This window comes from Scyliorhinus torazame, chromosome 5, assembly GCF_047496885.1.
Source record: "Scyliorhinus torazame isolate Kashiwa2021f chromosome 5, sScyTor2.1, whole genome shotgun sequence".
In the NCBI taxonomy this organism is placed as follows: Eukaryota; Metazoa; Chordata; class Chondrichthyes; order Carcharhiniformes; family Scyliorhinidae; genus Scyliorhinus; species Scyliorhinus torazame.
The window spans coordinates 205,441,359-205,513,447 of record NC_092711.1 but is presented as its reverse complement, the minus strand read 5'-3'; the positions used below and the strand labels follow the sequence as shown (position 1 = coordinate 205,513,447).

Genomic DNA, 72,089 nt, shown 5'->3' with positions numbered 1-72,089 from the left:
CCAGAAACACACACTGGGGGGGGCCAGGAAATCAAGCCCCCTTTCTTCAGGCCCCTTGTCAGAGTTATGAGTTGAGTCAACTTTCTCCGCACTGCTTATGATGCCGTTATATATATATATTTTCAAATAAGGAGATCAAAACTGCACACAACATTCCTGTCATGATATCCACATTAACATATCATGTTGCAATCACACACACACACTGATGGATAGGTAGATGGACCAACCAACACACACACAACATCGCAGCCAATCACCAGTGAGAGCACACGCACTATAAAACAGGGAACACCACAGTTCCCGCTCATTCTACCAGGAGATAGCTCAGAGCACAGAGCTCACAGCGTGACACTCAGACAGACACCATGTGCTGAGTGCCTTTTGGCCAAACTGAGCTAAAGTTTCTGGGGGACCACAGATCCCAGTCAGGGGTGAGTCCGGATGCCGACAAAGTGGCAGCCATCGCAGCCATGCCGCAGCCGGCAGACAAGAAGGCAGTGCTACGCTTTCTCGGGATGGTCAACTTCCTGGGGAAGATTATTCCCAACCTGGCCTCGCACACAACGGCTCTTCGCCATCTGGTCAAGAAGACAACGGAATTCCAGTGGCTGCCCGCACACCAGAAGGAATGGGAGGAGCTCAAGGTCAAGCTCACCACCGCCCCGGTGCTGGCGTTCTTCGACACTACTCGGGACACAAAGATCTCGACTGATGCCAGCCAGTCCGGCATTGGGGCGGTACTCCTGAAACGGGATGACACTGCATCATGGGCCCCGGTCGCCTATGCCTCACGGGCCATGACCCCCACAGAACAGCGCTATGTGCAGATCGAAAAGGAGTGCCTGGGTTTGTTGACTGGCATCGACAAATTCCACGATTATGTGTATGGTCTTCCGCAGTTTACTGTGGAGACCGACCATCGCATCATCCAGAAGGACCTCAACGAGATGACCCCTTGCCTCCAGCGCATTCTGCTCAAGCTCCGGAGGTACGACTTCCAACTTGTCTACACCCCGGGAAAGGACCTCATCATCGCGGATGCCCTGTCCAGAGCAGTGAGCACACCGCCCGAATCTGAGCGGTTCGTTTGTCAGATCGACGCACAAGTAGCCTTCACATCGGCCAATCTGCCGGCTACTGACGCATGTCTGGCCCACATTCGCCGTGAGACAGCGGCTGACCCCCTTCTACAACATGTGATGTGCCACATGACGGAAGGGTGGCTCAAGGGGCAGTGCCCACAATTCTACAATGTCCGGGACGACTTGGCCGTCATTGATGGTGTCCTCCTAAAGTTAGACCGGATTGTGATCCCACACAGCATGCACCGGCTTGTCCTCGAACAATTGCACGAAGGCCATCTCGTGGTTGAGAAGTGCAGGCGGAGGGCCCGAGAAGCTGTGTACTGGCCGGGCATCAGCGATGACATCGCCAACATGGTGCTCAACTGCCCCACCTGCCAAAGGTTTCAGCCGGCACAATCCCCTGAGACACTTCAGCCCCATGAGTTGGTAACGTCCCCCTGGGCGAAGGTGGGTGTGGACCTCTTTCATGCGCTCGGCAGGGACTACGTCATAATAATTGACTATCCGGAGGTCATACGCCTGCACGACTTGACATCATCAGCTGTCATTAGAGCATGAAAAGAAACCTTCGCTCACCATGGAACTCCGCTCACTGTCATGTCCGACAACGGGCCCTGTTTCGCGAGCCAAGAATGGTCTTCTTTTGCCACTTCATACGGCTTCACACACGTGACGTCCAGTCCCTTGCATCCTCAGTCGAATGGCAAGGTGGAAAATGGCATCCATATCGTGAAGTGGCTCCTCTGCAAGGCTGCTGATGCCGGATCTAACTTCTGTTTAGCCCTGCTGGCCTATCGCTCGGCCCCACTGTCCACAGGCCTCACACCAGCCCAGCTGTTGATGGGTCGCACCCTCAGGACCACTGTGCCGTCCATTCATGTTCCAAAACCCGACCATGCTCCAATACTGCAAAGGATGCGACAGCAGCGTGCTCAGCAGAAGGTGGCACATGACGCTCGGGCAACTGATCTTCCTGCCCCGGCGCCTGGAGACAATGTCCGCATCCACCTACCGGAGGGAGGCTGGTCGGCAATCGCCGAGGTACTCCGCCGCGTGGCTCCCCGTTCGTTCCTGGATCCCTTGCCTGATGGCTCCATTCGCCGGCGTAATCGGCGGGCCCTTCGACTGCTTCCGCGCTCGCTACGCGATCATGCACCAGTGCCACGCTCTCCTGTTGACCCTGATGTCGCCTTTGTTGAGCTTCCTGCCACTCTGCCTATTCCTCTCTCGCCCGTGGCCAGGCCCATTCCTCAGCCGGTGGATCCTGACCCACCCTTGAGGCGGTCAACCCGAATTCTTCGCCCACCTAATAGACTGGACTTATGAGCCTGTTTGCACATTGGACTCACTGCATTGTTGTGCAATACTGTTAACGTGTTTCTTTCTTGTCGTTCCAGGAGTTCTCTTTCGATATTTGATGATTGCATTTGTTTTGTTTGTGGTACAACCTCGTTGCTCTGTTGCACCTGACACCTTCCTATGTATATAGTTTAGCCTCATGTTGTAAATATTGCACACACATACTCAGCTGCACTCAGTACACACCAATATTTATTACCATGTAGGCACATATCCTTGTGAAAAGGGGGGATGTCATGATATCCACATTAGCATATCATGGTGCAATCACACACACACACTGATGGACAGGTAGATGGACCAACCAACACACACAACATCGCAGCCAATCACCAGTGAGAGCACACGCACTATAAAACAGGGAACACCACAGTTCCCGCTCATTCTACCAGGAGATAGCTCAGAGCACAGAGCTCACAGCGTGACACTCAGACAGACACCATGTGCTGAGTGCCTCTCTACGATAGTGCTAGGGCTGGGTCCACAGGTTAACTGGTGAAGTACGAACCACAGCCAGACGTTAATAGTTATTATTGTACAGAATAATAAAACAGAGTTGTACCATCTACAACCGTGCTGATTCATTTGTGTATTGGAACACCCAACACGACAATTCCAAATGTGGTCTCATCAAGGCATGTACAGCACCGAAAAATTCCCTAATTTTTTTATTCGATTCCACTTGCAAGAAATGCCAATGTTCCATTTGTTCCATTTACTTTCCTAGTCACTTGCATACTAGCTTTTAGTGATTCATGTACCAAGGCACCAAGATGCCTCTATACCACCGGGTTTTGCACACTTTCTGCCTCTTCCTACCCTGCCAAAACGCCACCGAATGGCCACCAATGGTGACTGTTTACTACTCTCTTGCAACCTTTGTGGCTGTGGGCGTAACAATGTCCTGAAAGAGAAAGTTTTCTCAGAATTTCACACAAGGTGAATGCAATGGATACCCTGAGCTCATGGTTGAGCAGCTAGAGACGCTTCCCATACATGTGATTACCTGGGATACATCCTATAGTTCCTGCACGCCATGGACTTGTCGGCAATGGGTCTCAGCCATCCCATTGTTGTGTTTTTAAAAATCCTTTTGATCTGATTAATTACTCCGTTTATTTCAGAGGTGTGGCGGTATTATGATTCGATTACTGTACTAATGATCTGGAGATATAGGTTCAAATCTCGCCTCGGCAGCTAGGGAATTTAAATCCAGTTAAATTTTTTTTTTAATTGTAATTAAAAATTAGTATTCATAGCGGTGACGATAAAACTACTGTATCCAGAATCAAACAGGGCCTCAGTGAAAAATAATGGGACGGGAGAAGGAATGTTAAAATGACAAGCCTTAAGGCTCTGTGCCTTGGAGGCTTCCGGTGACGGCGGGCGGGAGGCAGCCGCACAATGGAGGGCTCCTGTTCGGGAACGGCATTTTCGGGGCTTTAAGCCCGGTCCCAGGGTCCACGGAGGCGGCAAAAGCCGGGAGAAGGCACAGAGGAGGCACAGTGAAGGCACAGTGAAGAAAAATGTTGAGGGTGAGCAAAAGAACGGCCGTAAAAAAAACAGCTGAAGGTCCGTCGGGGAGTGGAAAGGTCACCATGGGGTCACCAAGGAAAATGGAGACTGGAGCACCAGGGGAGGCCGCATTGCTTACGGCTGAAGAAATAACTAAGGTGATGGCTGTGGAATTCGAAAGGCAGTTTACAAAATACATGGAGACAATGAGGAAGGAGATGAGGGAGGTTTTGAGTGCGCTGGTGGAGGAGGTGATTTCCCCGGTGACGACAGCGGCGGCGAGCGCAGTAGCGGAGGTGCGGGAGCAAGGAGAGGCGCTGAAGGAAGTGGAGGAGACATTATTGCAGCACGGTGATCAACTTACCTCGATGGGGAAGGAGATGCGGAAGGTGATGGAGATTAACAAGGATCTGCGAGGAAAAATGGAAGACCTGGAAATCAGATCCAGGCGACAGAATTTGAGGATTGTGGGGCTGCCCGAAGGAATTGAAGGATCGAGGCCGACGCCGCGATGCTGGCGAAACTATTGGTGGAGGGGGAGGATCCCTCCCGATATGAGCTGGATCGGGCTCATCGGTCATGGAGGCCTGTACCAAAGGCGAGTGAGCCGCCAAGAGTAGTAACTCTGTGTTTCCTTGGTACAGTGTGAAGGAGAAGGTCCTGAGCTGGGCCAAGCAGAAGCGGGTGGTGCAGTGGGCTGGAGCTGGTATCTGTGTATACCAGGACTTTACGGTGGAGCTGGCGAGGAGGCGGGCTGCCTTCAACCGGGTGAAGAGGGCACTGTACATTAGCAAGGTGCAGTGCGGCATTGTATATCCAGCGAAGCTGAGGGTGACTTACAAGCTCAGGGACTTTTATTTTGGAACGGCGGAAGCAGCGGAGGAGTTTGTGAAGGCAGAAGGACTGTGGCAGAACTGACAAATTGAGGAATGGCCATGTGCCGATGTAACCTCAGGACTGTATTTTCTTCTTTTTTGTATCACTGTGCGCGGGTGTATGGGCTAAAGGAGCCAATGTTGTATATATTTGGACAAGGGAAGGACAATATTTGGACAATCGCCAGGCAGGAATGTTCCCTTCCAGTCGGGGAACACTTCAGCCGTCAAGGCCATTCAGCCTCTGACCTCCAGGTAAGCGTTCTCCAAGGCGGCCTTCAGGACGCGCACCAACGCAGAATCGCCGAGCAGAAACTTATAGCCAAGTTCCGCACACATGAGTGCGGCCTCAACCGGGACCTGGGATTCATGTCGCATTACATTCATCCCCCACCATCTGGCCTGCAAAATCCTACCAACTGTCCTGGCTTGACACAATTCACACCTCTTTAACCTGGGGTTACCCCATCTCTGGATCTGTAAAGATTTAATCACCTGCTAATGGTCGCATTCCAAGCATTGTTTGGCATCTTTGAATTTGTCTATATATGTGTTTCTGGAACATACCTCTTCATTCACCTGAGGAAGGAGCAGTGCTCCGAAAGCTAGTGATATCGAAACAAACCTGTTGGACTTTAACCTGGTGTTGTAAGACTTCTTACTGTGCTCACCCCAGTCCAACACCGGCATCTCCACATCATGGACAAGGGAAGTGATGGGACTTTCACTCGAAATGAGGGCTCTTTGGGGTGTAGTTGGATATACGGGGTTTGTGTGCTAAAAGGGGATTTCTGGGCTTTCCTAGGGCCGATAAGGGGGAAAGGGACCCGGGCGGGGGCCTCCACGCTGGCCGGTTTAAGCCGGCCAGTGAACGGGAGTGAGGTGGGGGGAGGGGCTGCGGCCATCGGAGCCTGGCAGAACAGGGTACGAGTGGTCTAGCCGGGGTGGAAAGTTGGGGGTAAGGAACCGAGGTTGGGGGGAGGAGTTTTACAGGAGGCAGTGGACGGGAGGAGTTGGAGAGGGGGGGGGGGTTGTTTACAATTCTTGGGTATCATGTACAGTACTCTTTCAGAGGTTGGATGGCGTTGAGTGTAGGGGGGGTGGGAATGGACTCTATAGGTTAATGGTGACCATGGGCGGTCCCGGACTCCTTTTTCTTTTTCTCCTTTGTTTTTTGTTTCCACCATGGGAGGATTTGTTTTATTGGATGCATATATTGGCAGGTGGGCCATTGTTTGGGGTGGTGGGAGGATGGGATCGTTGTTATTGTTGAGGGGATTGATTTTGTATTTGTTACCATTTACTGTCTGTGGGTGGGGTGTAAATTTTGAAGGAAAATGTGAAAATGGAGAATAAAAACATTTGAAAAAAAAAAGGCTCTGTGCCTTAATGTGCGGAGCATTCGCAATAAAGTGGATGAATTAATCACGCAAATAGATCTAAATGGATATAATCGGGATTATGGAGACATGGCTGCACGCAATCAGTGATTGGAATTGAACATCATCCAGGATTATTCAGTATTTAGGAAGGAGAGACAAAAAGGAAAAGGCAATGAAGTTGCATTGCTGGTTAAATAGGAAATTAACGCAAAAGTGAGGAAGGATATTAGCTCTGACAATGTGGAATTTGTATGGGTTGAGCTGAGAAACACCAAGGGGCGAAAAATGTTAGTGCGGGATCTATATAGATCCCGAAACTGCAGTGATGATGTTGGGAATGGCATCAAACAAGAAATTAGAGGCACATGCAATAAAGGAACAGCTGTAATTATGGGTGACTTTAATCTGCATATAGATTTGACAAATCAAATTAATAACAATACATAGAGGAGAATTCCTGAAGTGTGTACGGGATGGTTTTCTGGACCAATAGATTGAGGAATCAACTAGAGAAGAGGTCATCCTAGACTGGCTATTTTGTAATGAGAAAGGAATAATTGGCAATCTAACTGTGCACGACCCCTTGGGGATGAGCGATCATTATATGATGTAATTATTTATCAAGGTGGAGAGTGACGTAGTTGATTCTGAGACCAGGGGCGAAATTCTCCCCAAACGGCGCGATGTCCGCCGACTGGCGCCCAAAACGGCACCAATCAGACGGGCATCGCGCCGCCCCAAAGGTGCGGAATGCTCCGCATCTTTGGGGGCCGAGCCCCAACATTGAAGGGCTAGGCCGGCACCGGAGGGATTTCCGCCCCGCCAGCTGGCGGAAACGGCCTTTGTTGCCCCGCCAGCTGGCGCGGAAATGACATGTCGGGGCGGCGCATGCGCGGGAGCGTCAGCGGCCGCTGAAAGTTTCCCGCGCATGCGCAGTGGGGAGAGTCTCTTCCGCCTCCGCCATGGTGGAGACCGTTGCGGAGGCGGAAGGGAAAGAGTGCCCCCATGGCACAGGCCCACCCGCGGATCGGTGGGCCCCGATCGCGGGCCAGGCCACCGTGGGGGACCCCCCGGGGTCAGATCGCCCCGCGCCCCCCCCCCCCCCCCCAGGACCCCAGAGCCCGACCACGCCGCCTTGTCCCACCGGTAAATAGGTACTCTAATTTACGCCGGCGGGACAGGCAATTTATTGGCGGGACTTCGGCCCATCCGGGCCGGAGAATCCAGCGGGGGGGCCCGCCAACCGGCGCGGCCCGATTCCCACCCCCGCCGAATATCCGGTACCGGAGACTTCGGCAAACGGCGGGGGCGGGATTCACGGGGGGGTCGGAGAATGACGCCCCAGGATCCTGAACCTAAATAAAGGAAACTATGATGGTGTGAGGTGTGGGCTGGCTATGATGGATTGGAGAACGTTACTTCACGGGAAGCCTCATCTCACTCACCCAGCACGGACCTGCTCGCGTGTGATGGCCATCTTTCAAGCTGTCTTGTGGTTCACCTTTGCGCTCTGCTGGCTTGACAGCTGTGGTCTGGAGCGTTTTTTCACTATTTCTGAACAATGCAGGAGAGTGTCCATGCCCTCACATTCTGCTATCTGCCTCAGAAGTGCCTATCTCAGTTGGAGCTGCCAGTCAGACAACACCCACTGTCCTTAATTGGGTGGGGTGCACGCAGGCAGCATATTTTTTGGCCACCTCCAGAGAGCGCAACTGATGTCTGACCATGGCCACTCCCAGGTTCCCAACCCGGATCTGAAGCTGGGGTTGGAATTGTGAACTATTAGGGTGGCATGGTGATGCAGTGGTTAGCACTGCTGCCTCACGGCACCGAGGACCCGGGTTTGATCCCAGCCCCGGGTCACTGTCCAAGTGGAGTTTGCACATTCTACCCGTGTCTGCATGGGTCTCACCCCCACAGCCCAAAGATGTGCAGGGTCAGTGGATTGGACATGCTAAATTGCCCCTTAATTGGAAAAAAAAATCATAGGGTACTCGAAATTTTTTAAAAAGTAATTGTGAACCATCCGGGAAAATTCACTGATCCTCACTGATGTTGAGTTAGGAGAATTGCTCTCTCGAGAAACCAGAGTAAACATGGCCTCCTGCAGACAGATCTGCTCCCACTGCCGTTTAATTGATGTTCTGCTGTGTAAGGTTAAGAAAGGACGTGAGCCAGAGTATTGAGCTCTAAAACGGCAGCAGTGGCATCAGATCGGCCTTGGCATTCGTCCAGCCTCACCATCCGGTTTGGCTGGCTCCCATAGAGTGTCTGTGTACCCAGATTCAAAATGGAGGCGGTTTAGCTCAGTTGGCTAGACAGCTGGTTTGGGATGCAGAGCAAGGGCAGCAGAGTAGGTTCAATTCCCATGCCAGTTGAGGTTATTCATGAAGGCCTGCCTTCTCAAACTTGCCCCACGCCTGTGGTGATCCTCAGGTTAAATCGCCAACAGTCAACTCGCCCCCTCAAAGGGGAAAGCAGCCTATGGTCATAGATAGATAGAATTTACAGTGCAGAAGGAGGCCATTCGGCCCATCGAGTCTGCACCGGCTCTTGGAAAGAGCGCCCTACCCAAGGTCAACACCTCCATCCTATCCCCATAACCCAGTAAACCCCACCCAACACTAAGGGCAATTTTGGACACTAAGGGCAATTTACCATGGCCAATCCACCTAACCTGCACATCTTTGGACTGTGGGAGGAAACCGGAGCACCCGGAGGAAACCCACGCACACACGGGGAGGATGTGCAGACTCCGCACAGACAGAGACCCAAGCCGGAATCGAACCTGGGACCCTGGCGCTGTGAAGCAATTGTGCTATCCACAATGCTGCCGTGCTGCCCAGGTGGTCATCTGGGACTATTGGGACTTTACCTTTTACCTTTACAAAATGGCACCCATAGCACTAAGGAAGCCAAATTTCAGAGTGCGGGATTTTTTATTCTATGTTTTGAAAAAGCACCATGTCGAAATGTGTGCAATCATTGAGTGCCCCAAATAACCACAAGAGGGGGTATGTGACCCAAAAATGCAGGAATGGAGCCAATTTGCAACCTAAAACTACCCTGAGCATCTTATGGAATCATAGAATTCCTACACTGCAGAAGGAGGCCATTCAGTCCATCGAATCTGCACCGACTCGCTGATAGAACACCCTACCCAGGGTCACTCCCCCCTAAATCCGTAACCCCACCTAACATTTGAGCATTAAGGGACAATTTAGCAAGGCCAATCCACCTAACCTGCACATATTTGGACTGTGGGAGGAAACCTGAGCACCCGGAGGAAATCCATGCAGACATGGGGAGAACGTGCAAACTCCAAACAGACAGTTGCCCGAAGACGGAATTGAACCCGGGTCCCTGGCACTATGAGGCAGCAGTGCTAACCACCTTTCTTTCATGAATCTCTTCGAGCAGTGGTCCTCAAACTACTCAAACAGCACAAATTTGAAGCAGTAATCACGGACATCCAATCTAAATTTTAATATTATATGCTTATTATAAAAGTGGTGCCGGTAAAGAGTGAGTTTCTTAATGCTTTTAAGAAACCAGGTAATTACTCAGAGCAGGTCCAGGACAATTTCACTGATGCAGACAGTGATGTAGACAACCCAGTGATAAAGGATGTGTGGCTCCAATAAGATTTCAGTGTGTGGCTAGAGCTTTTAATGTGGTTAAAGATTGTCTCTTAATGGACAACAAACCCACTCATTTCACAGATAACATCCAATACAGCAGCTCTTGGTCCAAACAATATTAACAGTGGTTGCGTCATACTTCAATGTTTAACAGCTCAAAGCAGGTTACAAATTCAATTTGTATATTATTGTTTTTAGTGTTTATACGAATTATATTGCCGTGTAATTCCTGTTGCAGTGTTAGCCTCGTGGTCGAGACTTATTATAAATGAGAATTGGTTCTCAATTGACTTACCTGACTGCATAAAGGTTAAGCAAAATAAAATAAATACTATTTTAATTTAAAATAAACGCGCCCGTATATGGGAAGTTTCTTCCATCCAATTCTGTTCCGGGGTACTCACTTAACCGTGATATTCTTGTCAATATTTTACAGATCAGTCCAGTGTCTCGACATTATTTAACCACGCAAGGAATTGCAGAAAGTAGGAAAATTCTAATCAGACTCGCACGCTGACAGGAGTGAAACAAGAGATTTAAACTGACTGACTAGAAAGATTAGAGGGGAGATGAGGAAATATTTTTTTCTTCCAGAGAGCTGTGGGGTTCTGGAACTCACTGCCTGAAGGGGGAGTAGAGTAAGAAACCCTCAATTCAGTTGAAGGGTGCCTGGATATGCACTTCAAGTGCAGTAACCTACAGGGCAGCGGACCAAATGCTGGAAAGTGGGATCAGACTGGCTGGTTTATCTTTCAGCTGGCGCACACATGATGGACCAAATAGCCTCTCCCTATGCTGTAAGGTGAACATGATTATTTTTTTAAATTTAGTCTACCCAATTATTTTTGTTTGCCAATTAAGGGCTAATTTAGCGTGGCCAATAAACCTATCCTGCACATCTATGAGGTGGGGGGTGAGACCCACGCTGACACGGAGAGAATGTGCAAGGACAGTCTCCTGGAGCCGGGATCGGACCCTGGTCCTCGGCGCCGTGAGGCAGCAGTGCTAACCACTGCACCACCCCGGTTAATATGATTCTAAGAAGTTAATATAAACAGAAAATCCTGGAGCTATTCAGCAGGTCAGGCAGCCTTATATTTGCATTTGCTCACCTCGAATTGAATACATCGAGGTGTTACAACAGGAGTTGACCTCTCCCACCTCCCTTCCCTTCCTTCCTTCTCTAAAGTAATGGATAGACCACATCGATGTACAAAGTGAGGGAGTGACCTGTTTTCTGTTGCATCCCTTTCGCCTCGTGTGTTTTTCTCTCTCCCTAGCTGGAGAGATTAATCTGCAGACCCCGGTTTGAGAACTGCTGCTTTAGCGGGGATGTGGAAGGAAGGGTTTAATTTCATTGAAGGCAGAGGCAATGGGTGGGAAGAGACCTCTTTTCCTGAAGAAAGGAAAGTTGGAGCCATTTGAGGAGGGAAATGGGGATGTACCTTTTCACACACAGGATATTGGAAATCTGGTGTTATCTCTCCAAAGAGCTGTGAAATTTTGAAGGGTGGGATTGTTCCAACTGACTTCAGTTCCAATTCCAATTCTCTTCCCGCAAGTAGTGGCGCATTAAGGCAGACTGTCGACTATTTCCATAGATAGTTATTCCTGGAACAACTCCCTCTTGCCGTGTGCTTTGTGGATCACTTGTGAGAAAAGAACCAGCTGATGGGGAGATTGACGAATATATAAGAACATTAAATTAAAAAAAGGTTTGGGTTCTCGCAAACCTGCCAAAGGCTCAGAGGCTTCCATATCCCCATTCCCAGCTGCCAGGCTCAGGTTGAAGTCAATGGTCTCCTCTGCATGTTGGCATGTCTGCCCCAAAGAGACTGCTATTCCATGACAATGTCTATCTTTACAGGAGAAATGCATAGAGGTCACTGGTTGCAGATATTCCCAGATCCTGCTGTCACAATCAATCCAAATTCACATGATGAATCTTTCAGTTGTGAGGGAGCCTGGAGCTAAGTTGTCAGACTTTAATGTGCTAGCACGAGTGATTTAGCTTCTGGGCTATAATCACGCTGCACCCGAAAGAGCAATGCTTGACTATTGTTCTAGGTATGCTGCTCTGTATTTGATTATCTTCCCTGTTACTAACAAAAAACAAAGAACAATGCAGCACAGGAACAGGACCTTCAGCCCTCCAAGCCTGCGCCGATCATGTGTCCTATCCAGACCAACCGCCTGTGTCCTTCTACACCCCGTCTGTTCATGTGCCTATGCAGATAAGTCTTAAAAGTCGCTAACGTAAGTCAACCACCTCACTTGGCAGTGCATTCCAGGCCACCCTCTGTGTAAAAAACTTCCCCCGCACATCTCTACTGAACCTTTCCCCCCTCACCTTGAACTTGTGCCCTCTTGTAATTGTCATTTCCGCCCTGGGAAAAAGCCTCCAACTGTTCACCCTACCTGTACCCCTAATAATTTTATAAACTTCTATCAGGTCGCCCCTCAGCCTTCGTCTCTCTAGGGAGAACAATCCCAGTTTATTCAAACTCTCTTCTTATAGCTAATATCCTCCATACCAGGCAACATCCTGGTAAACCTTTTCTGTACTCTCCAAAGCCTCCACGTCCTCCTGGTAGTGCGGTGACCAGAATTGGACACAGTATTCCAAATGTGGTCAAACCAACGTTCTATATAATTGTAACATAATTCTCGAGCTTTTATACTTGATACCCTGTCCTATGAAGGCAAGCATGCCATAGACATACTCATAGAATTATAGTATCATAGAATCGCCACAGTGCAGAAGTAGGTCATTTGACCCATCGAGTTCTGGGACAGGAGTAACCTGGGCAAATTGCACCTCAGTAGGGGCTGGGACCAAATGTCCTCACAGGGTGTCTAACACGTACTGTGTAGCACCATCGATCACACACGAGGCGAGACGTAAAGAACTTCAATCGAGGCTTTATTGAGCAGACTTGTTCAGACTCGTTCCCCAGCAGCTCAGTCACAGAATGCAGCTGCGGGGATTAACCCAGGTTCTTATATCCCGCCTATCTGGGTGGAGCCCAGTAGGCGGCGGATCCAATCGGGATCCAGCATCTGTCCTCCAATGGCTCCTCGGCATTCATGGTGTACCGTATTACCCTTAATACATATCACCACATACTGAGTGGGGGAATTGGAGACTTAATCATTTGACAGGGTTTGTGCACCAAGTGGATGCATTAGCGAGGAGATATGAGGTGCACAGAAGACTTGGAGAACTCAAGAGTATTGGAATAAAAAATATTTCAGAACTAGAAGGAATCAGACAGGAGAAATCAAGATGGGTTGGTGTCTATGGGTGAATTGTTAAATAAGGGGTGACAATCATGGAGATGTAACTCAAAGGTGGATATGGATACTTAATATTGCTGGCAGCTGAGGGGCTCCTTGCCCTGTTGGCATTGCATTGGCATCACAGCTCTGATCAAGGCATCAGAAAGGCTGTAGTTAGAAATAGGCTCTGGACCCTCAGATATAAAGGCCATTGCCGAAGACGAACTGCAGCGGCACAGGAAGGGCACAGCGCTGGGTTTCAGGAGGCTAATGGAGAGGGGCAAGGGGCATGAAAAAGGATGAGACCTTACCCTAAGCCCAGGGTCTAGAGGCAGAGACAAAGATACCTTAGTCACACAGGCAGCAAATGTCCTCTTCACCAAAGCTGGCCAGCACACCAGGTTCATAACTAATGAGGCATCTCAGGCTCGCAGGGCACTGGGTCGGGCTCTTGGACTGGTCAGGCGGTACCCTGCAATGCCCTCTTCCATCATTGTAGTAGCCGGCTATGCTGTCCATACATGGTCCTCCTGACAGGCGTGGATCTTGTGGATGATGAGGCCCTTGAAGGAACAGCTCATTGGGAAGCAGCTGGAAGTACAAGATGAAGAGGATTGGAGGCAGGAGAGATGATGCTGACCTGCACTTTAGATTTTTGAAAATAATGCCTTCAGTGTTAAGAAAACATTGCTTATTATGGGCATAGTGAAATAGGTTGACAAGGAGGATACGGGAGGCAAGGGCTTTGGTAGAGGGGCATAGATTAATTTGGAGGGTATGGATATCCATGATGGATGAATACAGGGGAAGAAGTGTCAAGGGTTGGCATGATGGGGGATGGAGAGTATGTGGGTATGAGGAGTGTGAGTTGGAGGGCTGTGTTTTGTTTGATCTGTTTTTCAATTTCAGACAGTGCTGGTGTACAGAGACAGACCGTCATCACCTAACAGCTTCAATACCCAGCAGCCTCTGCACCCAGCAGCCTCCAGACCCAGCAGCCTCCACACCCAACAGCCTCCAGACCCAGCAGCCTCCACACCCAGCAGCCTCCACACCCAGCAGCCTCCGCATCCAGCAGCCTCCACACCCAGCAGTCTCCGCATCCAGCAGCCTCCACACCCAGCAGCCTCCACACCCAGGAGCCTCCGCACCCAGCAGCCTCCACACCCAGCAGCCTCCGCACCCAGCAGCCTCCGCACCCAGCAGCCTCCAGGCCCAGCAGCCTCCAGACCCAGCAGCCTCCAGACCCAGCAGCCTCCGCACCCAGCAGCCTCCGCACCCAGCAGCCTCCGCACCCAGCAGCCTCCAGACCCAGCAGCCTCCAGACCCAGCAGCCTCCAGACCCAGCAGCCTCCGCACCCAGCAGCCTCCACACCCAGCAGCCTCCAGACCCAGCAGCTTCCAGACCCAGCAGCCTCCGCATCCAGCAGCCTCCACACCCAGCAGCCTCCAGACCCAGCAGCCTCCAGACCCAGCAGCCTCCGCACCCAGCAGCCTCCACACACAGCAGCCTCCAGACCCAGCAGCCTCCAGACCCAGCAGCCTCCGCACCCAGCAGCCTCCAGACCCAGCAGCCTCCGCACCCAGCAGCCTCCAGACCCAGCAGCCTCCACACCCAGCAGCCTCCGCATCCAGCAGCCTCCACACCCAGCAGCCTCCACACCCAGCAGCCTCCACACCCAGCAGCCTCCACACCCAGCAGCCTCCACACCCAGCAGCCTCCAGACCCAGCAGCCTCCACACCCAGCAGCCTCCACACCCAGCAGCCTCCACACCCAGCAGCCTCCAGACCCAGCAGCCTCCGCACCCAGCAGCCTCTGCACCCAGCAGCCTCCAGACCCAGCAGCCTCCAGACACAGCAGCCTCCAGACCCAGCAGCCTCCAGACCCAGCAGCCTCCGCATCCAGCAGCCTCCACACCCAGCAGCCTCCGCATCCAGCAGCCTCCACACCCAGCAGCCTCCACTCCCAGCAGCCTCCACACCCAGCAGCCTCCACACCCAGCAGCCTCTGCACCCAGCAGCCTCTGCACCCAGCAGCCTCTGCACCCAGCAGCCTCTGCACCCAGCAGGCTCCACACCCAGCAGCCTCTACACCCAGCAGCCCCCACACCCAGCAGCCTCCACACCCAGCAGGCTCTGCACCCAGCAGCCTCCGCAACCAGCAGCCTCCACACCCAGCAGGCTCTGCACCCACCAGGCCCCACACCCAGCAGCCTCCACACCCAGCAGCCTCCGCACCCAGCAGCCTCCACACCCAGCAGCCTCCACACCCAGCAGCCTCCACACCCAGCAGCCTCCACACCCAGCAGCCTCCACACCCAGCAGCCTCCACACCCAGCAGCCTCCATACCCAGCAGCCTACACACCCAGCAGCCTCCGCATCCAGCAGCCTCCACACCGAGCAGCCTCAGCACCCAGCAGCCTCCACGACCAGCAGCCTCCACACCCAGCAGCCTCCACGCCCAGCAGCCTCCACACCCAGCAGCCTCCACACCCAGCAGCCTCCACACCCAGCAGCCTCCGCACCCAGCAGCCTCCACACCCAGCAGCCTCCAGACCCAGCAGCCTCCGCACCCAGCAGCCTCCACACCCAGCAGCCTCCGCACCCAGCAGCCTCCAGACCCAGCAGCCTCCAGACACAGCAGCCTCCACACCCAGCAGCCTCTAACACCCAGCAGCCTCCAGACCCAGCAGCCTCCGCACCCAGCAGCCTCGGCATCCAGCAGCCCCCTCGCCCAGCAGCCTCTGCATCCAGCAGCCTCCGCACTCAGCATCCTCCAGACCCAGCAGACTCCACACCCAGCAGCCTCCACACCCAGCAGCCTCCGCACCCAGCAGCCTCCACACCCAGCAGCCTCTGCACCCAGCAGCCTCCAGACCCAGCAGCCTCCATACCCAGCAGCCTCCGTACCCAGCAGCCTCCGCATCCAGCAGCCCCCACACCCAGCAGCCTCCGCACCCAGCAGCCTCCGCACCCAGCAGCCTCCACACCCAGCAGCCTCCACACCCAGCAGCCTCCAGACACAGCAGCCTCCACACCCAGCAGCCTCCACACCCAGCAGCCTCCACACCCAGCAGCCTCCGCACTCAGCAGCCTCCACACCCAGCAGCCTGCGCACCCAGCAGCCTCCGCACTCAGCATCCTCCGCACCCAGCAGACTCCACACTCAGCAGCCTCTGCACCCAGCAGCCTCCACACCCAGCAGCCTCCGCACCCAGAAGCCTCCACACCCAGCAGCCTCCACACCCAGCAGCCTCCGCACCCAGCAGCCTCCACACCCAGCAGCCTCCATACCCAGCAGCCTCCACACCCAGCAGCCTCCAGACCCAGCAGCCTCCACACCCAGCAGCCTCCACATCCAGCAGCCCCCGCACCCAGAAGCCTCCACACCTAGCAGGCTCTGCACCCAGCAGCCTCCGCAACCAGCAGCCTCCAGACCCAGCAGCCTCCAGACCCAGCAGCCTCCGCACCCAGCAGGCTCTGCACCCACCAGCCTCCGCAACCAGCAGCCTCCATACCCAGCAGCCTCCACACCCAGCAGCCTCCACACCCAGCAGCCTCCGCACTCAGCAGCCTCCACACCCAGCAGCCTGCGCACCCAGCAGCCTCCGCACTCAGCATCCTCCGCACCCAGCAGACTCCACACTCAGCAGCCTCTGCACCCAGCAGCCTCCACACCCAGCAGCCTCCGCACCCAGAAGCCTCCACACCCAGCAGCCTCCACACCCAGCAGCCTCCGCACCCAGCAGCCTCCACACCCAGCAGCCTCCATACCCAGCAGCCTCCACACCCAGCAGCCTCCAGACCCAGCAGCCTCCACACCCAGCAGCCTCCACATCCAGCAGCCCCCGCACCCAGAAGCCTCCACACCCAGCAGGCTCTGCACCCAGCAGCCTCCGCAACCAGCAGCCTCCAGACCCAGCAGCCTCCAGACCCAGCAGCCTCCGCACCCTGCAGGCTCTGCACCCACCAGCCTCCGCAACCAGCAGCCTCCATACCCAGCAGCCTCCACACCCAGCAGCCTCCAGACCCAGCAGCCTCCATACCCAGCAGCCTCCAGACCCAGCAGCCTCCATACCCAGCAGCCTCCACACCCAGCAGCCTCCAGACCCAGCAGCCTCCATACCCAGCAGCCTCCACACCCAGCAGCCTCCAGACCCAGCAGCCTCCGCACCCAGCAGCCTCCAGACCCAGCAGCCTCCAGACCCAGCAGCCTCCGCATCCAGCATCCTCCACACCCAGCAGCCTCCGCACCGAGCAGCCTCCACACCCAGCAGCCTCCGCACTCAGCAGCCTCCGCATCCAGCAACCTCCACACCCAGTAGCCTCCGCACCCAGCAGCCTCCAGACCCAGCAGCCTCCACACCCAGCAGCCTCCACACCCAGCAGCCTCCACACCGAGCAGCCTCCACACCCAGCAGCCTCCACACCCAGCAGCCTCCACACCGAGCAGCCTCTACACACAGCAGCCTCCACACCGAGCAGCCTCCACACCCAGCAGCCTCCAGACCCAGCAGCCTCCAGACCCAGTAGCCTCCGCACCCAGCAGTCTCCAGACCCAGCAGCCTCCGCAACCAGCAGCCTCCGCACCCAGCAGCCTCCAGACCCAGCATCCTCCAGACCCAGCAGCCTCCACACCCAGCAGCCTCCACACCCAGCAGCCTCCGCACCGAGCAGCCTCCACACCCAGCAGCCTCCAGACCCAGCAGCCTCCAGACCCAGCAGCCTCCGCACCCAGCAACCTCCGCACCCAGCAGCCTCCACACCCAGCAGACTCCACACCCAGCAGCCTCCAGACCCAGCAGCCTCCACACCCAGCAGCCTCCACACCGAGCAGCCTCCACACCGAGCAGCCTCCACACCCAGCAGCCTCCACACCCAGCAGCCTCCACACCGAGCAGCCTCCACACCCAGCAGCCTCCACACCGAGCAGCCTCCACACCCAGCAGCCTCCAGACCCAGCAGCCTCCAGACCCAGTAGCCTCCGCACCCAGCAGTCTCCAGACCCAGCAGCCTCCGCACCCAGCAGCCTCCAGACCCAGCAGCCTCCAGACCCAGCAGCCTCCGCACCCAGCAGGCTCTGCACCCAGCAGCCTCCGCAACCAGCAGCCTCCATACCCAGCAGCCTCCACACCCAGCAGCCTCCAGACCCAGCAGCCTCCACACCCAGCAGCCTCCACACCCAGCAGCCTCCACACCCAGCAGCCTCCAGACCCAGCAGCCTCCATACCCAGCAGCCTCCACACCCAGCAGCCTCCAGACCCAGCAGCCTCCATACCCAGCAGCCTCCACACCCAGCAGCCTCCAGACCCAGCAGCCTCCGCACCCAGCAGCCTCCAGACCCAGCAGCCTCCAGACCCAGCAGCCTCCGCATCCAGCATCCTCCACACCCAGCAGCCTCCGCACCGAGCAGCCTCCACACCCAGCAGCCTCCGCACTCAGCAGCCTCCGCATCCAGCAACCTCCACACCCAGTAGCCTCCGCACCCAGCAGCCTCCAGACCCAGCAGCCTCCACACCCAGCAGCCTCCACACCCAGCAGCCTCCACACCCAGCAGCCTCCACACCCAGCAGCCTTCTCACCCAGCAGCCTCCACACAGAGCAGCCTCTACACCCAGCAGCCTCCACACCGAGCAGCCTCCACACCCAGCAGCCTCCAGACCCAGCAGCCTCCAGACCCAGTAGCCTCCACACCCAGCAGTCTCCAGACCCAGCAGCCTCCGCACCCAGCAGCCTCCGCACCCAGCAGCCTCCAGACCCAGCAGCCTCCAGACCCAGCAGCCTCCACACCCAGCAGCCTCCACACCCAGCAGCCTCCAGACCCAGCAGCCTCCACACCCAGCAGCCGCCAGACCCAGCAGCCTCCGCAACCAGCAGCCTCCGCACCCAGCAGCCTCCAGACCCAGCAGCCTCCAGACCCAGCAGCCTCCACACCCAGCAGCCTCCACACCCAGCAGCCTCCGCACCGAGCAGCCTCCACACCCAGCAGCCTCCAGACCCAGCAGCCTCCAGACCCAGCAGCCTCCAGACCCAGCAGCCTCCGCACCCAGCAGCCTCCGCACCCAGCAGCCTCCACACCCAGCAGACTCCACACCCAGCAGCCTCCAGACCCAGCAGCCTCCACACCGAGCAGCCTCCACACCCAGCAGCCTCCACACCCAGCAGCCTCCACACCCAGCAGCCTCCACACCCAGCAGCCTCCACACCCAGCAGCCTCCACACCCAGCAGCCTCCACACCCAGCAGCCTCCACACCGAGCAGCCTCCAGACCCAGCAGCCTCCAGACCCAGTAGCCTCCGCACCCAGCAGTCTCCAGACCCAGCAGCCTCCGCACCCAGCAGCCTCCGCACCCAGCAGCCTCCAGACCCAGCAGCCTCCAGACCCAGCAGCCTCCAGACCCAGCAGCCTCCAGACCCAGCAGCCTCCACACCCAGCAGCCTCCAGACCCAGCAGCCTCCGTACCCAGCAGCCTCCAGACCCAGCTGCCTCCGCAACCAGCAGCCTCCGCACCCAGCAGCCTCCAGACCCAGCAGCCTCCAGACCCAGCAGCCTCCAGACCCAGCAGCCTCCGCACCGAGCAGCCTCCACACTCTGCAACCTCTGCAACCGCGGCCTCTGTACTGAACAACCTCTGCATCCAACCGGCCTCTGCACCCAGCAGCCTCCACACCCAGAAGCTTCCACATTTGTTCCAGGGACAGGATCCAACCAGCACCACCTGCCGGAAGAAATACCCCACTCCTTGGCCTCTTTTCCCTAGGCCGGGCTCACAGAACCGGAAAATGTCCTGACTTTTCTCACCCGACACAGGATCAAAAGTCCAGGCCAGAAATAGACCCCGCTCTTCTTTCCTGCCTCGGATGTGAAAATCTAGTGTTAAATATTTTAAGCTCCTTCGACAATGTTGTTTTGTCAGCGCGGGGGGAAGCTGAGCTCCAAATGGGGATAAGAACTAAACATCAGTGGGCCACAAATTGGTTGCGTCACTGCAGCCTAAACAGGGGCATGGACAGCACAGGCCTGGCTACGAATTTGTTGCCAGGTTTCAGCATTGCCTTTCCTCATGGACAAGAAGCACTAGGGTCACAAGGGCTGACACCGCAACTGTACCAAGCCTCCAAGGAAGATTCCAGAGCTTTCAGCAGAGGTGCCACCAAGGTGGGCACCCATGTTGTTTCCATGGCATAGTCCTGTCTTCAAGCCTCTTCCTTCAGGAAGTTGTGTGCTGTTCGGATCTCGAATGTGGGAAAAGGAGATGTAAGCACCCTCACTAGTTTGCTGTGCCTGAGGAGGTGATAAAACTATCAGAGTCTAACATTATTGCACGGGCTTGTTGTGAGGTGGATAGAATTTGAATCTGATTTGAATGAACATTGATTAGTCATAATCTCTCTGTAAGACAAGCAGCGGCATAGCAACGTAAGAGAAGGTTGCCTCCAGTACAGAGTATTTTTAAGGCATTTTTCCCTAGCTGGTATCAAGCAATCCCCCATTTCTAAGCATTGTCTCCTGCAACTTTGTATTATTCAGGACCGCACGTGAATATATTTCTCTCTCGATAACTGCAGCACCAGCAGAAAGTAAATCAAGGAGGTGCAGCTGCGATCCAGTGCCTTCAGCACAGTTGATTTAATGTGTACATCTTTCACGGTGAAGATGTACTTTATTGTCGCCGCGTCTCTAAATATTCTTGTTCCCTTTTTTAAAAATATATTTGTTCTTGGGATGTGCGCGTCGCTGGCTGGGCAGCATTTGTTGCCCATCCCTAATTGCCTTTGAGGGGCTTCCTTGGCCATTTCAGAGGGAGGGGGGCGTTGCTGGGGCTGAGGCGTTTGCTCGGGTTCTTCCTTCGCTCTTTGTTACTCGGAGCCGGAATAGAGGGAAAAGATCATCAGTGACTGACTAGACAGGCTCCAATATTGTAGGTCATTCACAGTTATTTTCCGTACCTGGCCAATGTATAAAGGATGGACTCTCACTGGCTTATTGTGGGGAGGCCAATCTCACCTTCTGCACAGGAACGACCTCTATCCTCTTCAGCGAGCTCTGCCACCTGCTGGTAGTGGGAGGAGAATGTCCTCAGCTCAGGGATCCTTCCTCCAGCCTTCGTTCTCTCCCTTCAGTAGTGGGAAATCTGGTCCTGCGTAAAGTGAGTGCTGTGGAGGAAAGAGCTGTTCAGAAGCTGTTGTGTGCGCTGAGCACCCCCCAGTAAAGGATTAACATGCCATTTGTACAGGATCTTATGTGAGATGGTGATCTTAAAGTGGCTGGCAGCCTTTCGCTGCTTGTGTCCCATCTGCTGCTTGTAAATGACAGGCCTTTGGGCTCTAACCCTAAGACTGCCTGCTGCTTTTATGAGATTATGAGTTTGGAGTGAGGAGAAGTTCCACTTACCCTGACTGAGTGCATCAGATCATTCATTCTTTCCCTGCACTGCAAGGAGGTCCTTCTTTGTTGCCCACGGGCGCTGACCTCTCTGGTGACCTCCGCCCAGGCTGCCGTGGTCAGTGGTTAGGGCCTTTTCTCCCATCCCGAGGAAAGAGGATCTCCCGCCTTTCTGGGACGGCCTGGAGGACAATTTCCAGAGAGGCCTCGACGAACTGTGGAGCAGAGGGTTTTGTTCCTTTTGGTCGCCATGGTGATGCAGAACTCAACCACACAGCTGCCCAGCACTGAGTCAATGTCTGCATGGGTGCCATTTAAATATGACACTAGGACCTTTGACCCCATAATGGCATGGTGGACGATTCCCTGCCCATTCCACAATGACATTCAATGAGCTCCTCGGTGGGGCTGGTTTAGCACAGTGGGCTAAACAACTGACTTGTAAAGCAAAACAAGGCCAGCAGCGCGGGTTCAATTCCTGTACCAGCCTCACCGAACAGTCGCCGGAATGTGGCGACTAGGGGCTTTTCACAGTAACTTCATTGAAGCCTACTTGTGACAATAAGTGATTTTCATTTCATGAGATGAAAAGTGGAAAATTGGGAGTGAAAACCCGTCTCACTGCCCAGTGGGGCAGCCATCACTCCTGCTCACCATGGCACATAGTTTCCAGAATAGAATATTCCGCCTAATGCAAATTCACTGAAGATTTCTACCGGGCGCTACTGGTGCTGGGCTGAAACTGTGGCTGCCCGCAAGTTTTGGGGAGCGAGCACACGGAACTTTTAATCAGGGATGCTTTCGTAGCAGGTATGAGCTCCCCAGATATCCGCTGAAGACTCCTAGAAAGGGACACTCTCGGACTTAGAGAGGCACGGGCCCTGGCAGGGTCCATGGACGTTGCCTACAGAAACGCGCAGTCCTATGTGCCCGACCGCGAGGCGGCCCCCTGGGCTGTGTGGCACCCCACAGCGGCAGCCCCACAGAGCTTCTCCCTCACCCCGCAGGCCTGCGCTTCGAGATGGCCCATTAACGCCGCCGGGCCCCGCTGTTTCTTCTGCGGGCAGGCGAATCATCCCCGCCCGCGCTGCCCGGCCCGCACTGCCACCTGCAAAGGGTGCGGCAAGAAGGGCCACTTTGTGGGGGTCTGCCAGGCCTGCGCCGTGGCCGCAGTCTCCAGCGACTATGGACCGCCGCGGCAACCCCCCCCCTTCAGGCCCCGACTGGCCAGCGCTCACCGCCACCCCCTATCCTCGAGCCACGTGCGACCCACGGGCGCGGCCATCTTTCCCCCCCGGACACCACGCTGGATGGGTGGGCGCCGCCATTTTGTCCATCGCCGCCGCCATCTTGTTCATCCCCGGACACCATGTGCGACCCATGGGTGACGCCATCTTGGATGGGGCCCCAGGCCTCCAGCATGGCCGACTACACGCTGCCCGATCAGAACTCGCAATTGCTTCATCTGGCCTCGGTGACACTGGACCAAAGTCGACCCCGGACACTCGCAACGGCTACAACAATGGTCCTCATCAACGGCCACGAGACGTCTTGCCTCATTGACTCTGGGAGCACGGTAAGCTTTGTTCACCCCGACACGGTAAGGCGCTGTTCACTTGTAACCCACCCTGTAAATCAAAGAATCTCCCTGGCCTCCAGGTCACACTCGGTGGAGATAAAGGGGTTCTGCCTAGCGAACCTCACTGTCCAAGGCAGGAAATTCGACAATTTCCGCCTGTACGTCTTGCCGCACCTCTGCGCGGCTACCGTCCTGGGGCTGGACTTCCAATGCCATTTGCAATGCCTGACCGTTAAATTTGGCGGCCCTATACCTCCCCTTACTGTCTGCGGCCTCGCGACCCTTAAGGTCGACCCGCCTTCCCTGTTTGCAAACCTCACCCCGGATTGCAAACCCGTCGCCACCAGGAGCAGACGGTACAGTGCCCAGGACCGGACCTTCATCAGGTCAGAGGTCCAATGGCTGCTGGGGGAAGGGGTCATCAAAGCAAGCAACAGTCCCTGGAGAGCTCAAGTAGTGGTGGTAAAGACCGGGGAGAAACATAGGATGGTCATTGACTACAGTCAGACCATCAACAGGTTTACCCTCTCCCCCGTATAGCCGACATGGTAAACAGGATCGCGCAATACAAGGTCTTCTCCACGGTGGATCTCAAGTCCGCCTACCACCAGCTACCCTTCCGCACTAGTGACCGCAAGTACACTGCCTTCGAAGCAGATGGGCAGCTCTATCAATTTTTAAGAGTTCCCTTTGGTGTCACTAATGGGGTCTCGGTCTTCCAGCGACAGATGGACCGAATGGTTGACCGGTACGGCTTACGCGCAACGTTCCCGTATCTGGATAACGTCACCATCTGTGGCCATGACCAGCAGGACCACGACACCAACCTCCACAAATTTCTCCAGACCGCGAAAATCCTCAATCTGACATACAATAAGGATAAATGCGTGTTTAGCACCGACCGTCTAGCCATTCTAGGCTACGTAGTGCGAAGTGGAGTTATAGGCCCCGACCCTGAGCGCATGCGCCCCCTTATGGAGTTCTCCCTCCCTCACTGCCCCAAGGCCCTGAAACGCTGCCTCGGGTTATTCAGCTATTATGCACAGTGGGTCCCCAATTACGCAGACATAGCCCGACCCCTAATCCAGTCCACAACCTTCCCCCTGTCGACGGAGGCCCACCAGGCCTTCAGCCGCATCGAAGCAGACATTGCAAAGGCCACGATGCGCGCCATCGACGAGTCCCTCCCCTTCCAGGTCGAGCGGGATGCGTCCGACATAGCTCTGGCCGCCACCCTCAACCAAGCGGGCAGGCCCGTGGCTTTCTTCTCACGTACCCTCCATGCTTCTGAAATTCGCCCTTCCTCGGTCGAAAAAGAGGCCCAGGCCATAGTAGAAGCTGTGAGACATTGGAAGCATTACCTGGCCGGCAGGAGATTCACTCTCCTCACTGACCAATGGTCGGTTGCCTTCATGTTCGATGATGCACAGCGGGGCAAGATTAAAAATGACAAGATCTTGCGGTGGAGGATAGAACTCGCCACCTACAACTACGAGATCTTGTACCGTCCGGGGAAGCTAAACTAGCCTCCTGATGCCCTGTTCCGCGGCACTTGTCCCAATGCACAAGTGGACCGCCTCCGAGCCCTCCACGAGGACCTCTGCCACCTGGGGGTCACTCGCTTTTTCCATTTTGTCAAGACCCGCAACCTGCCCTACTCCATCGAGGAGGTCAGGTCAGTCACCAGGGACTGCCAAATCTGCGCGGAGTGCAAACCGCACTTCTACCGGCCAGAGAGGGCGCACCTGATAAAGGCTTCCTGTCCCTTTGAACGCCTCAGCATGGATTTCAAAGGCCCCCTCCCCTCCACCGACCACAACATGTAATTCCTGAATGTGATTGACGAGTACTCCCGGTTCCCATTCGCCATCCCCTGCCCAGACATGACCACAACCACCGTCATCAAGGCCCTCCAGGGTATCTTTACACTGTTCGGTTTCCCCCCGTACATACACAGTGATAGGAGGTCCTCCTTTATGAGCGACGAACTGCGTCAATTCCTGCTCAGCAAGGGCGTCGCCTCGAACAAGACGACCAGTTACAACCCCCGGGGAAACGGGCATGCAGCGAGGGAGAATGGAACGGTCTGGAAGACTGTTCTACTGGCCCTACGATCCAGGGATCTCCCAGTCTCCCGCTGGCTAGAAGTCCTCCCGATGGCCCTCCACGCCATCTGGTCGCTGCTCTGTACAACCACAAATCAGACACTTCATGAACGTCTCCTTGTTTTCCCCAGGAAGTCCTCCTCCGGGACCTCGCTCCCAACCTGGCTAGCGACACCCGGACCCATCCTGCTTCGGAAGCACGTGCTGGCGCACAAGTCGGACCCGTTGGTTGAGAAGGTCCACCTGCTGCACGCTAACCCCCAGTACGCCTACGTAGCATTCCCTGACGGCCGGCAAGATTCAGTCTCCCTTCGGAACCTGGCGCCCGCCGGAGCCACACGCACACCCGAACCATTGTCCCCGCCCCCCCCCCCCCCCCCCACAGCACCTCACTGGAGGGTCAGCACTCCCGCCGCTCCTGCCTAGACCCGCCCACCCACTGACGCCCCCTGCAGGCTCCCCCCCCCCCTCGTGTCAACCTTTTGCCCCAACAGCGCTGCCTAGGGGTGACGAAGCTGCCAGGGAGGACAAAACCACGCTCTCGGAGTCACAACCACCGGGACGCCCACCAGAATCACCACCGAAGCCCAGACGCTCCAGAAGGACGATCAGGCCACCCGATCGACTGATTGCTTCGCTTTGACTCTAACTGTGAACTTTGTAAATGCCCTCGACAGCACGGTACCTCCATACCTGGTCATACCATGTTAAAGGCGACTCTTACCACTGACCACCACCCCCGCCAAACTCTTTTTTAACAGGGTGTGAATGTGTTTGTACCAGGTATTGCGGTACCTGAGAGGCTGATGACCATTGGTTAGACCCAGGAGTCTACCATTGGCTGTATTACGTAGCTCCGCCCTGAAGGTGGAGTATAAGAGATGGTGCTGTCCCAGCAGCCTTCACTTTCTGTATCGAAGCTGCTGGAGAACAGGTTCTAGTAGATTAAAGCCTTCAGTTATGAAATCACTTCGTCTTGAGTGTAATTGATTGCGCATCTGTTTACACAGGCATAAAATATTCTCCTGAATATTACCCCCAAGTGTGTACTCTGATAGAATTGGAGGGAAGGAAGTTTGTCTGTTTATGGAATTTTTTGAAAACAATTACTGTAAATTTGTAACCTGCTTTGAGCCTGTTGAACGTTTCAATATGATGCAACTACTGTTTATGTTGATTGGACCAAGGGTAGCACGGTGGCACAGTGGTTAGCATTGCTGCCAACGGCGCTGAGGACCCTGGTTTGAATCCTGGCCCTGGGTCACTGTCCGAGTGGAGTTTGCACATTCTCCCTGTGTCTGGTTTAACCCAAAAGATGTGCAGGATAGGTGGATTGGCCACGTTAAATTGCCCCTTAATTGGAAAAAATAATTGGGCACTCTAAATTTTAAAAAAATATATTGATTGGACCAATAGCTGCTGTACTGGAAGTGATACGTGAACTGAGTGGATTTGGAGGCCATTAAGAGACCATCTTTAACCTCATTAAAAGAGTGCTCTAGCCACACACTAGAATCTTACTGGAGCAACACTGGGTTGTCTGGTCTATCTACATCAGTGAAAGAGATCTGAGATTGCTACTCTAAGTCCATCACCTGTCTTCTTAAAAGCATTATTAAAGCACACTGTACATACAGCACTTCATATTGTGAACATTAAACAGTATTATAATTTAGATTGAAAGACCTTGATCTCAAATCCATTTGGAAAAGCACTTGAGAGCTATTGTATAATCATCGAATGCTTACAGCACAGAAGAAGGCCATTTGGGCCATTGTGGCTGTGCCAGCTCTCTGCATGAGCCACTCAACTAGTCTCATTCCTGTCAGGTACCCGTTGCCCAGTGAACTTTTTTACTCTTCAGCTAATTATCGAATTCCTTTTTGAAAGTCTCAGGTGGTCCATAACCACTTGTATGTAAAAAATGTACTGCCTCATTGTAAAGTTGCTGGGTTATATGGAAATGTTCAGAGAATCATGGAGTTCCTACAGTCTGCACAGACCCTTCGTAAGACCAGCCTACCAAGGCCCAATCCTACACCCTATTCCTGCAACCCATCCTAACGGGCAATTTAACATGGCCAATCCATCTAACCTGCACATCTTTGGACTGTGGGAGGAAACCGGAGCACCCGGAGGAAACCCACGCACACACGGGGAGAAAGTGCAAACGCCACACAGACTGTCACCCGAGGTCAGAATCGAACCCGGGTCCCTGGTGCTGTGAGGCAGCGGTGCTAACCATTGTGCCACTGTGCTGCCCCAAAATGTATATTTGCCATTCTACGCATGATCTCATAGATTCATAGAATCCCTACAGTGCAGAAGGAGGCCATTTGGCCCACTGACTCTGCACCAAACCTCTGAAAGAGCACCCGACTGAGGCCCAATCCCTCACCCTATCCCCGTAACCCCACCTAGGGGCAATTTAGCATGGCCAATCCACCTGACCCGCACATCCTTGGACTGTGTGAGATTGACAAAGGACTAACAGCTGAATCCTTTTACTGAGAGTTGTTAGCAAATTTTACATGCTGTGTGTCTGGGGGAGAACTCCCAAGTGACAGACGCATTACTTCCTGTGTACAAATCATCATGATGTACACATGATCACTCGGTCGACATCTTCCCCATTTTAGTTGGGATAACTGGTACTCCAGTCATATGACAGTGTTGGATGGCAGTAATAGGTCATTAACTATTTACAAAGTACAGAGCACAGACTTAGGCTGCTTCACCTGGCACAAACTCCATCGTGTCTCTTCCCCCCTCTCCCCCGGCCCCGTTTACACAAAGTACAGCCTGATGCACAATCAATAACCTCAGAAACGAGATTGGAGACAATTGAAGGCTTCAATACGCTAGATGTTTCCCCCAGCAGCGCAGGTACAGAAGGAAGCTGCTGGGGCAGCACGGGCTCTTATACCCCGCCTTGCACGGTGGAGCTAACATGCAGGCTTATCCAATGGAACAAGTACATTCTCCACCAATGGTGTTCCGGCATTACTAGGTACCGTAATCCTCCTAACACAGACTACCACATTCACCCCCTGTTTAGAAAGAGTCCGGCGGGGGTGGTGGCTTCGTACTACAACGTGGTAGAAGTGGTAGAAGTTAAAGTTATGAAGGTACCATAATGCCTCCGTACAGCATTTTGCCTCATTACAACTTTTAACTATTTACAACAGTAATGTACATTTCAAAAGGAAGCAATTAGTCGGTCGGGGGCCCTGGTCGTCCTCTGCGATCGTCGTAGCTTTGGTGGTGATGTCGGTGAAGGTTCAGGTGTCTGTGACTCTGGGAGCGTGGTTTCAGCTTCTGCGGCGGCTTCATCAGCCCTAGATGTGGCTGGCGGAATGGCCGACTAGCCTGGGTAGGGGGCAGCTGTGGGGTGCGCCCGTGGGAGGGAGGGTGGTGCTGGTGGCGGGGGTTTGTGTGGCGATCCAGCGGGTGCCAGGTCCCATAGGGAGACCGTATCTTGTCGGCCGTCGGGGTTCGCCACGTAGGCGTACTAAGGGTTAGCGTGGAGGAGATGGACCCTCTTGACCAATGGGTCCAATTTGTGCGTCCGCACGTGTTTTCGGAGCAGGACGGGTCCAGGAGCTTCCAGCCAGGTCGGGAGCGAGGTCCCAGAGGAGGACTTCCTGGGAAGACAAGGAGACATTCATGAGGTTTTTGGTTGGTCGTGGTACACAGCAGTGACCGAATGGAGTGGAGGGCATCCGGGAGGACTTCCTGCCAGCCGGAGACTGGGAGATTCCTGGACCATAGGGCCAGTAGGACAGTCTTCCAGAACGTTCCGTTCTCCCTCTCTACCTGTCCGTTTCCCCGGGGGTTGTAACTGGTCGTCCTGCTCGAGGCAATGTCCTTGCTGAGCAGGAATTAACGCAGTTAATCGCTCATAAAGGAGGACCCCCGATCACTGTGTATGTAAGCGCGGAAACCGAACAGCGAAAAGATACCATGGAGGGCTTTTATGACGGTGGTTGCGGTCATGCAGGGGCAGGGGATGGCGAAAGGGAACCGGGAGTATTCGTCAATCACGTTCAGGAAGTACGTATTGCGGATGGTGGAGGAGAGGGGGCCTTTGAAGTCCATACTGCGGCGTTCAAAGGGACGGGAAGCCTTTATCAGGTGCGCTTTCTCTGGCCTGTAGAAGTGCGGTTTGCACTCTGCGCAGATTTGGCAATTCCTGGTGGCTGTCCTGACCTCCTCGATGGAGTAGGGCAGGTTGCGGGTCCTGATGAAGTGGAAAAATCTAGTGACCCCCGGGTGGCAGAGGTCCTCGTGGAGGGCACGGAGGCGGTCCACTTGTGCGTTGGCACATATGCCGTGGGATAGGGCATCAGGAGGCTTGTTTAGCTTCCCAGGACGATACAAGATCTCATAGTTGTAGGTGGAGAGTTTGATCCTCCACCCTAGGATCTTGTTGTTTTTTATCTTGCCCCTCTGTACATTTTCGAACATAAAAGCAACCGACCGTTGGTCAGTGAGGAGAGTGAATCTCCTGCCGGCCAGGTAATGCCTCCAATGTCGCACAGCTTCTACTATGGCCTGGGCCTCCTTTTCGACTGAGGAATGGCGGATTTCGGAGGCTGCGTGAGAAGAAGGCCACGGGTCTGCCCGCTTGGTTGAGGGTGGCTGCCAGAGCTACGTCGGATGCGTCGCTCTTGACCTGGAAGGGGAGGGACTCGTCGATGGCGTGCATCGTGGCCTTTGCAATATCTGCTTTGATGCGGCTGAGGGCCTGGCGGGCCTCTATCGACAGTGGAAAAACTGTCGATTCGATCAGTGGACGGGCCTTGCCCGCATAGTTGGGGACCAACTGGGCATAGTAAGAAAAAAAGCCTAGGCAGCGCTTCAGCCCCTGGAGCAGTGAGGGAGGGGGAACTCCATAAGAGGGCGCATGCGTTCAGGGTCGGGGCCTATCACTCCATTACACACTACGCAGCCGAGGATGGCTAGACGGTCGGTGCTAAACACGCATTTATCCCTGTTATACGTTAGGTTAAGGATGTTTGCGGTTTGGAGGAATTTTCGGAGGTAGGTGTCGTGGTCCTGCTGGTCGTGGCCGCAGATGGTGACATTATCGAGGTACGGGAATGTGGCCCGCAACCCGTACCGGTCAACCATTCGGTCCATCTCGCGCTGGAAGACCGAGACCCCGTTAGTGACACCGAAGGGAACCCTTAAGAAGTGATAGAGCCGCCCATCTGCTTCGAAGGCAATGTATTTGCGGTCACTAGAGTGGATGGGGAGCTGGTGGTAGGCGGACCTCAGATCCACCGTGGAGAAGACCTTGTTATGCACAATCCTATTGACCAGATCAGATATGCGGGGGAGAGCTGCGTAAACCTGTTGATGATCTGACTGTAGTCGATGACCATCCTATGCTTCTCCCCGGTCTTTACCACCACTACTTGACCTCTCCAGGGGCTGTTGCTAGTCTGAATGACACCTTCCTTTAGTAACCGTTGGACCTCTGACCTAATAAAAATCCGGTCCTGGGCACTATGCCGTCTGCTCCTGGTGGCGACTGGTTTGCAATCCGGGGTGAGGTTCGCAGACAGTGAGGGGGGTGTAGGCCGCCAAATTTGAAAGTTAGACTTTGGAGGTTACACTGAAAATCCAATCCTAGGACTGTGGCCATGCAGAGGTGGGGAAGGACGTAGAGTCGGTAGTTTTTGAACTCACTTCCTTGGACTGTGAGATTAGCTATTCAAAACCCCTCGATCTCTACTGAGTGAGATCCGGAGGCCAGGTAGATTTTTGGATTAATGGGGTGGACGGGGAGAGAACAGCATCTTACCGTGTCGGTGGGTATGAAGCTCTCCATGCTCCCAGAGTCGATTAGGCAGGATGTTTCATATCCGTTGATTAGCACCGTCGTCGTAGCAGTCGATAGTGTTCGGGGCCGAGACTGGTCCAAGGTCACCGAGGCTACTCGTGGCAGCAGTTGAATATTCTCTTCAGGCGGTGTGTGGTCAGACGAGCTGGGGTCCTGGGGGCCTATCCAAGATGGAGGCGCCCATTGGTCGCACATGGCCGGGGGTGGGTGCACAAAATGGCGGCGCCCATCCATCGCAGGTGGCGTCCGTGGGACAAGATGGCGGCACCCGGAGGCCGCACGTGGTCCTGGAGGAGGAAGGTGGCGGCGCCCGCTGGCCACACGGGGACCGTGGAGAGGGTTGTGGTGGCGGTCCGCATTCGCCACTGGAGACCGCAGCAACCGCCCGGGCCTGGCATACCGCCACAAAGTGGCCCTTTTTACCGCATCCCTTGCGTGGGCTGACAACGTAGTCGGGGGTGCTTGGCCTGCCCGCAATAATAGCAGCGGGCGTTGCCAGGCTGTCTTGCAGCACAAGCTTGTGGGGGGATGGCAGATGTCTCGGGGTCAGCCGCGGGGGGGGTTCCACGCTGCCCAGGGGGCTGCCGCGCGGTCGGTGACGTAAGCGCGGGCGTTTCGGGAGGCCACGTCCAGGGAGCCGGCAAGGGCCCGTGCCTCCTTGAGGCCTAGGGTGTCTTTCTCCAGCGATCGCTGGCGGATTTGGGAAGACAGCATACCTGCAACGAAAGCGTCCTGGATCAAAAGTTTGGTGTGGTCGCTCGCCAAAACCTGCGGGCAGCTGCAGTTACTCCCCAACACCAGGAGCGCACAGGAGAATTCTTCCAGCGATTCCCCAGAGATTTGTCGCCTCGTCGCTAGCAGATGTCAAGCATAGACCTGGTTTACCGGGCGAATATAATGTCCTTTCAGCAGCTCCATTGCTGCATCAAAGTCGTCCGCGTCCTCGATGAGGGTGTAAATTTCTGGGCTCACCCTCGAGTGCAGGACTTGCAGTTTCTGTTCTCCCGTGGGTGTGTTTTCGGCCATTCCGAGGTATCCATTAAAACACGCTCAGGTTGCCGCTGAGTTTGCCGCGTGGGGGCTGAGTTGCAGACACTCCGGCTTGATTCAGAGCTCCATTCTTTTAAATCTAGCGTATTAAATTGATGCATAATCAATAACCTCAGAAACAAGATTGGAGACAATTGAAGGCTTTAATACGCTACATGTTTCCCCCAGCAGCGCAGGTACAGAAGGAAGCTGCTGGGGCAGCACGGGCTCTTATACACCGCCTTGCAAGGCGGAGCTAACATGCAAGCTTATCCAATGGAACAAGTACATTCTCCACCAATGGTGTTCCGGCATTACTAGGTACTGTAATCCTCCTCACACAGACTACCACACAGCCCATATACACTAAGTCAGTACATGGTTCTTGAGTTTGGAATTCGGTCTGCTCAGACGCCCAAATATGTAATTGTAGCAGTTGGCTGTGCTTGGGGTGCAGTCGAGTGGATGTCCTCGGGCATTCCTGGGGTGTGCACAGTGGCTGCATGGCTTCCTGTGTTGGTATTTGAAGGGGCCCCCATCGGTGCAGGGGACACAGATTGCAGACTGGTTGTGTTGAACACTGCAGCAGTTGGTGATGCTGCTTTGGGTATCTGTAACAAATGACGCCAGTTCCTGATGTAGAGAGCACCATCTGAGGCAACCACACGGCTGATCGGTTGGGGCACATGGATGTGCACTACTGCCAGTTCATTGTGGCCGTGTATGGTCTGCATTCTAACTGTCTGGCCTCGCTCCAGATTACAGAGTCTGCAGGTGTTGTGGTCATAGTATCTTTTCCCCTCTTTGCCACCGTTTCACGAGAACTCCATCCACATTTGTTTTCACTTTGGGTTGCAGAAGGGCCTTGGTGCGCACAGTGTGCGGGCAGCACAGTCGCACAGTGGTTAGCACTGTTGCTTCACAGCTCCAGGGTCCCAGGTTCGATTCCCGGCTTGGGTCACTGACTGTGCGGAGTTTGCACATTCTCCCCATGTCTGTGTGGGTTTCCTCCGGGTGCTCCTGTTTCCTCCCACAGTCCAAAGATGTGCAGGTTAGGTGGATTGGCCATGCTGAATTGCCCTCAGTGTCCGAAAAGGTTAGGTGGGGCCACCGGACGAAACCCACGCAGACACGGGCAGAACATGCAGACTCCGCGCAGACAGTGACCCAAGCCGGGAATCGAAACTGGGGGACCCTGGAGCTGCGAAGCAACTGTGCTAACCACTGTGCTACCGTGCTGCCCCACGTTTCTTGATATCACTTGGGGTGAATGAAATTGGCTGAAGACTGGCATCTGTAATGTTTGGGACCTCCTGAGGAGCAGGGTGGATCACCCACTTGCCATTTCTGGCTGAAAATTGTTGCAAATACTTCAGCCTTATTTTTTACACTGATGTGCTAAATCATCATTGATATTTGTGGAACTTCCATCATTGAGGATGGGGATATTTGTGGAGCCTCCTCCTTCAGTGAGTTCTTTTAATGTTCATCACCATTCACGGATAGATGTGTCAGGGCTGCAGAGCTTAGATCAGATCCGTTGGCTATGGAATTGTTCAGCTCTGTCGATCACTTTCTGCTTACGTTGTTTGGTACTGAAGTAGTCCTGAGTTGTAGTTTCACTTGGCTAGTAGTTCATTTCTATGTATGTCTGGTGCTGCTCCTGGTGTGCCCTCCTGTACTCTTCATTGAACCAGAGTTGATCACCTGGCTTAGTGGCTATGGTAGAGTTCGGAATTTGCCAGGCCATGATGTTATAGGTTGATGTGCTGGGCCACAAGGTTACAGATTGACCTGGTTTACCTATGATTTGTCCACCATATACAATGAGATTTGCCTTGTTGCTGGAATCTATTGCAGCATCGGGATCGATTTCCTGCAGAAGCAACTTCGGCAAAGCAATTTCTCTGGTGTTGCTTTTGAGATTAAGCTTTGTGTTGCGGTGAGAAATGTTTAACGTAGCAAAGATTTCAACTTTCCCCATGGTACAGTTGACTCTCTTGCAGTAGAATGTTTTGAGAGGCTCAGTGCTCTGGCTGTTTGGATTTACTTCCAGCTCATTCACTCTGTTCGTGATCCGAACCTTGGAGGAGTAGCTGGCGGCAATGTGGCTATTTAGTATCGGGTTTCTGTAACTTGGTCCTGTAAGAATTCGTAAAGTGGATCCACTTGCCACAGCTGTTTATTAAATGCAAACCACGCGCTTCTGTTTTGTGGATGATGGTCACCCCAGTTCTGTACTGGGTATGGTCCGTTCTGTACCATGAAAATATCTGATTCCTGTCGTGTTAGGTACACTGGTCTAACACTGGCTGCAACTGGATGCAGCTTAGATCAGAAAGATACTCCAGACCTTGAAGTTAGTTCAATCAGGTTTATTGAACTAATAGCACAGTTAGCACATTTCTCTGTGAGTTCGACTCTCTGCTAACTTAAGTGTGGTTACTCTGTCTGACTGAACCAGGCTAGCTCTTCGCCACGTGGTGGAGGTGTGAGATTGTAACAACACCCTTGACTGACTCTCTAGATGTTCATCTGTGGAAAGAGGCGGAGTGTGAGTGCCTCGTGTCTTTTACAGTCAGATCCCACCCCTGAGTGTCCTGCCTGCTTATTGGTCATGTCCTGTTCTCTGTGTCCATTAGCTGCTTGTCTGTATCTCATTATGTGTGTGTCTGCATATCATGACATCTCCCCGTTTTTTTATGCTTGGATGACATATGTGAGCATATTTACAAGAATAGGCCTATATTAACATATATTCATGCAGTGGATGTGAACATATGTACATGTGAAAACAGCTGTCTAATGCGAGAACACAGAACATCGCAAACAGAACAAATGGTCATAAGTCCAGTCTCTGTGGCTTGCGTCTGATCCTGGTCGACCGCCGGAGAGGTGGTGGTGGGGGGCACCACAGTGCCTTGATGGGCGGGATTGAAGCCTGACTGGTGGCCTCGTGAGTCGAGGTATCAGGAGGTGGCAAAACAACAGAAGGAAACGGAGAAGAATATGGTTGCGGGCAGGCAACTTTGCGCAGTTCCCCTCTGTTTCGTCGCACAACAGATACATCAGCCAGACGCACAACATATGAGCGGCGGGCAGCCTGTCGAACAACGAAAGCTGGAGCTGTCCAGCCTCTTTCAGGGATCTTGACCCAAAAAGTATCTGCCAGGGATAACACGGGCAAATCGGTGGCATGAGCATCATAGCCCTGTTTTTGGCGGTCTCGGAGTTGCTGCACCTTCTGCAGCACCGGGAGGTGATCCAGGTTGGGTACGTGTATGGCTGGAAGTGTCGTTCACAGGTCCCTGTTCATCAGGAGTTGAACCGGCGACATGCCAGTGGACAATGGGGTCGCTCTGTACGCAAGCAGCGCTAGGTGAATGTCAGACACAGAATCCGCGGCCTTGCAGATGAGCTGCTTCACTATGTGCACCCCTTTCTCAACTTTTCCGTTTGACTGCGGATAGTGTGGGCTGGAAGTGACGTGTTTGAACTGATACGACTGGGCAAACAGAGACCATTCATGGCTGCTGAAGCGCGGGCCATTGTCACTCATGACAGTGAGTGGGATACCATGCCTGGAGAACGTCTCCTTCCACGCCTTGATGACGGTCCGAGATGTGAGGTCTGAGAGCTTCACGACTTCAGGGTAATTGGAAGAATAATCAATAATTAACACGTAATCACGACCATTTGCATGAAAGAGGTCGATGCCAACCTTGGACCACGGAGAGGTTTCAATTTCATGCTGCTGAAGTGTCTCCTTACTCTGTGCTGGCTGGAAGCATTGACAGGTCGCACAGTTAAGGACCATGTTTGCGATGTCCTAGCTGATCCCGGGCCAGTTGACAGCCTGCCTGGCTCTGCATCTGCACTTAAACAAGTTGAAGAGTTTGATGGCTTGATCACTCGCTGTTGAGAGGAGAAGCGCAATCTTTCTTGCATCAGACGCACCCTCGAGGTCTGAGGCTTCGATGTACAGCAGAAACTTTTGTTTGAATATCCGCCAGTTGGCACTGAAATTGCCGGAGATCCTGAGCTGGTGAGGAGCCTGAATCTTCTCCATGGTGCCGGGATACATTTCCTGGTCGTCATGGAATGGCCTGAGGTAAGCCACCTTAAATTAGTCGTCTCCTGGTATCATGTCGTGTTAGGTACACTGGTCTAACACTGGCTGCAACTGAATGCAGCTTAGATCAGAAAGATACTCCAGACCTTGAAGTTAGTTCAATCAGGTTTATTGAACTAATAGCACAGTTCTCTGTGAGTTCGACTCTCTGCTAACTTAAGTGTGGTTACTCTGTCTGACTGAACCAGACTTGCTCTGAGCCACGTGGTGGAGGTGTGAGATTGTAACAACACCCTTGACTGACTCTCTAGATGTTCATCAGTGGAAAGAGGCGGAGTGTGAGTGCCTTGTGTCTTTTATAGTCAGATCCCACCACTGAGTGTCCTGTCTGCATATTGGTCATGTCCTGTTCTCTGTGTCCATTAGCTGCTTTTCTGTATATTATTATGTATGTGTGTGTGTGTCTGCATATCATGACAATTCCTGCCTTAGTTCCTTGGTGCTCCTCTCCGACTGCTTATTTAGCATGCAGATACTGACGGTGGACTCTAACGTGTGATAGCTTTACTCAGAGCAACTGTTTATGCACAACATTGCTGTTTATTCCCCAGACCATGTGATCTCTCACAAGTTCACCTTGAGAGAACCAAACGTGTACCTTTTCACCAGAATTTTCAAAGTCGTGGCACAGTGGCACAGTGATTAACACTGTTCCCTCACAACACCAGCTACCCAGGTTCAATTCTGGCCTTGGGTCGCTGTCTGTGTGGAGTTTGCATGTTCTCTCCGTGTCTGCGTGGGTTTCCCCCGGGTGCTCCGGTTCCTCCCACAGTCCAAAGATGTGCAGGTTAGGTGGATTGGCCATGCTAAATTGCCCCTTAGTGTCAAACTGTTGGGTGGGGTTACTGGGTTACAGGGATATGGTGGAGGCATGGGCTTGAGTAGAGTGCTCTTTCCAAGGGCCAGTGCAGACTCAATGGGACAAATGGCCTCCTTCTGCACTGCAAATTCTATGAATCTATGAGAGACAAGCGCGTCACCGACTGATCCATAACTAAAATAGCCTGTGTTTGGGATGGAGAAAATGTGAGCTGAGGGGCTCAGCTCGCGGACAATTGGGACATCAAGGGTTGAACAGTCTGGTTTCTGCTAAGGCAGTGAGCAGGGAAGAGATGGAACAGGTGGCAATTGAAGGAGTTTGGCACAATGACACATGTCCTTCAGTCCCTGTCTTGTTAACATTTGTGGGTCTTCATCTTAATTAATAACTAGGATATAATTTATTTCTGCGGTGTACATCATGCAGGACTAAACTAAGGTACAAATATATTTTCCAATGCTTGCTGTTTTGAGTTGCATTCCGATGTTTGCAACATTAAAACCTTTCAGGCATTAATTGCAAGACTGTCGTTATGCGGGAGGTTGATAATACGATGTTCAGAGCCAAGTGATCTCATCAGGTTTGTCCTCGTGTTATGCAAAGTTGGTGGAGCAAAACAGTGAGATATTCATCACCTAGTTCATGCAGTTTTGAAACAGCTACATTGAAAAATGAAGTGGCCTTTCGTGAGCAAAAAATACAAAATAAATGTAAGTTTGAGGTAAATTGTCCATGGGATTTGAACATGTCGAATGGCTGGAAATTAGTCAGGATATGAGGTTTTGCTGTCACCTCCAATTATGTTGTACATCATCAAGGGATTAACGAATCCTTGAGAACCAGACAACATGTGAGTCCCTGCATTAATTTGTACCAATGATCATAAATGACTGATCTGTCTTCAGATGCTTAAATGTTGGAGAATTCCCCACTGGCTCTTGTTCTGGCTGGAGATTCAAGCACCATGGCTGAAATGAGATTTGCATTCTCCACTCACAACATTACATCATGAAAGTCTGTCAAAGACTGTTTCATCCAGGAGTCTTGGCACATATCAGTTCTAAAAAGGACACTTAAACACTTACTAGACTAATCCGAGTTTATTTTTCATATTATGCTGGTTACATATTTTGCTGTGTCTTACTGCTTGTGTATTATTTAATTGGCAAATTAATCTTTCCAAACACTGGTCTATTGGTATGGTATTTTCAGCATTTTAGTAGTGACAGTAGGGTGCACTGGGTATCCTATAGACATACAGTCAACACTGTGTGCTGTATAGGGAGCCATTGTTGATACAGGACATGGTGTTCCATACAGTGTTTGGTGATACAGGAGACATAGGGCGGGATTCTCTGTTGCCCGACACCGATATCGTAATTATCAATCGGGCGGAGAATCGACTCCGACCCCCAAATTGGAGCCAGCGCCGGTTTGACTCTGGTCAGCCATGCTCCGCCACCTCGGAAGCGTCATCGCGTCATCGCGTCATGCGCCATTGCAAAGGCATTGGCACGTCATCGGCTGGCTCCGCCTCCGATGGACCGAGTTCCCGATGGCGCGAGACACATGTGGTCTCAGCCGTGTGGGAACCCGGCGTGGCAGCTGCGGACTGTGTCCAGTGCCGCCACACTCGGCCGGAATCCGTGCCGCCGGGAGGGCTTCCGCGAGGGCTGGCGAGAACTGGTGGGGGGTGGCCAAGGGGTGGCCACGGGGCAGGCTGTGGGGTCGATGCGGGTCGGGTCCGTGCACAGCTGGCACCATGTTGTTCGACGCGACCGCTGCAGGTTGTCAGCCGTGCGCATGCGGGCCAGGGACCCGGTCACTCTCCAGCCATTTCCGGGGCGGGAGCCGGAGGTTTCACCCGGCGCCGCTGCTAGTCCCTCACTGGTGCCGGAATCGGTGAGGGTTTCATGCAGAATCTTTGGTCATAAAAGACCACACATGCTCCGCTGGCGCCGGCACTCAGTCGCTGAAACGGAGAATCCAGCCCATGGTCTGTTTATGGAAACCAGCTAATCATCATGAATGCTGGAGATCGGAAGGGAAAACAGAAAAGGCGGGAAAAATTCAGCAAATCAGGCAACATCTGTGCTGAGAAAAACAGAGTTAACGTTTTGAGTTAATGACCTTCAATCAGAAGGGAAAAAAGTTAGAGACATAACAGATCTTAAGTAAGTACAGAGGCAGGGAAAGTGAGGGTGGGACGAGGGCAGGTTTGTTACAGGTTAGAATGCAGGAGAGGTTGAGCTAAAATAAAGTAATGATGGCACAAGGCAAAAGGGCATGGTAGTAAGGCAAGTTAAAAAAAACAAAAGATATTTCAAGAGGAGGTGGAAATGGCAACAGCAGAATCATTATCACCAACTGCTGTTTGAAAAAAAATAGAGGCAGAGAGTACGATCTGAAATTGTTGAATTCAAAAGTTGAGTTCAAAGGGTTGCAAAGTGCTGGGTCAAAATATGAGGTACAGTTTCTCGAGTTTATGTTGAGATTCACTGGAAGAGTTGAGGAGGCTGAGGACAGAGAGATCAGGGCGGGAGCTAGGCGTGAATTATAATGTTAGGTAACCAGAAATTCAGAGTCGCACTTGTGGATTGAACTGAGGTGTTCCACAAAATAAGAAGTCTTACAACACCAGGTTCTCATAGAGTCTCATAGATTCTCATAGAATTTACAGTGCAGAAGGAGGCCATTTGGCCCATTGAGTCTGCACCGGCTCTTGGAAAGAGCACCCTACCCAAGCCCACACCCCCACCCTATCCCCATAACCCAATAACTCCACCCAACACTAAGGGCAATTTTGGACACTAAGGGCAATTTAGCATGGCCAATCCACCTAACCTGCACATCTTTGGACTGTGGGAGGAAACCGGAGCACCCGGAGGAAACCCACGCAGACACGGGGAGGATGTGCAGACTCCGCACAGGCAGTGACCCAAACCGGGAATCGAACCTGGGACCCTGGAGCTGTGAAGCAATTGTGCTAACCACTGTGCTACCGTGCTGCCCTAAAGTAGGTTAAAGTCCAACAGGTTTGTTTCGAATCACCAGCTTTCGGAGCACTGCTCCTTCCTCAGATGAATCTCCAAGAATCTCAGGATCTCCAAGACGATCGCGCATATAGAAACCTGTTGGACTTTAACCTGGTGTTGTAAGACTTCTTACTGTGCTCACCCCAGTCCAACAACAGCATCTCCACATCATGGTTCCACAAAATGATCAGTCATCTGCGGTGAATCTTCCTAATGCAGAGGAGACTGCATTGTGAGATGTTAATACAGCACAGTAAACTGAAAGAAGTAGAAACAAATTATTGTTTCTCCTGGAAGGAGTGTTGGAATGTTTAAAAAAAGTCATTGGCAGAGAAATCAAGGGCCAGAATCAGATAAGGACACAGTGTAAAATGGTAGGACCAGGACAAGGAACGTTAAAAGGATTAGCCTTAAGGTTTTGTCCCTGAACACGCGTGCATTCGAAATAAGATTGATGAATTAGTTGCGCAGATAGATGGAAAGGGATGTGATATAATTGGTATCACGGAGACATGACTCCAAGGTGACCAAGGATGGGAGCTAAACATTGAGGGCTATTCAGTGCTTAGAATGGCCAGACAGAAAGGAAAAGGTCACGGAGTTGCATTGTTGATTGAAGAAGATATTGATACAATATTGAGGAAAGATAGCAGCACAGACCATGTGGATTCTGTATGGGTCGAATTAAGAAACACCAAGGGGCATAAAACATTTGTGGGGGTGGTATACAGACCACCAAACTGCAGTGGTAATTTTGGGAACAGCAATAGACAGGAAATCAGAGATACATGTGATAAAGGAACATCTGCGATTATGGGTGACTTTAATCTGCATATAGATTGGGTCAGTCAAATTAGTCACAGTACAATAGAGGAGGAATTTCTGGCTTTCTGGACCAAGACGTTGAGGAACCAAACAGGGAAGAGGCCATCTTGGGCTGGGTCGTGTGCAATGAGAAAGGATTAGTTGGCAATCTAGTTGTGAGAGAACTCTTGGAGACTAGTGACCATAATATGAGAGAACTCTTTATCAAGGTGGATAGTGAAGTAGTTGATTCTGAGACCAGGGTTCTGAATCTCAATAAAAGTAACTATGATAGTATGAAACATGAGTTTGTTATGACGGACTGGGAAACATTACTGAAAGGAAGGACAGCGGACAGGCAATGGCAGGCATTCGAGGAACAAATAGGTGAACTCCAAAAGTTGTTTATTCCTATTTGGTGGAAGAATGGAAAGGGAACTGTGGCCAAACCATGATTATAAGAGAAATTAAAGATAGTATTAGATTCAAAGACAAAGCACACAAATTGGTAAGAAAAAGCAATAGACCTGAGGATTGGGAGCAGTTTAAAATTCAGCAAAGACAGATCAAGGGATTGATTAAGAATGGGGAAAGTACAGTATAAAAGAAAGCTAGCAGGGAACATAAAAACTGACTGTAACAGTTTCCAAAGGTATATAAAGAGAAAAAGATTGACAAAAACGAATGTAGACCCCTTAGAGTAAGAAATGGGCGAATTCATAACAGGGTACAAAGAAATGGCTGAGGAACTAAATTTGCACTTTGCTTCTGTCTTCACAAAGGAAGACATGAATAATGTATCTGAAGTTCTAAGAAACACTAATTTTAGTGAGGAGTTGCAGGAAATTAGTATTAATTAGCAAATAAATGGTTTTGGAGAAATTAATGGGATGAGAGTGGATAAATCTCCAGGGACTGATAATCTTCATCCCAGAGTACATAAGGAAGTGGCTCTAGAAATAGTAGTTCCATTGGTAGTCAGTTTCCAAACTTATTTGGACTCTGGAATGGTTCCTACAGATTGGAGGGTAGCAAAAAAGGGAAGTAGAGAGAAAAAAGGTAATGATAGACCAGTGAGCCTAACATCGGTAGTAGGGAATTTGCTGAATCCATTATCAAGGATTTCATAGCACAGCATTCGGAAAGCCGTGGTACAATCAGACAAAGTCAGCAAGGATCAATGAAAGGGAAATAAATCATGCTTGATAAATCTACTAGAATTATTTGAAGATATAACTCGTGGAGTTGACCAGGGAGAACTGGTGGATCTGGTTTATTCAGACTTTCAGAAGACTTTTGACAAGGTCTCACATAGCAGGTTACTATGTAAAGTTAAAGCACATGGTTGCATGTAGTGTCTTGAGGTGGATAGAAAGCTGGTTAGCAGGCAGGAAACAAAAAGTTGGAATAAATGGGTCTTTTTCTGATTGGCAGGCAGTGATTAGTGGGTGCCAGGACCCCAACTGTTCACATTATATATTAATGATTTGAACAAGGGAACTAACTGTAATATCTCCAAATTTGCAGTGATGCAAAGTTGGGTGGGAGGGTGAGCTGTGAGGTGGATGCAGAGATGCTTCAGCAGGGCTTGGACAGGCTGAGGAAGTGGACATGTGCATCATAGTTACTCAGGCAGGATAGAGGGGGATGTAAAAGGGGTGGCAGAGTTGCGCTACTGGTTAGGGAGAATATCACAGCTGTACTACAGGAGGATGCCTCAGAGGGCAGTGAGGCTATATGGATAGAGATCAGGAATAAGAAGGGTGCAGTCACAATGTTGGGGGTTTACTACAGGCCTCCCAACAGCCAGCGGGAGATAGAGGAGCAGATAGGTAGACAGATTTTGGAAAAGAGTAAAAACAACAGGGTTGTTGTGATGGGAGACTTCAACTTCCCCAATATTGACTGGGACTCACTTAGTGCCAGGGGCTTAAACGGGGCAGAGTTTGTAAGGAGCATCCAGGAGGGCTTCTTAAAACAATATGTAGACAGTCCAACTAAGGAAGGGGCTGTATTGGGGAATGAGCCCAGCCAGGTGGTAGAAGTTTCAGTAGGGGAGCATTTCGGGAACAGTGACCACAATTCAGTAAGTTTTAAAGTACTGGTGGACAAGGATAAGAGTGGTCCTAGGGTGAATGTGCTAAATTGGGGGAAGGCTAATTGTAACAATATTAGGCGGGAACTGAAGAACCTAGATTGGGGGCGGATGTTTGAGGGCAAATCAACATCTGACATGTGGGAGGTTTTCAAGTGTCAGTTGAAAGGAATTGAGGACCGGCATGTTCCTATGAGGAAGAAGGATAAATACGGCAATTTTCGGGAACCTTGGATAACGAGAGATATTGTAGGCCTCATCAAAAAGAAAAAGGAGGCATTTGTCAGGGCTAAAAGGCTGGGAACAGACGAAGCCTGTGTGGAATATAAGGAGAGTAGGAAGGAACTTAAGCAAAGAGTCAGGGGGGCTAGAAGGGGTCACGAAAAGTCATTAGCAAATAGGGTTAAGGAAAATCCCAAGGCTTTTTACACGTACATAAAAAGCAAGAGGGTAGCCAGGGAAAGGGTTGGCCCACTGAAGGATAGGCAAGGGAATCTATGTGTGGAGCCAGAGGAAATGGGCGAGGTACTAAATGAATACTTTGCATCAGTATTCACCAAAGAGAAGGAATTGGTAGATGTTGAGTCTGGAGAAGGGTGTGTAGATAGCCTGGGGCACATTGAGATCCAAAAAGACGAGGTGTTGGGTGTCTTGAAAAATATTAAGGTAGATAAGTCCCCAGGGCCTGATGGGATCTACCCCAGAATACTGAGGGAGGCTAGAGAGGAAATTGCTGAGGCCTTGACAGAAATCTTTGGATCCTCACTGTCTTCAGGTGATGTCCCCGAGGATTGTAGAATAGCCAATGTTGTTCCTCTGTTTAAGAAGGGTAGCAAGGATAATCCAGGGAACTACAGGCCAGTGAGCCTTACGTCAGTGGTAGGGAAATTATTGGAGAGAATTCTTCGAGACAGGATCTACTCCCATTTGGAAGCAAATGGACGTATTAGTGAGAGGCAGCATGGTTTTGTGAAGGGGAGGTCGTGTCTCACTAACTTGATAGAGTTTTTCAAAGAGGTCACAAAGATGATTGATGCAGGTAGGGCAGTGGATGTTGTCTATAAGGCCTTTGACAAGGTCCCTCATGGTAGACTAGTACAAAAGGTGAAGTCACACGGGATCAGGGGTGAGCTGGCAAGGTGGGTACAGAACTGGCTAGGTCATAGAAGGCAATGGAAGGATGCTTTTCTAATTGGAGGGCTGCGACTAGTTGTGTTCCGCAGGGATCAGTGCTGGGACCTTTGCTGTTTGTAGTATATATAAATGATTTGGAGTAAAATGTAACTGGTCTGATTAGTAAGTTTGCAGATGACACAAAGGTTAGTGGAATTGCGGATAGCGATGAGGACTGTCAGAGGATACAGCAGGATTTAGATTGTTTGGAGACTTGGGCGGAGAGATGGCAGATGGAGTTTAATCCGGACAAATGTGAGGTAATGTATTTTGGCAGGTAGGGAATATACAGTGAATGGCAGAACCCTCAAGAGTATTGAAAGTCAGAGAGATCTAGGTGTACAGGTCCACAGGTCACTGAAAGGGGCAACACAGGTGGAGAAGGTAGTCAAGAAGGCATATGGCATGCTTGCCTTCATTGGCCGGGGCATTGGGTATAAGAATTGGCAAGTCATGTTGCAGCTGTATTGAACCTTAGTTAGGCCACACTTGGAGTAAAGTGTTCAATTCTGGTCGCCACACTACCAGAAGGATGCGGAGGCTTTAGAGAGGGTGCAGAAGAGATTTACCAGAATGTTGCCTGGTATGGAGGGCATTAGCTATGAGGAGCGGTTGAATAAACTCGGTTTGTTCTCACTGGAACGACAGAGGTTGAGGGGCGACCTGATAGAGGTCTACAAAATTATGAGGGGCATAGACAGAGTGGATAGTCAGAGGCTTTTCCCCAGGGTAGAGGGGTAAATAACTAGGAGCATAGGTTTAAGGTGCGAGGGGCAAGGTTTAGAGTAGATGTAAGAGGCAAGTTTTTTACACAGAGGGTAGTGGGTGCCTGGAACTCACTGCCTGAGGAGGTGGTGGAAGCAGGGACGATAGTGACATTTAAGGGGCATCTTGACAAATACATGAATAGGATGGGAATAGAGGGATACAGACCCAGGAAGTGTAGAAGATTGTAGTTTAGTCGGGCAGCATGGTCGGCACGGGATTGGAGGGCCGAAGGGCCTGTTCCTGTGCTGTACTTTTCTTTGTTCTTTGTTCTTTGTATGACCGATACATTATAACGTGGATAAATGTGAGATTATCTGTTTCGGTAGCAAAAATAGGAAGGCAGCTTATTATTTGAATGGGTGTAAATTGAGAGAGATGGACACTCAGTAAGACCTTGGTGTCCTCGTATACCAGTCACTGGAAGTAAGCGGGCAGGTACAGTGGATAGTAAAGAAGGTAAATGGTATGTTGACCTTCATAGCGAGAGGATTTGAGTTAGAAATAGGGTAGTTTTCCTGTTGAGTAGTTGAGGCTAAAACGTTGTGTGATTTCAAGAAGTATAGGGCATTGTTGAGGCAACACTAGGAATATTGTGCGCATTTTTGAGGGTCCTTATCTGAGAAAGGGTGTTCGTGCTCTGCAGGGCATTCAGGGAAGGTAAACCAGGTTGGTTCCTGGGATCACAGGATTGTCATATGAGGAGAGAGTAAATCGGTTAGGGTTGTATTCATTCAAGTTTAGAAGAATGAGAGGGGATCTCATAGAAACTTACAAAATTCTAACAGGATTAGAGGGTAGATTCAGAATGAATGTTCCCAATGGTGGGGGAGTCCTGAAATAAGGGTCATAGTTTGAGGTCAAGGGCGAACCTTTCAGGACTGAGGTGACGAGAAATCTCTTCACCCAAAGAATGGTGTGTCTGTAGAATTCACTATCACAGAAAGTAGTTGAGGCTAAAACGTTGTGTGATTTCAAGAAGGAATTATCATCAAATTCCTACAGTACAGAAAGAGGCCATTCGGCCCATTGGGTCTGCACCAACACTTAGAAAGACCACCCTATCTAGGCCCTATCACCTGTCCTGTAACCCCACCCTATGGGGCAATTTATCATGTCCAATCCATCTAACCTGCACATCTTTGGACTGTGGGAGGAAACCGAGGCACCCGGAGGAAACCCACGCAGACACGGGGAGAAGATGCAAACTCCACACAGTCACCCAAGATGGGAATCGAACCCGGGTCCCTGGCGGTGTGAGGAAGCAGTGCTAACCACTGTGCCACCGTGCCATCCCTAGATATAGCTTCGGGCCAAATGGATCAAGGAATTTGGGGGGAAGGTGGGATCAGGGTATTGAATTTGATGATCAGCCTTGAACATAATGAATGTCAGAGCAGGGCTGAAGGGCTGAATGGCCAACTCCTGCTTCTATTTTCTATGTATGTTGCTATGTATATATAGAAGTGAGGAGGTAAAAGGGGTGGTATTGTATCTCCTTTCCTTCCTTGGGAATTGCCAGGATAAGGGGGCGGGCTGTGGGGAGTGACTGAGGAGTGGACCAGGATGTCATAGAGGGAATAGTCCATTTGGAATGCTGGAAGGGGAAGGCAGAGAAAAATATCTTTGATGGTGGCATCATGCTGGAAGTGGTAGGGATGGCAGAGGATAATAGGCTGAATTGGAGCTGGTGAAGTGAAAGGTTCAAGAGGAATTCTACCGTGATCCTAGGATAGAGGGGAAAAGGGAGGAAGCAGCGTGTAGAATCCGGATTGCACTGCCTGAAATGGTGGTGAAGGCAGATTCAATCGAGACTGTGAAAAGAGAACTGGAGAGTTATCTGAATGGAAAATAAAGTGGAGATTGATCGGCAAAAGGCGGGCAAGGATGACTAATTAAGTTGCTCTTGAAGGGAGCCAACACAGGCTTGACTGGCCAAAGGGTCTCATGCTGTGCTGTAACCATTCAAACCTAATTTAATCTCTTGGATTATTAGTCCAGACCTCTGTCCTGTACCACAGCCACTAGACTGCAATACACTGAATAAACTGCTCCTGACTCCCTAAAGCCTGCCCACCAAGGAACAAGTCAGGAATGTGATGGAGTACTCTCCACTTACTTACATGAATAATGCTCAAGACAAGGCTCGACACCTCCAGGACGATTATCTGACACCTAAAACATTCGGGATGCCACGTGTTGTTAAGATTCTCGTCAGTGATGCAACAACTGCCTCTGCCATGATGCTGTGCAGTCAATCCATCTGGTGTAGGAATCAATTATAATCATAAAACTTGGGGCTGAATTCTCCGCCGTCGAGATTCTCCGTTTTGCCGGCAGCCCCTGAAAATCCCGATGGCGTGTCGCACCACAAATCTGGTGTGGCGAGACAGAGAAAATAGCGGTAAAGACTAGATTCAGGTAAATTAAATTTGGCTGCCAGCTCGCTAAAGCTTGCAAAGTTCCCATCCCCAAACAGGTCAGTAAAACATTTGAGTCCCTTCTTCCTCCACAAGGCAGATGCTGAATCAAGCAGGGAGAGCAAGAATTAGTGGTTATTACACATGGGACGTGTGGGGCAAAAGGGTAGCGGGGCACAAATGAAAGCAGGAAGAGAGGATGAGCAGCTGGAGTGCGCTTCAGTAAGACATCAGTTTAAACTTGGATCATGACACAATGTTTAAATCTTTTGAATATTGGCCGCCCAATGATAGTGAAATAGATTAGGAAGAGCGAGCCTGCCAACCTGGAACCCTCTTTGAAGTATTGCTCTGTGGACTCTGGGAGTTCTGCTTGCCCAGATAAATGTTGATATCAGCTTGTTAACCATAGCAAAATAGGATTTTGGTAAAACAAAGTTGGGAGACATTGGAAAATAAATAAAAATTTGGGGCAGAATGTTCATTTTTATGGATTGAATTCTGCCACCTTAGGAAAGAGGCAAAATATCCGAGCGCTGCAAATCCACTTTACTTTTGGTGACCACACTCCTAAGATTTGCTCTATGGAAAGTCTGCAGAGAGTGTGTTATGTTCACACCCAAGTAGCAAATAACAGCACCAGATATACGAAACGGAAACGTTCCTGGGGAATTTGTTTGGCACTAAAGTTAATTGGGAAACATCCACTTTTGTTGATATTCAATTTATTGCCAGAGAACAAGCCAAAGGCGCTCAAAAATTCCTTATGTCATCAACATAGCCACAAGGTTTGTGATATATAATAGGTCATCAGCATATAAGTCACCCAATGCTCCACACCAGCTCAATGGATTCCCTTTAGCAGTGTGAAAGACTTTACAGCTATTGATAGGGGTTCTATCGCCAGGGCAAAGAGCAGTGGGGTTCCCCTGGAGATGGGGAAGTACTCTGAGTGTAGGGAGTTAGTGTACACGCTTGTGGTAGGGAATGTATAAAGAAGACAAATCCATGAAGTAAGTTTTGGACAAGGCCCAAATTTACCCAAAATTACAAACAGGTAATCCCACTTGACCCATTCGAAAGTCTTCTCCGCATCCAAAGAGACAACAACAGTCAAGTCAGTTGGGGAAAGTATGTCAAGCAGGTGACATACATTTGAGTATATTTGCCATCCCTATACAAAGCCAGTTTGGTCATTAAGTATTATATCAGGGAGACATGGCTCCAGGCAGCAAGCCAGTACCTTGGCTAACAGCTTTACATCTGTGTTTATAAGACTTTAAGACTATAAGACATTGGTGCAGAGTTAGGCCATTCGGCCCATCGAGCCTGCTCCACAATTCAATCATGGCTGATAAGTTTAAAAGAGAGCTAGGCCGATATGAGTCACATTCTTCAGAGTCTCTGTCTCTTCTGAGTATAAGTGAAATGGAAGCTTGAGTCAATGTAGGGGGCAGAGAACCATGAGATAATTAGTTGTTAAGCATATCTAGCAACAAGGGCGTAGGTTGAGTGGAGAACCTTTTACAAAAGTCAATAGGGAAACCGTCATGGCCTGGAGCTTTACCACTTTGCATCAACTTAATGCACTTTGTTATCTGATCCAGGCGCAGAGTCATCCAACTCTCTGCTCCTGTCCCCATCTACAGGTGGGATATCCAAATTATTTAGAAAGTCAGCCCCACCCATGCTGTCTGACAGGGGATCAGATTTATAGAGGTTACGATAAAAGAAAGCGAAGGTCAACTTAATATCAGAGGGATCAGCAGTAAGATTATGGCAAGAGTCATACGCCTGGTAGATAATGCAAGAAGCAGACAGGCACCAGAGGTGGTTGGCTAGTAGGCTTTGTCCCGTATTCATTAAGTCCCCCTTAAACGTGGGAACATATGCTCAGCTTTATCTGTGGAAAGTAAGTCAAATTGAGTCTGGAGGTTTAGCTTGTCTGCATATAACTCAGGGGTCGGGGTAACGGAATATTGACTATCTATTTCTAAAATTGAATCCACCAATTCTTGTTGTTTTAATTTTCTTTATTTGATAATAAATGCATTGTAAAAAAATACGTTTGCCTTCAGTCTCCCATAATACTGATGGGGTGGTGGTTTTGTTTTAATAAAAACATCTATACTGGTAGGTATAGATTTACACAAATCCTTGTCAAATAGTCGAGTTGTACCAAATCTCCATGGAGGCTTACCATTAGTTTTGGACCTAAGATCTAGGCCAAGGGAATTGTTCTAGCTATAGAGGGAGTGCAGCGAAGGTTTACCAGATTGATTCCTGGGATGGCAGGACTGACGTACGAGGCGGGATTGAATCGGTTAGGATTGTATTCGCTGGAGTTCATAAGAATGAGGGGGGATCTCATAGAAACCTATAAAATTCTAACAGGTCTGAACAGGGTTGATGCAGGAAGGATGTTCCCGATGGTGGGTGTGTCTAGAACCTTGGGCGCGATCCTCCGCTCCTGCGACAAAGTGCCCACGCTGTCGTGAACGCCGTCGAGGTTCACAACGGCGCGAAACGGCCCCGATCTCGACCGATTCAGGGCCGGAAAATGGGCTAGGATCGGGGCCGTGAGAAACTCGGGGTGGGGGCGTGTCGCGAAAGCCTCGTCGTCACTGCGCGACGCCCGAATGACGAGGTGCCGCGTCATAAATGGCGCGATCCGCGCACAGAAGGACCCAGAGTAGAAGAAAGAAGAAGAGATGGCTGAGCCCCGACGAGCCGCACCGAGGTTCCGGGACACGGAACTGGACACCCTGTTGGATGAGGTGGAGCACAGAAGGGACACCCTCTGCTCAAGACGTGGGCATCGCCAGCCATCAGCACAGTGAGGCGCGGTTGGCGTGAGGTTGGCACCGCTGTCAGTGCTGTGGGGCAGACCCCCCGGACCGGGGAGCAGTGTCGAAACAAGCTGCACGACCTCACTCGGGCTGCCAGCGTTAGTGCCATGAGGGTGCCCCCAGGCCCCCCCCCCCTCCCCCCCCGGCACAAGGGGGGGAAGTGGGGCGGGAGGGGTGGGGGGGGTCAGGGGGGAGTTGGGGGGGGTCAGGGGGGTTGGAGCATCAGAGGGGTTGGTGGGGGGGTCAGGGGGGTTGGGGCATCATGGGGCTGGTGGAGGGTCAGGGGGTGTTTGGGGTGTCAGGGGGGTGGTGGGGGGTCGGGGGGTGGGAGGACAGGGGGTTTGGCGGGTCAGGGGGGGTTGGGGCTCAGGGGGGTGGTGGGTGGTCAGGGGGGGTTTAGGGGGTCAGGGTGCACAACGATTTACTCGACCCACATGAGCCCCGGGACCCCCCCTGGAGCGATGCAATGGCGTGCTGTCTCCTGAACCAGCATAAATGTAGTTTATATCTGCACGCCCTGATGATACCCGCCTAATTGTGATGCTTTATCCAACCCCCCCAGTGAAAGACAGCTCACAATCAACGTGAGCGGATGAGAACCGGAGGGGGTTCTCCTGTGCTGCACCCGCTAAATGTACACGAGCAGAGGGCCCTGGACGTCGCTGGGGGATCCGCCACCCAGGAGGTCGCGACATGCCAGGTCGGAGGCACAGAAGCAAGTGGGACAACCCTGCATGTCTCCCCCCCCCCCTCCCCCCCCCCAACCTGTCATCGTCTCCCTCACACATTGCCCACTACACCCTCGCTCCCCTCCCCCCCTCACACTGTGCACCCACCACCACCATACACCCGGGCCACCGTGTCTAACGAACCCCGAATCTTTAAGTTCCCCAGGGCCAGCCGTCTCGGCCAAGAGACAGCGGAACATAGCCAACGACAAGCGCACCCAGGGACGCACGGCAGAGGGTGCATTCGGTCGGCCAGGAGGGCCATCCTCTCAGTATGGGACGCAGGACCGGGACGCTCACATCATAAAGAGAGACAATACTGAGGGGCACAGGGCGGACATTGATGAAGAAGCGCACATCACGGCCACACACTCCGTGGATTCACCTGGAGGTCAACACGCCATGGCCCGTATGCAGCTTGCGCCGGGCCATGAGGGGGAGGAGAACACACAAGACTTCCTAACGGACGATGACCTTGAGTTGCGGCACTGCTGTCTCCCACACCATCCACCATCGCAGAGACACTCACCTCGGTTGGGCATATAAGTGATGAGGTTCCCGGGTCACGGTCTGGTGCGCACCCCACATCCGACCCGGTGCAGCAGGTGGGGTTTGGAGCAGCCGAGGGGCTGGATGGTCGGAGGGCAGCCCAGGAACAGCAAACAGCTGCCGCCAAGACGGTTCCCGGGTTCCTGCATGTACTGATGCATGAGGACACCGAGGGACTGAATAACGGGAAGAGGGCCATCTTCCAGGACCTGCACACGCAGTTGGAGAAGTCCATCCGCGTTCAGGAGCAGGGAGTGGGGCCGCTCATCGCAGCCACCCAGGCCGACACCGCACGGGTGGCGTCCGCTGTGGGCGCAATGGGTGAAACAGTTTCGGCCATGGGTCAGGTTCTGCAAGGCAGTGGGCTTAACGTGCACACGTCATCCATAGCCCAGGAGAGGGCTGCCCTCTCACAGGTAGCCATGCGCCAGAACCAACACTATATTGCCGCCGCTCTCCGGGCCCTGGCCGAGTCCCACCATGCCATGGCCCGGTCCCAGCAAGCGCTGGCACAGTCCCAGCAGTCAGTCGTGGAGAGCATAGACCGTCTGGCGCATGTGATGGATGGCGTAGCGCACTCACAGGTTGAGATAGCACAGTCCTTGGTAGGAATGTCGCACTCCCTGGGCTCCGTCTCTGCGAACATTCGGACTGTGGTCGATCCCGCTGCAGGTCACCAGGACTGGCAGCGCCAGGTGTCGGTGGTGCGTCGGGGCATGTCTCTGATCGCATCTCCGTCCCACAGTGAGGCCCGGGGGCCACCGGGCTCCCCGAGGGAGGAGGAGGTTCTGGGGCCTGTCCCGGTAGCTCCAGCAAGGGATGTCCCGGTACACTCAGCCTCCCCCCGTTCCGTCCCTGGTGGAACCACATCTGGTGGGCAGGGGGCAGGTCAGGGTGGCACAACGCCATCCAGCACGCCCGCCGAGCAGCCTGGCCCATCGAAGCTGGGCCGCCCCAGGAAACGCGTGCCGACGGGGAGCCATGTCGAAGGGCGTGATTCACAGCAGTCCGCCTCCACTCCTGCTGTACCATCTGGAAACACACCTAGACGTAGTGGTATGGCCCGTAAGGCCAAGAAGTTAGGCACATAAGAAGTTGGCACGGGTGCAGGGCACAGTTTAGTTGTAGGGGGTAGGGCATCTATGTTAATCACACAAATAAACTCACTGTTGAATTTGCCTTGTAAGACTCTGTGCTATGTCCGGTGCCAGGGGGCTCGTGAGGGTGCCCGAGTGGCGTACTGGTATAGGAGCGGTTCAAGGTCTGTTCCGGATGTGCTGACCCTTTTCCCCCCCCTGCCTCCCATAATCGGACACCGTTGTCCTCGGCACGCCGACGCCAGGCACCCCACACGGGCACGTGATGAAATGCCCGTTACGAAGGCTGTGACCATGGTTCAGCTATAGTCATGAGTCAGACCTTGGCTGGCGAATCTGAGCTCACAGCTCATCGCAGAGCGGGCTGTCATCATTCAACATGGCACTGATCACACCCGCCTACCCAATCATCAATGTTGTGCAATCCCGTAGTGCTGCAATGGTAAGGTGCCCGTGTGCAGGACTGACGGTGCAAGTGGCAGTGTTCAGCGAATCCCACCCCCACAGTGCGTGAACCGTGCGGCCACCAACGCGCCGCGTGCCCGCTGTCCGCGGCGGTGCCGTCGTGCAGCCTCCTGGACGTAACCAGCACCCGAACAGTGTCTGTGTCCTGTGCCCCTCCCCCACTCTGATGTGTGCCATCATCATCCTCCTCCACATCCTCCTCTTCCCCATCCCCCTCGTTTGCGTCGGGTCCTCCCTCTGGCTCCTCCACCAGGGCATCTCCCCTCTGCATGGCAATGTTGTGCAGCGCACAGCAAACCACAACCATGCGAACCGACCCTGTCGGGATGGTACTGCAGGGCCCCTCCGGATCGGTCCAGGCATCTGAATCGCATCTTCAGCAGGCCGAAGCACCGCTCCACCACACCCCTGGTTGCTGCATGGGCCTCGTTGTATAGGCTCTCCGCATTGGTCTGAGGCCTCAACGGATAGCCCTTGTCGCCCAGAAACCAGCCCCTCAGCCGGAGGGGGCATCCATCGCACATTGCGGGGATGAATGACTGTGCCAGAATGTAGGCGTCATGCACACTCCCGGGGTACTTTGCACACACGTGCATGATCTTCATGTGGTGGTCGCACACCACTTGAATGTTCATGGAGTATGCGCCCTTCCTGTTCATCTGCAGGTGTCCCTTCCCTGTTGTCTGCAGGTGGGTGCATGGGGACGTGCACACCATCGATGACACCCTGGACCATCGGTATCCCGGCAACCTTGGCGAATCCACGTGCCCGTGCTCCCTGATGTCTTTGGTCATCGGGGAATTTTATGTATCTGCCGCGATGACGTACAAGGCGTCGGTCACGGCCCTGATGCACCTGTGGACCGATGCCTGTGATATCCCGGCGAGGTCCCCGCTCGGCGCCTGGAAGGAACCGGTCGCATAAAAGTTTAGGGCCACTGTCACCTTGACGGAGACTGGTATCGCGTGTCCTCCTCCCATTCCACGTGGTGAGAGGTGCGCCACGAGCTGGCATAAATGTGCGACCGTCTCTCTGCTGAACCATAGTCCCCTCCTGCATGCGATGTCCGTTAGTGCCTCGAACGACATTCTGTCACGGCACACCCTCGGCCTTGCTGGACGCCTGTGGCGCGCTAGCACCACCATCAGTGGATCCTCCTGCTCCTCCTCCTCCTCCCCAAGCACTTCCTCTGCATTCCTCGCCATTGGGGGGTCAATGTTCCCCTCGGCATCCCCCTGGACATTCGGGTCCTGAGCGCCTGCGGCCTGCGCAGCGACGACGGGCCACTCCACGGCCATACCCTCTGCTGCACCGGCGACCGCTGTATCTGCAGCCACTGTGGGCCATCTGACGCTACGCTGCAGGGTGGCAAACTCCAGAGCTGCGGCTCCAACCACGGCAGTGAACATCGTTGTCTGGTTGGCATACATGGTGACCTGCAGGAGGGTGGTGGGGTGCAGAGAAACGACATGTTACACGGAGGTTCTTCAACACCTCGCCAGCCCTCGGTTGCATGGGATACCTGTGTGCCCCGGTGGGATGGTCGCTCTGCAGATACGCAGCCAGCCAAACACCTGGTCACTGTCTGCGTCCAACGGTCAGTTCACACCATCCTCCTCACAAGTGTGCCAGTCGCCTGTGCCCATCAGCCACATGACAACCTGCGGCCGTATCCTCGTCACCGTCCTGCCATATCAGGGCGGCTGACATGTGGCATCCACGGATGGATGATACCATCCACACTCTCCCTCACCTCCACTCCCTCCCTCACCCCCTCCCACCTAAACACTCTCCCTCACACCCGTCCCACCTACACTCCGCACCTTCACCTCCGTCCCACCTGCTCTCCGCTCCCTCACCCCCCTCCCACCTGCTCTCCGCTCCCTCACCACCCCTCCCACCTGCACTCTGCTCCCTCACCCCTTCCCACCTTCACTCCACTCCCTCACCCCCCTCCCAACTGCACTCCGCTCCCTCACCCCCCTCCCACCTGCACACTCTCCCTCACCCCCCTCCCACCTGCACTCCGCTCCCTCACCCCCCCTCCCACCTGCACTCCGCTCCCTCACCCCACTCCCACCTGCACTCCGCTCCCTCACCCTCCCTCCCACCTGCACTCCGCTCCCTCACACCCCTCCCAACTGCACACTCTCCCTCACATCCCCTCCCACCTGCACTTCACTCCCTCACCCCCCTCCCACCTGCACTCCGCTCCCTCACCCCCCTCCCACCTGCACACTCTCCCTCACCCCCCTCCCACCTGCACTCCACTCCCTCACCTCCCTCCCACCTGCACTCCGCTGTCTCACCCCCCCCTCCCTCCCCCCCGTTGGCCGCAGCCTTCTCGGGGAAGCCGACCCGGTCTCCAGGAGCTGCGGAACAGTCCGCTCACCTCCTCACTGTTCAGCGTCAGCTAGCACTTCTGGCTGACGACTTTACATAGCAGGTGTGAACGGCGACGGCGTGACCCCAGTTCACGCCGTCGGGACTTCGGCCCGTCCGGGCCTGAGAATAGCGGGGGTGGCAGAGAATCGCCATCTTGGGTGTCTCGGGCGATTCACCGGACTGTGCCGCGCCGAACTAGATAGTGCCGATCTCGCCGCTTGGGTGCATCGCGGGAGGGTGTCGGACCAGCGTCGCGGGAAAAAAATGGCGCCCCAGGCGATTCTCCCAAACGACGCGGCATCGGAGAATCGCGCCCCTTAGGTCACAGTCTGAGGATACGGGGCAGAGATGAGGAGAAATTTAGGGCAGAGATGAGGAGAAATTTCTTGACCCAGAGAGAAGTGAACCTGTGGAATTCATTATCACAGGAAGTAGTTGAGTCCAAAACATTGTATGATTTCAAGAAGCAGTTAGATTTGGCACTTAGGGTGAAGGGGATCAAAGGATATGGGGAACGTGGATTAGGATATTGAGTTGGTTGCTAAGCCATGATCATAATAAATGGCATAGTGGGCTTGAAGGGCTCAATGACCTCGTCCTGCTCCTATTTTTTTCTATGTTTCTAATAGGGTGCGTAGTGTGACATAACTACGGAGGAACACTCGGCAGTTTTAACTGTGGGCGATGTCCAAAAACAATGTTGATGTGTGAGTACACATAGTGGACATGAGACAAGTAGGAAAAGTCCTTTGTGACCAGATGAAAGGGTCAAGGGTCCACACATCCCATTTGAGTCATAAAGGTGGAAAGAGCCTTGGAAATGCCAGAGAGGGCGAAAGCCTTTGGACTTGAGCGATCCAGCTTTGGACCTGTAACACATTTTGGATCCCCTCCAAAAATCAGGTGATGGGTGTCAAGATTAGGAAGGAAAGATAGAAGTGATATGATAAATTTTGTATCTCTCAGTTAGGGGCAGAGACGTTCACCAAAACGACAGGGGTTTGAAAAGGTGTGCCACTAACTATTGTAAACATCCACCAGGGTCTGCGATTACATTTAAGGGGGAGAATTGTCTTCTTTTGTTAATCAAAATTGCTGTCCACGAGCTATGCCGTTAAAGCTAGAATGAAACACTTGGCCAATCCATGCTTTACGTAATCTGGTATGAGCTCTAAGACAAAGATCGTTTCTTGAAGGAATGCAAGATCAGGCTCTTGAGATGTTAAAAACACTTTGGAACATTTTACTGGGCCATTTAACTCCCGAACATTCCGTGTGACTAACCTGATCGAGAGTCCCATACCACTGTGACCACCTGAGCTAGTCATACGTCTCAGAGGATTTTATAAAAGTGTCAGTAAATTGAATGGGAAAGAAGGCAAAGCCAAGAGGATCCATTACATAATGAAAATGACCAAATACAGAAAGGTCTTTGGTTACAGTCAGTGCAGGAAATTCCTCCCACCCCACTCCATCCTCAGAACAATCATCCTCAGAACAATCATCACATTCCTAAACCACTGGAACAAAAAACGAACAGTATGATAATAAACTTTTAATTAAATAAAACCAAGAATCAAATCCTAAACTCGCCATTATAAACAAGATGAGCAGTAGGTATTCGGCCTTTAGAACTATAGAACTATAGAATGCCTACCGTGCAGGAGGAAGCCATTCAGCCCATCAAGTCTGCACTGGCCCTCTGAAAGAGAACCCTACCTATGCCCTCTCCACATCTCCAAAACCCCATCTAACTTGCGCATCTTTGGACACAAAATGGCAATTTCTTTTAGCATTGCTGATTACCGAATTTGCAAATCTTTGGACTGTGGGAGGAAACCAGAGCAAACCCACGCAGACATGGGGAGAATGTGCAAACTCGGGATGGCACGTGGCGCAGTGGTTAGCACTGGGACTATGGCGCTGAGGAGCCGGGTTCGAATCCCGGCCTTGGGTCACTGTCCATGCAGAGTTTGCACATTCTCTTCGTGTCTGCGTGGGTTTCATAGAACATAGAACATTACAGCGCAGTACAGGATCTTCGGCCCTCGATGTTGCGCCGGCCTATGAACCACTCGAAAGCCCATCTACACTATTCCCTTATCGTCCATATGTCTATCCAGTGACCATTTGAATGCCCTTAGTGTTGGCGAGTCCACTACTGTTGCAAGCAGGGCATTCCACGCCCTTACTACTCGCTGAATAAAGAACCTACCTCTGACATCTGTCCTATATCTATCTCCCCTCAATTTGAAGCTATGTCCCCTCGTGCTAGACATCACCATCCAGGTTAGGTGGATTGGTCACGTTCAATTGCCCCTGAATTGGAAAAAAAATAATTGGGTACTCTCAATTTAAAAAAAAAGAGAATGTGCAAACTCCACACACACAGTCACCCAAGGCCCAAATTGAACCTGGTGCTGTGAGACAGCAGTGCTAACCACTGTGCCTCTGTGCCACCCCAATGATGTCTTAAACGACATCCATTGTTTAACCAACCTTGTTAATGGGGCAAACCCCCAACATATGGGCCACGTTATACTATACACCATTGGAAAGTTGCCTGTTCTAACTGCATACTAAGAGTTCTAGTGTAAACAAACAATCCAACATGCCCTTAATTTTGAGCATATTAAATGACCTGTTCAGGTATGCAAACATCGTCAAAAATTAAGTATGTGCCACCAAAGACAAGAGACTGCCTGTGTGAAGAAGCGATCCTCTCCACCAAATGTGATGCAGAGATGGGCAGGGTGAATCAGCCCGAAGTTAATTCCTTTCTTGTACAGAGTGGACTAGATGTTATTGAATGCTGCATGCCTCCTTGCCAGGTCTGCACTCATGTCTCAGTAGATCCTGATTCAGTTGCCATGGTAAATAACATCGTGGAGCTCCTTTGCCCACCTAAAATCAAGCTCCCTATCTTTGTAGCAATGGCACTGGACTACAATGGCGGAGGTTCTGGCCGAAGGGTAGTGTGGGTTCAGAATAGCTCCAGAGGTTTAGGGGATGTATCTTCACCCACCACCTTCTTGAATAATCCTGACTGTTTCGGGGTTTGGCCTCCAGTCCCTTCTGGTACACCAAAAATGCATAGGTTTTGTCATCTTGACTGGTTTTCCAGGTCATCGACACTGCTCCACAATGACATGCTTGCCTCAATCACCGCGGTAGGCCTGGACTCCAGTGCACTGACCCTGTCGCATTGGTCCGAAAGGGCCGTCTCGATGTTGTTAAGGTGCGTCGACAGCTAAATGAATGGTGTCAAAGGAGGGCCGAATAGGACCCAACGACTCTTCCAATGAAGAGCCAAACTCCGTCGGGATTTGTCGACCAGAATTCCGCTTTGAGGTTAGGCTATTAGAGGCGTGGGTAGTCGGCCACCATCTTAACTGTAGCCATCTCAGCAGGGGTATCTTTATCATTTTCTTCCGGCCTGTATGCTTTAAATTCTTGGGAATATTTTAAAAAGCTTATTCCTTGAGGGTTTAAATTAATTTTTCCGGTGCCAAATAACAATAGACCAGTGCATTAAGGAAGAACTTGTAAAAAAGATCGTCGGGAGAAACACTGCATGCATTTCCCCTACAATGCACAACTCAAAAATCGCTCTCATTGAATGGCTTCACCCAAGTTTTCTCAAAGAACTTCCCTTTCCCACAAACAACCGCTCTGTTTAGCTTCCTAAGCGCTTTTTGTTATGCTATCTGTACTGCCTTTGTGAGAGTTAAATCTCCCCTCATTTGTTAGGACTCTGATAGGGCTCCATCTAAGCTTCCCCCGACTATTTGATCGTATATTAATTCATCACGGAGGACCCCGTAGTTGCAATTCTCTGCAAATCAGTATAGGTCATTTATGAATTAATCCAAGCATTTACCCAGTTTTTGGTTCATCTTCTTATATTTTGTTTGCTCAATGATTATTTTTAAAAAACATTTAAGCAGAAATGGAATGCAAGGTGGATTTCATCATACGAGGTTAAAGCCTCATCAACTCCCTGTCTCAAGATTACGTTGTCTGCAATAGCTCCACCTGCACAGAGTAAAGTGCTGACCTTATTCTTTTGGACTTTCTTATGCAAACCTGAAGCTGTTCTGTGTCTGGAGCCTCTTCCCCCATTTGTCCCAGTGTTGAGCCTGTTACGAGCCTTCAGTGGGTGATGCGACCTTCAATTCACTCGAAGACACGTGGAGAAGTAAACCGTGGTTTTAATCAGCTTAGAACTGAGCCTGCCTGTCACCGGTACAACACTGAAGGCGGCCCTGCAGGACAGCAGCTCTTATACTTCCTGTAAAGGGGGTGGAGCCATGGGCAGAGCCCGTACATGCCCCAACATATCCCCTGTGGGTGAAGCCACACAATGGCCCATAGGTAGAGTCCACAGGGTTAATAACATAACACGGTGCACTGGTGAATTATCAGTAATTATACATTTACCACAGTGTGTTGCAAAGGTTCTGCGGGTGGCAATGTAGACTCCACGCTTGTCCTAAGCTCTGTTTCTGTTTGGCTTGTGGTTAGTGATCTGTGCTCACTGCTGGCTGGACTCCAAGCCGGTGAGTCTGCTTGCATCTGCTGCAGCCACAGTGCTCCGTTCTCAGGTGAGTGCACAATCTTCTTTCTACTTGTCCTCTTTCCAAGGATTTCAAGCTCTTTCAGGTCAGAGAATTTTTATGGCTATTTTACACTATTTACTACCACCATATTTCATCTTGAGTTCGGGGTCTTTAGGATTTTCCTGTTTTCCCAAGAAAGCTATTTTAGTTCATAAGTCACAAAAACATTCTTGTTTATTTATCGATCGCTCTATAACTCAGTAACTCTACATGAGTGTGCGATTCTGTTTCTCTCCAGATCGCAGTTGCTTAATCATGTGACATGTATCATAGTTACATTGGTAGTTACATACAACATCAGGTGCTCCTGATGTTAACCCTTCACTTTCTACATTCTGACTTGGAAATACCAGTGTCAGTAGGTCAAAAGCCTAGAACTCTTTGAACAGCACTGTGGGTGTACCTATCAATGTATGGTGGTTCAAGAAGGCTGCACCTTCTCCAGTGCAATTAGGGAAGAACAATAAATGCTGACCTTGTCAGCAATGCTCACGTCACATGAACACATAAAAAAAGAGAACGAATTGGCAAAGTGTGCTGGGTGTGTAATGGTACACCACTAGATATATTGCTTCCCTATAGTTGGCATTGAATCCTTAGCCAGGTGATTTGCTGTGATTTACACTCCTAGTGTTTAACAGCGCTTATTTCTTCCTCGTCATGCAAACTAATGTAAGCAGTGCCCCTTTCTCTGCTCATCACGCATTGGGTTTCTCTCACGCAGTAGCCTGCAGTAAAGCTGTCACTAAATGGATTATTTGCTCTTCTATAATTGCCTCTCAGGAAGTTGAGAGTCGCAATTAGAGCTGATCGCCGTGGTCTCTCCTTGCGCCTGGTGATGGCAGCGACGTGAATAAAGGTCACGAAAGCTGGCTTTCTGCCATGTGTCTGCCTACTCTATCACAAGGCAGCCCAGAGGAATTTTTTTTTGTCTGCTTGCTTCTCTTGTGAAGGAAATTCTTTTAGTTTTGCTTTCAGTTTGTCAACAAACCTTTTTGTGAGCTTTCAAGGAGTATTTTGTACAAAAAGGATTGGCAATATAGTAGAATCCCACAGCCATACTACATCAATAATATCTATAATTTTCTGTATATAATACCTACATTAAATAAACAGAAGAGGACTGTGTTCTGGAGAGCTTGGGAGGGGAGGAGAGAGACAGAGCGTGACAGAAGGCAGGCAAACCAATAGCCTAGCTCCACATCTGATTTGCTCATGCATGGTCAAGTGACGGACTTGCTGGCAGTGGCACCAGAGATAGGAGTATTAGGTAATGTAGAAATACTATTTTGTTTCATTGTAACAGCTTTAAAATTGCATTAGCAATGATACAATCCTGGCAGGAATGCATCAACTCTTCCATATATGCTGCCTTATGAGCAGATAACAGGGAAGTGGCAATCACATCAGGCACGACTCTTCATTTACTGCCAAGTTTTTAAAAAATGTTTTCCCATGCTATTTCCTGCAATTGTTTTATACGGTGAGGAATGTCCTATGGGCTGTGCATAAGTTCTGTTACGGATTTTTTTTGTTTAGACTTGTATCTGACGGAGTGCAGCTACTGCTGTTAGAAGCTGCACACAGCAGCTACCTCTGTTGATTGAACACCAGAGGGTGGGCGTGTGCCATCTTTGCTGACTGCCTTCAGCACATTGCCCAGGGAATCCTCTCCCTGTGCTCGGCACCATTTGTTGAAAGCGTTTTGTTTGATTTCCCTGAGACTGCGGTACAATTTCCATAGACATTTGACGGAAGAGCTCACAGTCCTGATGAGCTGCTTCAGAGATGAGGTAAACAGCATTCCCATTAACTGATCGGGAGAGGGAAGAGAATAATAGTCATGTCTCTTCCGGAGACTTGAGGGAGCTACCTCCAGCTTTTCTCCCCACAGGGGTTGTGTCCGATTTCACACAAGCAATACCCTTTATAATTGGAAGTGGCCAGTCAGCTGCCTGATTGTCTGAGGAAGAAAAGATTGGGTTTTATTTGGTGAAATCATAGAATTATAGAATCCCTACAGTGCAGAAGGAGGTCATTCGGCCCATCGGGTCTGCACCGACCCTACCGAGGCCCACTAATCCTGTGGACACTAAAATGTGCCAGATGTGAATCTATCTGTCACCCTTTATGAAGGGCAAGCAATAACTACTGGAAAACACGTTACACTTAAAAGGATTGTCTGTAACCTGACATTAACTGTGAGAAAATGAACCATTCCACTGAATACACAAGTAGACATTTGAATGTGAATGTGTGGTAGTATGTATTGGGGGTCATGTGGGATTTGTGCGCCACAGAATGTAACCAAGTTTTTTGGTCAATATGGTCAAGAGTGCAAGAAGGAGAAAGCTATCCACATAATGTAATTTGCGCTACACCGACTAAATTGGTTTCCGGAGAGAGGCAGCATTGTGTGGTGCTACCTGAGCAGACCATGCAACATGTTTTGATGATTGCATCGGGGTAGCTTGCGGGTCGCACAGTTAGCAGCTTATGGCAATGCTACGTGAACAAGGTTGTCCCTTATAGTCAATTTGAATCATTATTCTTACTTAATCGTGTGTTTCTGACCCTTGTTTTTAGTGTATGTGTCATAACCTATTGAACTGCGTCCAAGATAGAATTGTGTGTTTTGCATTTATGCCCTGGGGAGAAGTGGAGGGTAGGTGATGAAATAATCATCACATAATTCCCTTAGTGACACTTTGATAGGTTTTTGCATCAAAGGTTGGTTTTCAGCAGCTAGGATAGTGAAAGAATGTTTTCCCTTTTTTCCCAATTAAGGGGGAATTTAGCATGGTCAATCCACCCTGTGGTTGTGGGGGTGAGGCCCACGCTGACACGGGGAGAATGTGAAAACTCCAAATGGACAGTGACCCGGAGCCAGGATCCAACCGGGATCCTCGGCGCCGTGAGGGAGCAATGCTAATCACTGCGCCGCCGTGCCTCCCGAAAGGGTTTGATAGCATAATTACAGGAAAACTGTTTTCTCTGACTGGAGAGTCTGGAAAAGTAAGAAATAACCTTAAAGGTTAGAGCTGAGCTGCTGAGCACTGATCTCAGGAAGCACTTCAACCCAAAAGATGGCAGTGAAAATGAGGAACTCCCTTCCCCAGCAAGCTGTTGAGCCTGGGGGCCAACTGAAAATGTCAGAACTGAAATTAATAGACTTTTGTTAGCAACATAAGAATATGGAACTTTGGGGCAGCAGTCTGCCATTCAGCCCCTTGAGTCTCCTCCGCTATTCAATAAGATCATGGCTAATCAGGTTGTGGTCTCAGCTTTATTTTCTTGTCTGCCCCCCCCCCCCCCCCCCCCCCCCCCCCCCCCCCGGTAACCCTCACCCCTCCCCTTGTCTATCAAACATCTATTTAACTGAGCCCTGAATAGATTCATTGACCCAGTCTCTACTGTTCTCTGGACTAACGACCCGCTGAGAAAAATATTATCCTCATCGTCACCTTAGAAGGGAGGCCTCTTATTCTTAAATAGTGTCCTCCGATTCTAGTCTCTCCAGCAAGGGGAGGTAAGCCAGGTAGGTGGGTGAGGTTGAAATACAAATCAACCATCATCTATTGAATGGCGAACAGGATTGAGGGGCTGAATGTCTCTCACCAGTTCCTCAGTGGGTGAGTTATTGCACGGGTTTGTCATTATAGCGAGAGAACCAGCACCCCACAGCATATTTGACCCCGCCGTCCTTACCACCATCATCCAAATGTCTTCCTCAGCTGTGTGGGTCTTACCATCATTTCACTGCAATAGAAAGACTAACAGCAAATCCAGAAACAAAAAAGACACAGTTATTCAACAACTCGATCTCATTTTTGTTTAAATAAAAGCAAAATATGCTGTGGATGCAGCAAATCTGAAATAAGATCAAAACGTGCTGGACACCAGAGCTAAGGCATATTTCCACCATTTTCTGTTTTTATCCCTTTTGTATGTAACAGAAATAATTAAGAATTGCCCTAGGGTGAGCACTAAGTGCCTGGCTTCTTTGCTCCTTTATCTATTTGTGGTTCTCCGATGAAGTTTTCCCCCAGTGGCTCCATTTTGACAGGTGGCAGGTTCCTCGATTTCCATTGTGGACACTGCACTTGGCCTGGGTGAGTGACCTCACCTGTATGCACCTTGAGGGCCTGGCTGTAGAGGTGAAATTAGTGAGTGCCGGGGCAGTCTGAGCCAGCTAGCGGGTGGTCCGACACTAAAAAGTGCACCGGTAAAGTGGGTGGCGAGGGAATAAGCATGCGGTCATCCTGAGAGAAGACAGCAGGTACCGCAGAGTCAAGGCCACTCGCCTGGCGTGGTTCCTTCACTTCCCTTCCTCCTCACCCTTTCCATTTCTTCCTCCTTTTTCCTCTCCGTCTGCTCTCACAGCTGCACTCCTCCATCCCATTTCTTCACTTTTTCCTTCCGCTTCACCCCCCCCCCAAACAGGAGCTTTCCCTGAATTAGTTCCTAGTTCAAGCCCCTTTGACCTGTGTAACTCTGTACTGAAGAAAGGTTTTAGCCTCTAACAGTTCTCTTTGAAACCATCAGCACCCCTCTGGGATGTTTACTGTTGAGCTCTTGGCTTTTCCATAGGTCTGGGCTGACGTGTAATTCTCCGGTTGGTTGCAGTCTGTTTACTGTATTTATGTCGCAGGGCAAAATAATTATTGCTTATGGGACTTACTTCATTATTATCATTCGACATTGGATCAAGGCATCAGGATAACACTTGATCCAAGCTGTCGTGAAATTGGGTTGACCATTTCTGGAAATGTCCAGATGCTTCAGCGCTGATAATCTCCACCTACATAGACATTTGGGCCATGATTCTCCGACCCCGCGCCGGGTCGGAGAATTGCCTGGGGGGGGGGGCACGGGCATGCGCCACGCCACCCCGACACCGGCTCACCGATTCTCCGGCGCCGATTCTCCGGCGCCCGCAGGATCGCTGCCACGCCGGTCGGGGGCCATTAAAAGTGCCCCTCCCGGGGATTCTCCGGGCCTCGACGGGCCGACTGCCCGCCGAGTCTCACCAGCATGGGTTACATATGGTCCCACCTGGCGGGACCTCGGAGTTCTGTCTGCGGGGACGTCCTGGTGGGGAGGCGGGAGGATCCGACCCCTGGGGCCCTCCACGGTGCCCTGGCCCACGATCGGGGCCTACCGGTTGCCGGGCGGGCAAGTTCTGTGGGGGCCTATGTTCCTCCGCGCCGGGCTCCGGTAGGGCCTACGCGGAGATGGGAACCGATGCTCGTGCGCAAACTCACGCCGGCCATGGCGCGCCGGCTTTCGGGCGGCGGAGCTGCGGACACCACTCCGGCGCCTTACTAGCCCCCTAGGAAGGGGTGGATGCCTGCCACTTGAGGCCTGTTGACGCCAGAGTGGCTCGCGTCGCTTTTCAAGCCAGCGTCAGAACATGGCCGCATGATTGGAGAATCCCGGCCCTGATTTTCCTACACTCCCATCTTTAGTGATGTTAAAAATGAAGACTTGTATTAGAAAGCACCTTTCAAAGGCTCAGTATGTTCCAAAGAGCATCACGGCAAATTAAATACTTCTACTCTGTGGTTTGTAGGCAAACATCCAAGCCAATTCTTAGCACAGCACAAGCACCTCAGCACAGTGGTTAGCACTGTTGCATCACAGAGCCTGGGTCCCAGGTCTGTTTCCCAGTTTGGGTCACTTGCTGTGCGGAGTCTTCATGTTCGACCCGTGTCTGCTTGAGTTTCCTCCGAGTGCTTTGGTTTCCTCCCACAAGTCCTGAAAGACGTGCTGTTAGATAATTTGGACATTCTGAAATCTCCCTCCATGTACCCGAACAGGCGTCGGAATGTGGCAACTGGGGGCTTTTCACAGTAACTTCATTGGAGTGTTAATGTAAGCCTACTTGTTACAATAAAGATTTTTATTATTCAGATGAGTTAAAGATTCATTTGTCTTTACTGATGTTAGCTGATGGATAAATATTGGCCTGGGCACCTTGGGGAGAACCCCCCCCCCCCCGCCCCTCCTCTTTGAAATAGCTCCATGGAATCTTTTATGTCCACCTGACAGAAGAGGTGGGGCCTTTGCTGGATGCTGAAAGTGAGCACTCCCTCAATAGTGCACTCACGTGTTAGTTGACCTTATGTGCTTACGGGCGCAATCTAACGGAAACATGTCTGGCCGTGATTTTAATCAAAAAGCTTTTAAGTGTGGTAGCGAGCAGGAAGTGGCGTGAGCTTCCCGACTCTCAGACCCGGTAAGGCCATCACCGCTAGAAAACGTTAATTGGTCCACTAAAAGAGGTCCCATGGCTTCACGCCACACATGATTGTCCCACCGGCTGATTGCCGGGACTGCGCTCGGCAGCCCCGTGCTAACAAGGGAGAGCAGCACTTGAACTGCTCCTGCGTTACCAAGTCTACTCAGCTCACAGCCATGCCTCCCAGGAGACCAGCCCCATGATCCGGGAATGCCAACTTGGGCCGATTGTTGGATGCGGTAGAGAGGGTCTTGGACAGTCAGCCACTGGGCACCAGTGCTGCCCGGAAGGAAACGGCAGCAGCCATCAGCTCGGAGGACCGGAACCCTGTGCCGCAAGAAGATCAACAACCTGGACAGCACGGTGGCCCAGCTGCCTCACAGCGCCGAGGTCCCAGGTTCGATCCCAGCTCTGGGTCACTGTCCGTGTGGAGTTTGCATATTCTCCTGGACCTGTAAAGATTTAATTACCTGCAAAGACTTGCATTCAAAGTATCGTCTTGCATTTTTGACTTTGTCTATATATATGTTTCAGGAACCTACCTCATCATTCACCTGAGGAAGGAGCAGTGCTCTGAAAGCTAGTGATACGAAACAAACCTGTTGGACTTTAACCTGGTGTTGTAAGAACCCAAAGGTGTGCAGGGTAGGTGAATTGGCCACCCTAATTTGCCCCTTAATTGGAAAAAAATAATTGGGTCCTCTAAATTAAAAAAAAAATCAACAACCTCCATTGGGCCTGCAAGGTGGGTTGGCACCGGACCCCCCTGCACCGCCCCCGCACAGCATCATTCCGTGCCCCGTCCCAGCCATACCTCTCACATCCCCCATAAACCCCATCCCCTTTACAACCCCACCCACACCCTCCATTTCCCTATTCCCCTGCATATGCCCCATCGCCCCTCACAACCACCACCTCCCCAACACCCCGCGAAGAACGCGCGATCAGCTCACGATGCCCCGTCTGGGTCCCCGCCGGAGAAATTGGTCCACAACAGACGGGAGGGCCCAGATGGGCGGTGGGGTGCTGGATATCAGAGTCCTCACCCCAAACGAGGACCAGCTGCTGGGGTTCGCGGGAGTGGCCGCGGACAGATCTGTCACCGATGTAGAGGTGGGACTGCGGTGCAGAAGTGAGGATCCTCTGGCCCCACCCAGATGACCTGTCACACGTGAGTTGTTAATGCCATGCAGACCAACCCATCCCTCCCACTGACCTCATGTCCATTCTCCTGTAGGATCCTCATCCGACGGTGCCGGCCCACCAAGGGGCGGTCGCCTCCCTGCCTCCCATGCGAACAGATCAGAGGGTAAATCCGAGGACATCACCCTATTCACGGAGCAGCTGGCATCCCGTCCCTCCACCAGGACAGAGACACACAGCATGTCCCAGTCACTGGGGGATGTGCTCCAGTCCCAGGTGGACATACAAAAGGCACTGCGAGGCATATCCCAGTCTAAGGTGGGCATTGCCGAGGCCCTTCAGAGCACGTCCCGGTCATTGGGGGAGGTCTCCCAGTCTCATGTGGGCATAGCCAAGGCGCTGTAGAGTTTATTCCAGTCGCAGATGGGCATTGCCGGGGCACTCCAGAGCATGTCCAAGTCACTGAGGAGCATTGCCGAGGGCATCAACACTGTGCTGCAGACATTTGGGGGCTGCCAGGACTGTGGAAGTTGAAGGCTTCTTTGCCGGTCATTTGGATGTTCCTCATCAATAGGCTCGCCTTACAGCTTGCCGTTTGTGGCGACACTGTGTTTTTCCATGTGCCTCCATGCCTCACTGAGGTGTTCTCACATTGATGGTCTCTAGCTCCTTGCTCCAGTGTCAGCTTGCAGCCTTGCGCTATGGCTGAAGGTTGCAGTCTCAATGTATGATGTTTACAGGTAGTGTGACAGAAAATTTTGGAGCCTGCGACTGGGGGTTCATTCTTCTATTGTTGATCACTTTCCCGTGTGGCTTCCACTTGAGGTACAGTGGTAATCATCTCCAGGATTGGCTGGTCTAACCGAAGAGGAACTTCTGCTGCTCCTGTGCAAAGAAATTGGAAAAACAGACATTGCACTGAGCTTGCTGGACATTGCTCTTACCTGTGAGGTTGGTTTGCTTTACAGCACTAACATGATTACCCACCTGTGCGATTTGGGTATTGCTTCCCTTGGAGCCTATTGCCCTTTGGTTGCTTTACTAGCAAGACAGTTGGGGTTGTTGTGTACCATGTTTTCCTTTCCACATGTAAAATGGATTGGTACTGATTTCAGACTGTCTCATTATTTTGCTGGCCTTTCCTAGAGTCAGATATTCCGTGGCTGCAGTATGCCCGAAAGGAGTTGTCAACCATTCCCACAACAACTCTATCCCTTATCGGTTCTGACGTAAGGTTACCACAATCATAGCCTTCAATCTATATATTCATTTATAAAAGAATTAATTGGCTCACCAGGCTGTTGGACACATTTGTTGAATTTCACTCTCTCTAAAATGTTGTTGCTTCTTAGATGAAAGTATGTGTAGAACGATCTTAGAACACCATCAAATATATCTGAGGATTTGTTTATTCCATGCCTCACGGTAATAACATCGGCTATCAGACCTATTGAATAAAAAGTAGCGCATTTACTTGTTCGGCCTTTGTCTTTTTATCTAATCCTGGAGTCATCACATAGCTTAAGAATCTTTTCTGCCAAAGCCACCAATTTTGTAATTGGTCTGGCTCTTGGATCAGTCCAAATTGGTCTGGTGATGTTGTCTGTGTGGTGATATGCCTGTAAGCAGTATCGTAGATGGCTAGTGGTGCGACCTCCAACCATCAGGTACGGCAGAGACACGCTATTCGGTCTCAAGACAGTGGTCACGTGACAAGATATTCCAACATAAGCGGGGGCACATCCGGCCATCACCAGATGTACATGTGGACAGTCGTGCCTCGGGTAGTTCCAGAAGAGTACAAAGAAACTCCATGATAACTTGCTTTGTAACAGATTGTCATCTTACCGCGTGTGATTCAATAAAGATCCTGGTTGGGACGAGTCAAGTCGTTTGGTAGATTCTTTGCTAGCCATCGAAAACCGAACACAACAGATTTGTTGTCCCTGGTTGTTTTAAAGGTTGGGTGAGTACAGTTTTAAATACTGTGCTTGTTTTAAAGGTGGTGGCACAGTAACCATTTTTTCAAAGAGTCTTCCCACGCTTGTCATGCTTTGGTGGGTCCCCATGACGATGGCGGTTCTGACCTCTTTGTCTTTAGCTTTATGGCACGATTTACTCAATCACCTATTCTGGACGTTTTGTACAATACTGGAGGATTTTCAAGGGATAAGCAATTTCCAACTTTGGTTCAGGTTTTTAAACCTTCCACTGCTTATATTTTTTTCTCACAACAAGCTTGGTTTCAATGTGGTTTGGCACTGAATCTGAGCCCAGGCTGGCCACGGTTTGGGGAATGGGCTGCTCTGATTTTTATACCGCATTGGAGCGTTTTAAACTCTTTCTGGCCTAAATTTAAACATTTTGTTCACACCTGCTGGGCCATTTCACACTAAACTCTGGAGGCATTCACAATGGACCCTCCACGAGATCTTGTGGAGTCGTCCGTTGCACAATGGATGCTTTTTATTCTGCCGTTTGGCTTCCAATTCTTCTTCTTTCAGCTGATCTCCTTCTGTGTCTTCACTTCGGATGTTTCCAGTCAGGACAGAATGTTGCTCCTTTAATTTTACAGTTCTAAAATTTCTGCTCCAGCTTCTCTGAGGTTTTGGGCCTTCCCATGAGCTGCCACCATGTCGTATGTTCAGTAGACCTCAGAGTTTCTGAGTCTTGTGTGGTCGAAAATTCCGATGTGTGTTCCGGAGACAGCAGAGGCGGCTTGCAATGTCTACGGTGTTTTATGTGGTAGTTCATCCTGCCACGGGGGGAACCCGCTGCGAGACTGGAAGATCCCGCCAGTGGGAAGCCATTAAACCCCCCCTAAGTGCCTATTGAAAACACATAACGATTTACATGTATACAGAGTATGATCCAAGTCTGGTGCCAATTCCATGCTTGCTTCCACACAAATCTCTGTCCAGTCTACAACTGACTCCCATTTTAGGACGTGTGTGTTGTTACATCACACTGTTGTTGGCACTGTTCCCCAGTCTCACATTAACACTTGCTATTCCAGATACCCTTAAACTACACTCAGATCGTGGGGTAGAAATCAGGATGTGTTCACCTGTGTTCAAATGCAAAAAGATGCTGCAATGACAAAATTGACAATGCGTCTGAATTTCCCCTGCTCTTGGCCCACTGCTAAATTCATCAGGTCCATTTTTCAGATGACTTTGGTGGTAGCCTTCGGCCATTCACCTATATACTTAACGCCTATTCTCTGACCAACGCGGGTTGGTGATAAGCGAGAGTTGGGTCTGTTCTGCTCATCAATCCCTTAGCAGTCCCTGCAGCAGCCAGTCAAAGGCAGTTTGTTCAAAGAAACTCAGGAAACATTACTGTCGGGCTGAGGGAAGCAGGCATGCATAACACATCAAAGCTAGGCTTCTGTAGCTGAATGGAAAGTGTTGCTAGTAAAGAAAGCCCTCAGCCAAGCTGTTTTACTGGCAAACAAGTGTCTGTGAACAGTGGGCTATTGTTGTCAGAAGAAAGCCTAGTTAGTGATTGAGCTCATTGTTATCATTGGCAGTTTTGAAGGCAGGTGTGCATAGTATTAGGAGGAGCTCAGCTTTGTGGGTTGTCCATATCCAGGACACTACAGGTTTACCATTCTCTCATACCCCACACTAAACTGAAGAGACACACAGCGATTCCCCCAATCTCCAGCTATGTGAGGCTCTTTCAGGAGCATAATCACAACTGTAAATGGGTTCAATCTGTTCTAAAGCATGTGAGTAATCCAGGTTCACATCTTCGGCTCATGTGATTTATGATATCGTCAGGCTCCCTTGATTGCAGGGCAGCCTTTTAATACACTGTCCACCATCTGTTACTGTTAAACCATTAACGTCAACTTTGTTCTGTAATTGGAGCAGCCAGTTACAGCCTGATAAATGTTTTCAACGTTTATGTTCTTACGCCTTTAAGGTGAATTTATCTTATGGATAGTCTTGACTCAATGAGGCTGTCGGACTTTGTGATGCCAGTTTGAGGTGGTGCACATTCTGAGTTCAATGCCAGTTAAAGTATTTTTTTAAATTTGTTCATGGGATGTGGGCGTCGCTGGCTGGGCCACCATTTATTGCCCATCCCTTATTCCCTGTGAATTGAGAGGCTTGCTAGGCCATTTTAGAAAGCATTTAAGAGTCAACCATGCTGCTGGGGATCTGGAACCACATGTAGGCCAGACCAGGTAACCATTTCCTTCCTTAAAAGAACGTTAGTGAACCAGATGGGTTTTTACACTTCTAATTCCAGGTTTTTAGCGATCTGCCGTGGTTGGGAATTGAACCCCTGATGCCAGAGCATCATCCTGGGCTTCAGGATTACTAGTCCAGTGACAATGCCACTACACCATTGCCTCCCCATTATTAAGAATGTACACCTGCACATCTGGTAAACAGATATGGTACAGGCAGCACCTGCGTTTCCCAATCTTCACAATGGAACGTGGAAGCTTTCAATAAATCAGCGGAGGAACAGGAAGAGGCCGTTCAGCCCCTCTATCCTGTTATGCCCTTCAGTTAGATCAGGGCCGATCTATATACCTCAACTCCTTTTTATCTGCCTTTGATCCATATTCCCTGATTTACCAGAAGTAAATCTATCACTCTCAGCCTTAAAAATATTAATTCACACCAAGTATCCACACCTTTTGGGATAAATCCCAGATACTGAAA

General features: G+C 51.5%; 1 long non-coding RNA gene across 1 annotated transcript; it reads right to left on the bottom strand.

Moving 5' to 3' along the window:
- Positions 1 to 12,888: 12,888 nt before the first annotated feature.
- LOC140420906 (uncharacterized) lies at positions 12,889 to 59,791 on the bottom strand. Its single transcript, XR_011946638.1, has 4 exons — positions 59,491 to 59,791; positions 47,035 to 47,287; positions 21,149 to 21,297; positions 12,889 to 13,730 (listed from the first exon to the last, which is right to left on the bottom strand). It is a non-coding gene; the product is annotated as an uncharacterized lncRNA (long non-coding RNA).
- Between the last annotated feature and the right edge of the window lie 12,298 nt (positions 59,792 to 72,089).